At 38.6% G+C, this 72,089-nt stretch overlaps 6 protein-coding genes and 1 pseudogene across 6 annotated transcripts in view; 4 read left to right on the top strand and 3 right to left on the bottom strand.

Moving 5' to 3' along the window:
* Positions 1-2,824, bottom strand: part of LOC126802689 (protein transport protein SEC31 homolog B) — a 9,900-nt gene extending 7,076 nt beyond the window's left edge. Inside the window, exons 1-5 of the mRNA XM_050530355.1 lie at positions 2,313-2,824; positions 953-1,007; positions 738-860; positions 85-181; position 1 (exon numbers count right to left, since the gene is read on the bottom strand). The exon at position 1 is cut by the window's left edge and continues 36 nt beyond it. Coding sequence (XP_050386312.1) covers position 1; positions 85-181; positions 738-860; positions 953-1,007; positions 2,313-2,635 — 599 coding nt within the window. The 5' untranslated portion in view covers positions 2,636-2,824. The remainder of the gene's footprint in view (positions 2-84; positions 182-737; positions 861-952; positions 1,008-2,312) is intronic.
* A 21,836-nt stretch (positions 2,825-24,660) lies between these two features.
* Positions 24,661-25,751, bottom strand: LOC126802688 (glyoxylase I 4). Its single transcript, XM_050530354.1, has 2 exons — positions 25,383-25,751; positions 24,661-24,900 (listed from the first exon to the last, which is right to left on the bottom strand). The coding sequence occupies exons 1-2, from the start codon at positions 25,749-25,751 to the stop codon at positions 24,661-24,663; spliced, it is 609 nt and encodes a 202-aa protein (XP_050386311.1).
* A 24,692-nt stretch (positions 25,752-50,443) lies between these two features.
* On the top strand, positions 50,444-51,328 carry LOC126804043 (uncharacterized). Its single transcript, XM_050531799.1, has 2 exons — positions 50,444-50,602; positions 50,963-51,328. The coding sequence occupies exons 1-2, from the start codon at positions 50,459-50,461 to the stop codon at positions 51,083-51,085; spliced, it is 267 nt and encodes an 88-aa protein (XP_050387756.1). The 5' UTR covers positions 50,444-50,458; the 3' UTR covers positions 51,086-51,328.
* A 1,233-nt stretch (positions 51,329-52,561) lies between these two features.
* Positions 52,562-52,667, top strand: LOC126804266 (uncharacterized; annotated as a pseudogene).
* Positions 52,668-53,357: 690 nt separating this feature from the next.
* On the top strand, positions 53,358-56,858 carry LOC126804025 (uncharacterized). Its single transcript, XM_050531782.1, has 5 exons — positions 53,358-53,498; positions 53,596-53,985; positions 54,100-55,011; positions 55,787-56,020; positions 56,182-56,858. The coding sequence occupies exons 1-5, from the start codon at positions 53,481-53,483 to the stop codon at positions 56,359-56,361; spliced, it is 1,734 nt and encodes a 577-aa protein (XP_050387739.1). The 5' UTR covers positions 53,358-53,480; the 3' UTR covers positions 56,362-56,858.
* Positions 56,859-59,948: 3,090 nt separating this feature from the next.
* Positions 59,949-62,769, top strand: LOC126802686 (cation/H(+) antiporter 15-like). The gene is made up of 3 exons (XM_050530353.1): positions 59,949-60,173; positions 60,340-61,407; positions 61,489-62,769. The coding sequence occupies exons 1-3, from the start codon at positions 59,949-59,951 to the stop codon at positions 62,767-62,769; spliced, it is 2,574 nt and encodes an 857-aa protein (XP_050386310.1).
* Positions 62,770-65,552: 2,783 nt separating this feature from the next.
* Positions 65,553-66,380, bottom strand: LOC126804041 (N-terminal acetyltransferase A complex catalytic subunit NAA10). The gene has a single exon (XM_050531796.1). The coding sequence runs from the start codon at positions 66,301-66,303 to the stop codon at positions 65,710-65,712; it is 594 nt and encodes a 197-aa protein (XP_050387753.1). The 5' UTR covers positions 66,304-66,380; the 3' UTR covers positions 65,553-65,709.
* Positions 66,381-72,089: the final 5,709 nt, after the last annotated feature.

Genomic DNA, 72,089 nt, shown 5'->3' with positions numbered 1-72,089 from the left:
ACTGAAAAATATATCAGATGTTATTTTCTAAGGTTAAATGCAATCTGTAGCCCAAAATTCTGAAAACAGTACAAGATTACTCACCAGTTGTCCCATTATATGACGAGGATGCCAGTATATGTTGGACCTTGCTATTCCATGATAAAAATGAAATCTCACCCTGGGCAGCAGAACCACTTCCCTGCATAAAGATCATTAGCTTAGGATCGATAATGCTCAAATACATATAACATATCAAATATGTTACAAGTAGAGACACAGATCTTACTATGTTGGAGGAACATGGTAAAAATATATGTTAAAATGCCTCATCAAGTTACAAAAGTATAAAATATATATATATATATATATATATATATATTCATCCTACACAGCTTTTCACCCCTGTTTGCTCATTTTAATGCTTTTCTAGATCCCACATCTTTCTCATGATTGCAATGCATATTATTTTGATATTTTTATTTATAAACTTTCATTGAAATACAAGAGAATAAGTAAATTTATTTCACATATTGAAGAACTAGTACATTACTTTAGCTACAAAATCATGTATAAAACACCGAAGCATACACGAGTCATAAGTCCAACAGTTTTTTCTTTTATAGAAAAACCAGTTAAAGAATACTGTGTTTAAGAGATTATGTGGTAGAAGTGCTTTTTATGGCATAATGAGAAGTGTGATTCATTAAGAGAATAAGAATTAAACTTTATTAATCCGATAACCAATCAATACAAACCCGAAGAGGTGGAAAATGAGTTGGCTCAGTAGGATTAGCCAAGTCCCATATGCAAATTTCACCATCATCAGCCCCAGATGCAAGTAAATTTGGTGCAAGTGCATTGAATTCAAGACCACGAACCTAATTAACAATACAAACATTTTAGGAGGTTAAAACCTGCTACAGAATCATCATATATCCTAGCACTGAGAAAATTAAGAGAAGAGACTTACAGGCCCCTTATGTCTTGTGAGACGCTCGACTGAAGCATTTTCCCCTGTCTCAGAACTAAGAGTCAACAATATAATAAGTTCTTTCTCCAAAAAAACAAAACAATAAAACCGTAATAGTTTGAAAAATGGCAGTAAAAAAACCAAAGTTAACAAGGGCCACAAGTTATTGTAAATTCCCTTAAATTCAAGAAATCTTGTCCTTTCTTTGTATTGCCGGCCCCAGAATAAAATAAAAATTATACATGAACACAAAATTTCAGAGAAACAAAAAATTAAAGAACATACACTATTCAAGTAATTATAAACTTGCAACCCCAATACACAAAATATTTAATATATAAACACGTTAGGCATTGGCAATGGTCAAATACAAACATATTGCATTCCATCAACTCACATACCAAAATTTCCAAGGAGTAATACCACAGCTGTCTAAATTTTTAAAACCACTTATATTATTGGACACATTAATGAACAAATCACATACATATTGTAGAGTGAACACATAGATGGAAGAAACTATGGCCAAAATCTACCTTGGAATACATTCTATAATAAATCAAGAGTGAACTTCGAAATAGGAGATCTCAGAACTGCCACAGCCGCCACCACCAAATAAAACTCGATAAATATAGGTGTATTCCCCAGTCATTAAAAACAAAATGGTGGGTTCTTGACTTATAAAACAACAATGTGTGCTGGAATAAAGTGAGGAATTTAGACCTGAGTTTTTCAAAGAAAATTTGATTTCCCCACTAGTAAGCTTAAATGCACAAGAGGCCGTGGCAAACCTATCTCAACGCGAATGTTGCTCATACCTATAAGCCGTCCCACTTATTCAGAAAAACTGGATATCACTAAAAAAAATCTTTCTGGATAAACGATAATTCTAACCACAACTGAATCAAGTAACATTTGTAATTCCACCTCTAAAGCAGCCAACAAAAAATGTGGCAAAAGAGAAAGCCCGCAATGTCCTACCTCGTGCCGAAAGCATCATTATACAATCTAACTCTTGGTAAACTAGTAAATGGTCCAGGACTGAACAGCATTAATGCTCCCCACCAACCATATCATCTCTTGATAAATTTTCTCAACGAAATCATAAAATTCCGACTCAGATTTCTCTACATCTACATCACCAGCAGCGAAAAAGATCATACACCGATAAAATTGGACCGTAAAACCAAATCAAATTGACAAATTCAGATCAATTCAATCACACTAAAACAGTCACAACAAGCAGATCATAGTCAACCACAAAGAGACTACCGAATTCAAAAGAATACTACCTCAATGAAATCCAAGATTGAATTCGATCCTAATCGAAACCGAAAAAGGAAAGGAATGGGAGAGTTACCGGATCAGAGTGAGAGGATTCCAGATATCAATAGTCCCGTCGACGAGTCCACCGGCGATAAGGCCAAGGCTCAAGTCTTGAGAACCTGATCCAGCGGCGGGCTTGGACCACGATAACCGATTGAATCTCTCGGAGCTCGTCGACTCTCCCACTACCGGAAGGTCACGATCGTCCGACTGCAAATCGAGCTTGAAGATCTCGATATTCGCGGAGGAGCTGAACGACAGATCCACCGCTCCCGCCATCGTTCCGGCCGCCATGTACGGCGCTTCCGGCGCGACCGCCACCGAAGCCGATCTGTTCACGCCTTTTATACACGCCATGGCTCCAAATTGTGACCAGTTTCAATTGGATCTGGTGGAAATTGGGAATCTTGGATTTTCTAGGGTTTGATGTATTGAACCTGATCTCTTTCTCTCTCTGTGAGAAAGTGAATGAGGATACACACTTTCTCTCTCTCTCTCTTCTCTGTTTCTCTCTAAAATTGTGAGGGAGAGTTCGTGTGTGTGTTTCAGTACTCGCTGGCGTTACCCGTAATCCCATGCGGCTTGGGCTTAATACCAGTGAGGTCTGTGTTGTAATCACACCAGTTATATCGTGACAAGTGTACATGACAACACCCCTTAAATTTGTTTTTTACTTAAACCAGAAATTTAGAACAGAGATACGTTATTACAAATAGTGTAATATGACCTCTGTGAATTTAGATCCATTCTTGAACGTTATGGTCGAGAGTGGCTCGAAGCTGCCTGAATGGCCGATCTCAAACCCATGGAGGATTTGCATTCTTGTGGAAGATATTTTAATGATAGTTGAACAATTAGATTCACTAGTTTTTAGTTTTAGACATACAAGCATCTCGACGGTGGCATGGCAAATGAGTGACTTCTAAAAGTTATTTCAAGTTGGTGCAATGGTATCTAAGGAGGCTACTACAAAATGAGGTCAGCTATTAGGCTGCAAGGGCAGCAGCGGTGCATCCAAATGTGGGGGCGGCAACAACAGTGGTGGTTGAGGAAACCTTTTAGGGTTTTCTCAATTATGGTTATTGTCTTGCCATCCATGTGATCGTCTTCTACTGTATTTGATGTTGAATGCGTGTTTAAGCGCGTTGATTATGGTTTGGCATAAGTCTATGCCAATAATATTAGCCTTGCTCAATCTATCAAAAATTCAAAGGCTAGTTTCCTATAAAACCAAGAGCCCAAACCTCTTGAATGATTTGTTAAAGTTCGTTCAACAAATAATAATTAAAAGCATAATGTTACTTTTCTCTCAGATCAATAGCCTATTCAAAAGGGCTAAAGCTAAAACTATGTTTTTCGTAAACGTTGTGAGTATTGGTCTTACTTTTCGCAAGGAAATCCATGTCTCCCACTTAGTAATGCTCAACGAGACAACAGTTGTCAGTTTATTCTCGCCGATAAAAAGGTTTACACCATCAAGAATATTACTTAACAGTTGTTGTGTTAGCGTGAATCATGGTATAGTATTAGGAATGTAAATATTTTAACTTAATACTTACCAATTGTAGGGTAGAGACGTAGATCAATTGTACTCTTGTAGTCTCATATATATAGCCTCCATTGTGAGAAGAATAAATCGTCAAAATATTCATCTTATTTTTGACTTGGCATCCAAGCAGGCAAAGATCCAAGCGACCTTTCTTTCAGTTTTTTTATTGTTTTTTTTCTCGGGACGTGGAACCTGTTGTAACGCGTTGACTATTGGGTGTGAGGATACACCACCGTCAGCGTCATCTCTTTCGGCGTCCTCTCATGTCATTGGCGTCTGCTTCTCTGATCGGCGTCCTCTCCAGCACCGCTGCTTCTCCGATCGGCTCGGTTTGTTTCCGACGTCGGCGTCTGCTGCTCTCGCTCCTCTCGTCGACTGGATCGGTCTCTAAGTCTCGGTGCTTGCTGCTCTCAACGTCGTTATCTCCCGCCTAGTCCGACCCCCCCAGATCTGTCTGACCCGCTCCAGATTTGGTCCGACCCGCTCAGATTTGGTCCGACCTGCTCCGATTTGACCTAACCCAATCCATTGCGGTGGAGTGCAGTTCCACCGACAGTGAGAGTGCACCAGTGGCAAGTTATAACTATTTTTTTTTTCTCTTGTTTTCGTTGCATAACTACTTATTTGTCGTTTGATTTACAATGGGTTCTGGAAAAAGATGAAGAAAATTATCAGGTCAATGATGTTCAGAAGTTTGAGGTATATGTTAAGAAATCTAAAAGTAGTTCATTTGGGGGAGCCAAACTCACTAGAACCAATTTTCGTAAATGGAAGAGATTAATGCCTACTCATCTCCAGGGAAGGCACAAGATGAGGCATGTAACTGGGGTAATTAAGGATCCTAGTGAAGATGATGTTGATGCCTACACTAAGTGGGACGATGATGATGGTCTTGTAATGTTTGTATTATACAAAGCCATGAATGAGGATATAGTTGACCTAGTGGAGGCATGTGATACTACGCATGCAATATGGAAGACATTGGAATACCTATATACCAATGAATCAGATTTTATACATGTTCATGAATTAATGTGTACCGCTTCAGCAATGCAACAGAATGGACAACCAATGATACATTATTTCACCAAGCTGAAAAATATTTTGGTTGAGATTGATATGAAACGTCCTTGTAAGATCAAGAATAAGGAGGATCTTGTTTGGTATCAAAAGGAACAGAAGCTTGAACAATTTCACCATTTCTTGAGAGGTCTTGATGCAAAGCATAACAGTGTAAAGGGCGAGCTACTCAGAATGACTAAACCTCCTAGCCTAACCACAATTTTCACGTATATTCGTAAGGATGAGTCTCAATGGGAAAGTCTTCATCAGACACAAGTTGATGTTTCTAGCCTTACTGTTTAAGCAAGGTCTCCAGCACTGCTCCTTCAGCAAACCAGTTCAGTTCCACTTCATAGGTAAGGATCACCACCAGGGTTCGGTAATTAGCCCCATCCTCCTTGCTCTTATTATCATGATACTGGCCATACTCGTGAAACTTGTTGGAAGTTGTATCCACATCTTATGTCTAAAAAGCCTAATTATCGTCATAAGGCGAAAGCAGGTATTCAATTGGTCCAGGAACCAGATATCTATAGAGTGGTCGGCCAGGATCATCATACAGCTGGAGGAGCAACACCCACGACATCAATAGCTGGTCGTGGTAAGATTGGTATGGCTTTAAATATTTCTAGCTTTGTTGGTTCTGATACATGGATCATATGGCTTATGACAAAATTTATTTTACTATATTGTCCTCTCCACCAGTACCCTATGTTACTAATGTTAATGGCGAAGCATTCTCTGTGTTAGGAAAAGGGTCAATTCGTATTACTCCCACAATAGAGCTTCATAATGTGTTATATGTCCTTGTTGTATCTCATTATTTGATATTTGTCCCACAGTTGAATACATAAGCTAAATGCTCTGTGGCCTTTTTTCCCATGTATGTGATATTTCAGGATCTTCTCACCGGGGAGTTAATTGGACGGGGGTATCTGAGGGGCAGGTTGTTTCATCTGGATCATACATATGTAGGGGAGAAACCAAGAGCACAGTCCCGGATCGCGTTAATCTCTACTTCTGACAAGCTAAGTGGAGTTTGGTTATGGTATCGTTGGTTGGTAGAGCGTTAATTAAAACGCCCATAATAAACCATGTAAAACATCATCGTTAGTATATAATAAGTATGGATCGTTCTTTCCGGAGAATTGAAGGGAACTCTAAACTTTTAGTGTTAACAAATAATGGGGGTTTGAGATTGATTATTAACTACTAAAATAAAACTCAAATTACAATTTACATGATTGACTTCTCTTTAACAAACTTAAACCATATTCACCACTACACCACATAATTACAAGTTCGAACCTATCATGCATTCTAATTCGACCAATTACATATTTTTTAGACACCAATACAATTAGAGCCTTAGGGGATCATCTAATCATGCAATATTTCAATTAACATTTAGATTGATTTAGGGCCTAATCTAAATTTGCATGCAATCGAATTCAATAACACTTGGAGTAGAAATCAAACAAGATTACATTTAAGCACCAAATCTTTGTTGGAGACATGTTTCATGTATGGCGTCACCCACCGTGGTTTCACATACAAATTTCTAGAATTTTTACCACTTTTAATCAACACAAAACCGAACCTACTTAGGGCATGATTCGATTTGTGTCAATATGGTTGATGAATCTAGCACTCAAACACAATCTTAGGGACTGCATCCAAGCACTAAATTCATATGCACATATCTGAAAATTATCTAAAAGTATGAGAAAGATGGTTGGAACACAACAATAGAAAATACAAACTCATTAATTATAGGAAACCATAAATTCGGCAAAGATCCGAAAATCCAATAAAACAATTTGAAAATTTCGATTCTTAATACAAAACAATAATCTCACACAAATATCATACTACAATCTTCATAGACAAAGTATTGTAGAAAATCAAAAACGAACAAACCCATGGAGATGAGTTGCGAGAATCACACGTTGTATGAACCTTAGAGGTGTGTCTTAAATGGTGATTTCGTTGGAGATGGAATTGGTATATGGGGGAGAACGGCTTGCTGTTTTTGTGAAGAATGTTTGAGGTAGTATTTTGGTAGAGTTTTGGCTCCTTGAATATTATAGCTTGGACTTTTTCTACTCAATTTCTTTCACTTATTTTTGTCATTGGTAGGTGCAATCTCATTTGATAAATTCTTTCTTTTTCTCCTTTTTAGGTGTCTCATTCTTTCTCTTTTGCATTATCTCTTTTTATTCTATTCTTTTTTCTTTCTCCTCAATTTATTTCACTTATTTTTGTCATTGGTGGGTGCAATTTCCTTTGATAAATTCCTTCTTTTTATCCTTTGTAGGTGTCTCCTTCTTTTTCTTTTGCATTATCTCTTTTTATTCTCTTCATTTTTCGTTCTCTCTGTTTCTTTCACTTATTTTTGTCATTGGTTGGTGCAATCTCCTTTGATAAATTCCTTTTTTTTCTCCTTTGTATGTGTCTCATTCTTTCTTTATTTTCCTTCATTGTACAATTTGAAAATAATAAAAAACAAGATAATTCATATAAAAAGATCAAGTAAGATACTAGAATAGGAGAGCAAGATTAGGAAAGTTACGAATTAAAAGTTTAAGTTCAAGAAAGATTTTCCCAAATGGTACGTTTTCTAGTCTAAAAAGGATTCATAATGCAAGAAGGACTCTCAAAATATCGCCAATGCGACCAAAACGTAGAAAGATGAAGATTCCTAATCTAACTAGGTTTCCTAGTCTTACAAAGATTCCTACTCAAACTATGACTCTATACCAATTCTGCGTTTTTAACTCATGTAAGCACAAAAATGCATTCAATACCCCCCAAGACTCTTACTACGACTCAATGACTCAATAGTACAAGAATAAGGGCTAAGTAAAGTACAAATGAATGTAAAAACATGTTAAGAACGTCGCACAAAGTGCTCTTATCAACTACCCCACACTTGGCTTTTGCTAGTCCCTTAGCAAAACAAAACAAAACTAAACAAGACACTATTACCTCTAAATGATTGCCTCAGAATCTCAAAACACATAGCTTTCAAGTTTAAGCATTTGAATGTAAGCACATAAATTCCAAGTTTCATAAACATGTTTCATAGTATGAATAAGTCAGATACGAGACAATAAATATTTAACATGTTTAGTCAATCCAATCCTCCTCACAAGGCATACTCTCTTCTTTTCACCAGATTCATAGTTATCATTTACACACAAGTATATGCAAGAGAAAGAATATTAAGGCATCAAATAACTTGCATATTTCAACAAATGAAAGTACTTTGTGAATAACAGAGGAAAACCTCATTTAACAACTAAGTGCACAAATGGACCAAAACCATATGTTTAACTCTTGTGATCATCTCCACAAACTAAGATTTGCTCATTTTAAGAATCATTAGGATCATTAGATAAAGTAATTATTTAGGCTTAGCTAAAGGCATGGAATATCAAGGAATCACAAAGGTAATCCTATAGACTTAGCAGAGTAAACATCATCCTTATGACACCACACACCATCAGGGGCTGAATATAACAAGTTGGGCACAATCATCATTATAAGCTCTATATGGGGTGTATCGTTAATAGAGTGTGGACATAAAAAAAAAACCACATAACCCAAAATAAAATGCCAAATAAAATGTAGCTTTTATACTGATATAAGGAAAACCCACATTTGTTTAAGTTATGTGATTTGTTTTTTTTGTAAAAGCCACAAAAACGTGCTTTCTCCCAATATTTTGTAGTGTGGGGATAGTTATTGCAAGCTCACCACTTACATATTTGGACGTACTTCTCCACATACCTTGAGAGTCACATCTCTTCCACGACGGTCTTCCATGACAGTTTGACAAACTCAGGGTATGGGGTAAGGTAACATGTAAATTACTTTGTTACCTACAACTATTTGTCTACCAATCTAATAGGTCAACTTTATTGATATGTTCACTTTAGGGTTCTAAGAGGACTCATGTCTTCTAGTGTCTAACTCGGAGGAATGAGATGTGAATGGATTATGGGTCAATGATTTGAATATCAAATCTCGCCAAACATTCTTAAATCAGACATGTACACTTATCCGTACATGGATCAAAAGAAAGAGAGTTGCATAACAACTCAAAACAAGATGTTGCAATGATAGATAGATTCACGTGTGGTATGACTTTCACTCACTTAAACAGTCATAACTTCTTTGATACAACAGGTATGGATGAACCGTAAAACGTTTTGGAAAGTAGACACCTGTGGCTTTCAAGTGATATATGGCTCGCAACCTAGTTCGTTCGGAGATAATCACAAAGCTCGATCGACGTAGACTCAACTGCAATTTCCGGACAGATTCGTCCTATTTTACTAAAACAGTTATAATAGATATTGTTAAATGGTTGGTGTTCCTAGAAAGTAGACACCTAGAGCTTTCCAATGATATCAAATTCACCATTTTCCAACAAGTGATCTGCCATATAGGTCTCGTGGACGTTGACCTACGAATCTTGGTAGATTCTGACATCGCTTCAATAAAGTGTCTTTGGTGTTGGGATATAGGATTTACTGTCGTAATGTGTTGTGATCAAGTATTGACATACGTTTGGGCGCACTCAGCCATCATCTTGGCCTTACGAGTTTAAACCGAATGAGATGTCGAGTCAAGTATATTACAACAAGTACATGCATGCACATATTGTACTTAAAATATTAAGAGTTTCATATTTTAAGACATCATCGCTCAGAAACACGTCTTTTATTACTTCAACTTATTCATGGAATAATGTAGACATTGGTTTAATGTTCTTACTACGTTTAGCCAACCGATAAATAACATCATCAATAATGATCATCACTTTCGAAACCTAGTATTCTCAAGATCTTTTCATTCTAAGTACAACTGCATGCAATATTGCATATCCCCAGATAGTTATGGGTAAATTACTCATGCGTAACGAGGGCCCTAGATATAAGTCTTAACTGCTTAATTGTTGCTTATGCTCAACCATTCATGCAAAATGAACATGGAGTTACGGGGATGTCAAATCCTGGATATGCAATAAAAAGTCTTCGAAGTGAATTCTCATGCATTGTCAAGGTGGTGAGCCCTGAATTTTGAGAAAAGAGCTTCGGAAAGCAACATTTGGCTCTTAGTACATCAAGAGTCCATCACACTTCATTTTCATATCCATACCTTAATCAAGTTATCGCACTTCGTGGTCAGAAAACACTTGAATTAGATTAAAACCAATACATTCAGGATCTTTATCTACATCTCTTAACTCAGTCTCAACATAGATGATTTGTGACCACAAGCTGCAAATTCAGTTGTTTTGAAAACCACCTAACTGACAAGGTATTATGAGAACAAGCCGTCTCATATTTAATTCCAGAGTGTTTTGCTAGAGTGTTTGTGTCATAATGTGAGTCTAAGCTCTTTTCTTTTTCACTATGCCTAACAAAGGTATAACCGATAGGATTTACATATGCGGTGTTGGCGTTACCTAACCAATTACCTATCTCTTTGTTAAAACTAGATCTTACGACTTTCTAGAAGGCTGTGGCGGCGACGTGGGTCGATCATCACTATCAATTCATGTTGGATAACACTTCCATGTAGGTCAATCTACAATGTTGGAATTTTACTTCAACATAGTATGTATGGTTCGACATCAAATTCATTCAAATCGTCATTCTTCGAGATCTCTCATTTGGATTAGTATTGACATTGAGGCGTCCCCCAATGATAACCATCATCTAAGAAAACATATGAGTGAGTATCATTAATCATAGATCAAGCTGTGCCATAATTCGCATCAAGCAAGCATTATCGAACCAAGTGGTTTCTCTACACTTTCGTAAGAACCACGGTCTAGTGACACCATCTACCACATTGTGGAGTCACCATGTCACTAATAAAGAGTGAATACATGCAATTTGTCGGACATCAATCCTTATAGACATAGTTGAAGCATGTATATTCGATCTTGTCACTTTAATTTATAGGACTATTAGGAACATGATGAGGCACAGTGGGACAAACCACGACAAAACCAAGTCGTTGAACTTGAACAAACTTGTTGTTTTCTCCCCCTAACGACGGGGAGACTGGCTCATCAAAAGTGACTAAACGAGATCGCTTGTTAAGGTATTTAGATAAGCAAACATAGGTGGAAGTTTATGTCTTATTCAAAGACAAAATTCAACATCAAATAACCCATCATTATGCGCTTGTGGAGGCGCAATTTGGCACATAACATATGTGGACGATAAACCGTTAACATAATCCGTTAACAAACATGCATATTGTTAGACTTGAAACACTAACATGCGCACTATTACAACCGTAACGTCAATAATGGTGGTATATATGGATACCGTAAAATAAGATACACTACAAGCCATAGCTTATGGTTCGAATTGTTGGTTCGTTGGAAGCCTAGGCACATCAACAACCAATACTGAACCTCTGTTTTACACTTCCTTGAATGGTTCACTGACTTTCCGAACCCCGAATGCTACGCAATTTTAGGATCAAGTAAACATGGTTGTTAGAAATCCAATGCCATCGGCCTCACTGCCGGAACCGGTCGGAAAGGTACCGAGCCGGCCGGAATACTCTCCGGAGGTCAGTGACCAATTGTGTTGAGCGGTTCACCATGTTTCAGGTCTCCAAATGAGCTCTAATTTTGTGAGTAGGTAGCTTTGGATGTTAAGAATCAGTGGTCAGAAGTATCACGTCAATAGACCACCTAAAAGTACATGAACCGGTCCTCACAATGACAAGTCCGCAATATGTGAATCCTGAATTTTTAGGCTTTTTCAACTTTTGTCATTGTTTTGGGTGCTCTATAACATCTAAGTGTTATGGTTTGAGTTTAGCCATGATATATGTATCACCACAATATATTTTATCCTCTAAGTGAATCATGATAAGCCGATCTAGGCTTCCATCTTATGTCTCATTCTTTTCAGCGTAGGAGGGTACATGTCACTCCGAAATTTTGCTAAAGAATAGGATTAGAGATTGAACATAATCAATAAAGGATCATAGAGGGGGCTTATGCACTTGTTAACGCATAGATTACATCTCCATTACTTTGGAGGAATTTTATTGATCCATATAACATCTTTGCTCAAAAGAATAGTCTAAACGAGTCATCGATTCATTATTCTGAATCATAGTATCATGAAAGAATACAATTCACACTATTTTCACGCTACATCATTAGAAGCGATACATAAGAACTCTTTCACAATGAGTTTGTAGGTGATAAATAATGTTGGCACAAGGATTGTCTTTAAGTAGCTTATCGTCTTACCAATTTTTATATATTGTATCGTTGTGAATTCATTAACGTAGACAACTACTATGACAAAAACCATTTCATAGGTTCAAATGCTCTCTTGATGCATAAAACATGTGACTTGAATCATAACGCCATAGGGCATTTAAACTTGAGCATTTAAGCCGCTCGTGATTCTATGTGATGATCTAGCCATCGTAGTCACAATGAATTAAAATACTAAATCCATTAATAGCTTTAAGTTCTTATAGTTATGCACTCAATGTCTCTAGAACATATTCATCAATAAGAGTATATAGACAAGTAGTCTTAGGTCAAGACATAAAAAATATCACAACATAAAGCTCGGCAAGTGCACTAAAGTAGTCCCAAATGGCCGCCTAACGTTCCTTAAGGGTTTTGGGACCCTTAAACGTTATACACGAGTGATTTTGACATGCAAATATCATGCATATACACCATACATGAGAATTTTATAGCCAACAATTGGATTGAGATCTCGACCATGAAGTCAACTCAAAGTGTAATGACTAAGTAACTATTGTGACACTTGTGCGGTGAATACATTTACAAAAACTTGGAAAATTACACGGATTTATAGTCACAGACTATTAAACGAAGCATTTATGCTTCATTATTTTCATTTAATAACCCCAATGTATAATTATTTTGAAATTCGTAATAGTGAGAAGATATTCTCATGTTCTTCCATATAATGAGTGTCTTGTTTCAAGAACTTCTCATATCTCATTCTTGTATATTTTGACCATAATGTTTTTGTCTTTCAATGAAACAATGTTACACTAAAAGAAGTTAATCTGGACTAGATGCATAAATACATCCAACATGAAAATGTCAAATTACAGGGGCATGTTGCGGTCAACAAGAGAGAAGATTCATTAGTATCAAATTCCGATACAACTTTCAAGTACTGAATTGGAGGTCAAGTCCCATAGTATGGTAACTCAATTCAATAAACTGTGACAAATTCTGTCATAATGATATAAGTGACAATTTCAATTACAAACCGGTGGTATAAGCGACAATTTCCGTCGTAAACCAATGTTTGTCCCATTTTTTTTTTCAAAATTATAATTACACACAACGTCTACGGATGGTAACAGTGACACTCCCAGCCTCTCCTAAAACTCGGTACTAGGGGAATCATATTCATGTATACCACTCGAGAAGCGAAAAAATTGGGTTGAAAAAGAAATGGAGGTTGAAAGTCCCCGATGAAAGACAAAATTCAGAGGAATTGAAATTGTATGAAAGTAGCAACGTTAATTTAAAACATACTTAGTTGTTTGCCAATTAAACAGCGTAATAGTGTTTCTTTTGCTTGATTTCCACGATCATGCATGATTCCATATATTCCACGAATATACGGCGAAGTAACTATCACCATTGCATTTTGTATCATCGCATAATTAATTTCATGGAAAACAAAATATCTAAACCATATAGTAATTCAGTAAAATTAAAATCAAATTACTGATAGTAAAATTAAAATCAAATTACTGATAGTAAAACTATTTTTTATCTTGGAGACAAAGTTACCATGCCTCTTTATTTACTAATTTACCCGAGGGGTTAAAAATTATTTTGTTTCGTGGTTAGGCCGGAGGAGACCGACCGGGTCGGAGCCTAAGGATCCTGGTCGAGTCGTCACTGCAAGAGGATGTCAGATCTAGGCTGGTTGTCGGGGCTAGATGTTGGGTCTCAAGGCGTCGCTGGATGGAACCATAGAGGACATTGGAAGAGAGCGACGTGGAGGCACCGGAAGACATCGACGTCGTCGCTGGTTCGCTACCGTTCTGGGTCGTGCAAGTTTGTGTGCGGCGGCGTCGAACAATCTTCGGTCTAAGCCTGCAGGGGTGAGCGTGGGTACTTGCTAGTTCTGCGTCGTCGAAGACCAGAGGGGGACGAGATCTACTGGTCGGAGAAGACGAGGGTGCCTAGAATAAATTTCTGGGTGTCCTAACTAATTCCAATTTTCGTGGTTTTTTTTCGGTAAAAGAAAAACTTTATGCATCTTCCGTCGAATTGTTTTCATGACAGAAGGATTTTTTTTAGAAATTAGAGTTCTAGACCTAGAAACTCAGGGTTAGAACTACGTACTGTAGAAGAATATAATACACATCAAATATGGAGAAACATCATTTTTATTCATTGATAAAAAGGCCTTATATATGCATTACATTGAGTATCCGATTAAATAAGAGATTATATATCATTCCTTATCTAGACTAACTTATACTAATTATGACAAAATACATCAGAAGATTACGGAGAGTAACTCTTTTACAACATTATTTCATCAATCAATTCACTACAACACCGTTGAGACAAAAGAAAAATCAACAAAACAAAACGTATGTAGAGCAAACACAATCTACACTACCAAATTCGCAAGCACCTAACCCTAAAATTACCATGTTGATCATCAAAGAAAGAAAGTCACTTGGCACTTCGGAAGAAAATTTATCTCTCACATTTATTTGACCATCATTATGCCCACCCACTTAGATTAACGACACATGTCATAGATTAACTATAGTATAACCATAATACATTATTTATATAAAATTAATAATAATAAATTTTATTTTTTCTAATTTTACATTGAACAAAAATTTAGAGTTTATTTTTTCATACAATTTATTAGATTTAGAGTTTAGAATTTTTAGTCTTAATTATCACTAACTGTAACAACCCTAAATTTCCAAACAATATTGGCTTAATTTAAATTCTATTAAGTTGTGAAGTTCGATTTAAAAAGAACGTGATTGTTTGCGATGTTTTGAAAAGAAAAACGGAAACGTTTTCGGGACGTTTAATAAGAAAAACGTTACAATTCCGCAACGTATATATCGACTTTTATTCCGTCGATCGTTTGCGAAAACTTCCTTCACGAAAGTTGTAGAGCTCGTTGATACGAGTTCGTGGATATGTGACGCGTTCGAATCGGACGTCGTACGTAAAAGTTATTAACGTCAGAAAGTTAGTTTCCGATTTGGAAAGGGGTATAAAAGGAAATTAATCAGAATAGGGTTTCCATTTTCAGAAACCCTATTCTCCTTCCCTCACCCCGCGCCTCCCTCCTTCTCCCTCTTTCACTCTCTCCCCGACCCTCTCCTTCCAAGCCGACGAGCTCCCTTCACCCACCTCCGTGTTTGACACCGCCGGTGTCACGGAGACCGCGAGACCACGACGCAGCGACCGGTAGTATCGGCGACGCACCCCGAGCGGGGATCGAGGAACGCCGACGCAGCTCGACCTCGGGTTAGTCGATTTCGACGTGGCCGGCATCGCAGGAGCCCGACGCCACCACCACGAGCTCGCTCTCCCCCTCCACGACACGAATCAACCTACGGAGAGACTCGCCTCGAGCGGCGACGCCAGCGATCGCCTCGCCTTGAACCCGAGCCCCCACGATGGTTTTTTGGAACTCCTCCGATGAATCCGACGGTCCAAAACATTGATTGAGGTAAGGATTAACCTTGTGTGATTGTTGTGATGGATTGTGGATGATTTGTGAAGGATTTGGTTTGGATTTGTGAGGATCGGAGGGTTATGAACACCGCCGCATTAAGCGGCGCGTGTGGGAGCGTGGAGGGGACTATGGGCGGTACGGTGTGAGGCAGTGGGGAGGTAGAGGAGGAAGAGAGAAGAAGTTTGGTGGTGGCGGTGGCGTGATACGCGCCGTGGTTAGCCTCGGCGCGTGGACCCCACGCGCGGCCTTGCGGCGGTGTGAACCGTTTTGACAGAAGGGTATTTTGGTAATTTACTGTGTACGGTAAATGTAAATTTTATTTACGTACGGTAAATGTAATTAAATTTTACCTACGGTAAATGTAAATATAAATTACTTTCAGTAAATGTAAAAAGTAATTTGTAAAAGGGTAATTTAGTAAATTTTATTTACTGGGATTGTATTTACATTTAAACAGTACGTATACGTACAGAAATACGTATATAATATTTATACGTACATAAATACGTATATAATATTTATACGTACAGAAATACGTATATAATATTTATACGTACAGGAATACGTATTAATGGTATATTTGTACAGTAACCGTGAATAGTAACAGTGAACAGTAACACTGAACAGTAACTTCGTAAAACCGAAAATTGCTGAACAGTATCCGATTATTACTGTTTCGGCATTTAAAGGTTACGAAACGATTCTAAATTCTTTTCTTATCTTTTCAAGGTGATCGTTAAATCAAGAAAAAGAATTATCTTCGGGAATTGTGGAATTACGCTCAAGTCAATAAGGTGAGTAAAATCTCACACATTTATGAATCTACCCTTGCAGTGATTCTAAGATATTTGCAAGAGTTTTAAATATTGAAATACAACAAGTATACAATATAGAGGATTATATATATATTGTAAAAATGGTAATAAATACATATATATATGATTTGCTAGATGATATACTGTTATGAATTCATTTAAAATAGATCATTTCGATGACAAGCATGTGAGTTTTATGTGGAGATTGTTAAACGTTTTGTCTTCGGACGTGTTTATAAATTATGACATGTATAAGATATAATGAATTATATATATATATATATCGTACAAATAGTAATTAAATACGTATATATATATATATATATATAGTTTGCTATATAATATACTGTCATGATTTTATTGTGACGTTGATTTGTACAATATGATGTGAGATTATTGTACGTGATTTTTAACATTGAGATTGTTAAAATGTGAATTGTCTTCGGACCTGATTTTTGGTACAATATGATGTGAGATTATTGTACGTGATTTTTAACATTGAGAATGTTAAAATGTGAATTGTCTTCGGACCTGATTTTTGGTACAATATGATGTGAGATTATTGTACGTGTGTGGCAAGTCGGAACCTAGCTTTTGGCCGGGCGAAAGTTACGATACAGTTAGAGCTCTAGTCTGTCTGCCTTAGTACTGCATGTGAGGTAACGGGTGGTTATCTGCTCATGGGTACTCAGTTTATTTTGGATGTTGGGTAGCGGGTGGCTATCCAATATCAGCGGTGTATTACGAGAGGGGTAACAGATGTGTACCAGCGTTCTTGGTACCCGTATTATAAATGCAATTGGTAACCAGAAGGGTTACTTAATTTTCTCATGAGCGTTTCATTTCATATTTCTTTGGGACAACCAGATGGGCTGTCCATTGACTCATGAGGGCATTTATATTTGTTGTTTTGTGATCTTTTGTATATTTTGATATGCGAATTATATTTTGATTTTACTCATACGAGCTATAAGCTTACCGGGTTTGTGTTTACAATCCCGGTGCACCAATTCGATGGTGTAGGGGATAATTCCGCAGGTGCTGATTAGTGGAGGTTGAGTGACGACTACAGAGGCTCGAAGTCGTTCGTATCCTACTTGTGGTGAGGTTTTAGCGTGAATTGGTGTGATGTTATTTGTGAGATTTGTGAGTGATTTGTGAGGATTATTACATTTCCATTTTATGTACGGATTATAATTTGGGTTGTAATAATTGGTTTGTCTGAGTGGAATTGAGAACTCAGAATTGTTCCGCTGTGACATTTGAATAATTTCAATTTTATTGAGATTATTTTGTGTTTAACGACTTTAGAATTTTGAGTTTTTAAGCCCAGAATTTTGGGGTCGTTACAGTTGGTATCAGAGCCTAAGTGCGTATTTGGCGATTATCTATACCATCCGGGAGTGATGATCCGACTGCAGGCGGGCACCCATCACATGCTCCTCGGTATTGATATGTTGTCGGGTACGCGAGAGTGTTAGGAGCCATACCTTATGGTTTGGTCATGTAGAGAGTATTGTGACGATACTCCGATGATTCACCTTCTTCTGAAATTCCACGATTGATATTGGTTGGACCTATTTGTCGAATTCGAGACTTCAGATGTATGACTGAGTGTTAATTGTTGAATGGTGATGAATTTGGAAAAAGGGCCGTGAACAGGGCCGAGGACGGGCGAGAGGTCGCGGCCGAGGTAGGGTTGCAGGCCATGTTCACAATGTGGAGAACCTTTAGGAGGAGACTGCTCCACGGGCAGAACAGGTTGACTCTGCTGCTGTCGTTAGAGACGACGATAGTCGTGTGTTAAGTTGATCAAGGACTTTAATCGTCTGTCAACGTCTTATTTCATAGAGGCCTGGATCATATGGTAGTGGACCACTGGATCGAGGGCATCATAATCTATTTAAAAATGATTGAGTACCCTCAGAAAGAGAAGAAGATGATATCGACACTTATTAGTGATTGTTCGGTAGAGGAGATGGTAGGATTGACTCCTACATCTATGAGAAACTCTTTATGTGTCACTTCGCATTTGGAGTGTTCCTCGAATTGGAGACAATGAAAGGCTTGTCCTATTGTGATTGGAAGTGGAGAGTTCTCTGCTTATTTGATCGTGATTTTGGATCACACCTATGATGTGATCATAGGAATTGATTGGTTGAGTACGTAGTACACGATGATTGATTGTTTTGACATGGTGGGTTCATTCGTAGACCCAGGAAACCAGAGTTTCATAACTTTGACTCGAGGCGGATAATGCCATGAGAGTTTGAGTCATGGCATATGTTGAGTATGTGAATCTGAAGTAGCTATCACAGACATCGTTGTGATATCAGAGTAAAGTGAGACATTTCAGGAGATACTGTGTTATAACCATATAACGAAGACGTCGTATGGATGAGACAAATGAATTCAAAGACTTAATTACTGGTGCGATCAGCTTGGAGAGGCTACAATACTCTCTGAGTTTGACATGCGATCCAGATACCGGAATGCTAACAGGTTTGAGTATATAGTTTCTTATCAAGGCAGAGAGCTATCAATGAGTCTTGATAGAGAGCGTTGACCCTATATTGAGGGATGTTTAATGTTTAAATGTTAGGGACTAGATTTTAGTTATGCAACTAATCTAAGTTGAAGCCTAACAAGGTTGAGATATTATGTTCAGGTAAGAGATGTGTAGACCATAGGTTAGAGGTGGTTAACGAAAATTTTCGTGACTAACATCCCTAACGCTATTGGTAACAGAGTGGTAGGGCGTATGATACGTCCATAAAGTAATAATACAATTATTGAATTGAGATTCACATTTTGTCGACGTGACATTCCAAACTTGTTTTGGTTCGGCTATAGACAATTGATGTTACGCATTGTTCTTGGCTGAGCAAGAAATATAAGGTGATAGAGAAATCTCAAGGTGGCGATATGAATTAATTATTTGCTAGATGAGCATTTAAATGAGAACACTGGTCTTTCAGGATTTAATTATTTTGGTGTTGGGGATTGGAACTTCATAATGCCACAGGTCCAAATGAGACGCAATGGCGGTGAAGTAACTTTATTGAAGGTAAGGTATGAGATGACCTTAGCTTAATGATGTTTTAACGAATTGGACGTGACAGGTACCTTCTGACTGGTAAAGAAATGGTTGAGGACTAAATTTTCTTTTCAAGTGCAAGTGGCGTTAGTGCTGGAGACTTAGAGGTTCTTTTCCTCTATACATCAGATTGTTTATTGTTGGATAAGGCGAAGTTGATTGAAGTGTTCAACAAGGGATAAATTTTACGATAAAGAGTAATCGATTATATTACTGCTTGCTGAGAAGTTATTTTGGCCGAATGCATTGGCCATGAGGGTTCTTAATGAAGGTAAAGAAACAACTGTTTAAAGTGGTGGTATAACGATCATTTTGGGTTAGTTTTGAGGAGATGGTGGACCTAATATCGGGTTCTGTTGAAGTAATTACTAAACTTATTAGTACTACAACGGTGGGAGGAACCAATATCTTAGATGATGGACTGGGGCATTTGTGATGGGATGCGTGATGCGTCACTCTTGTGGTGGCGGTAGAGGTTCTCTACTGCCTTGTGCGTATATTAGTCGATTCTCTGGTGAATTATTTTAGAGTAATTCTTAATCCAAGGTGGTGTTCTGTGGTGGTTGTGAACTCAATGAGTTAAGATTTCTTTATCGTGTTGCCGATACAAATATGGTACTTGAATGGGTATCATGCACGACAACTTTTTATGGTTATAACAAGATGATCATGAAAGGGGATTATTTTGTTGATTGGAAGGAATGGTAGGTTCGTTATTCTAACGATGATTTGTGGTGAAGTCATGAAGGTATTGTCGTGATAAAGCACGTTTATTTGAAAACCACTATGTGTGATGTAAGTAGTAGGCATGTGTTAATCATTGATTTGACTCATGTTAGATGTTGAGAGTTTTGACCATGCTTAGTGGTAGGAGCTAACTCATGACGTGAGGATAGTCTGTCAAATCGCAAGAGAGTGGTGAACTAGACAAAAGAGGGCGTTGACGCCCCCATGCTGAAAACATCATTATGTTTCGGGAGGATGATTATATTTTGAGTAGCTCACATGCGACTATTATTGTTAGGACATGTGACAGATTGTCTGATTGAGGAAGTTTGAGGTGACGGAATATAGGTTGAGAGCTTGTATGCTGGATTTTAAGGTAGCTGTGAAAGCATTTGAGATTGATTGAGTTCGCCTACAACGACAGTTACCTTTCCAGCATCGGCATGGTACCTTATGAGGCTCTTTATGGTAGATCATGTCGTTCACCGATCTGTTGGGCCGAGATTGGTGATGAGGCACTGATGGGTCCAGAGGTTGTTCAGGAAACACGGAGAAGATCTCGATCATTCGGGATAGAATCCGGACCGCTCAGAGCAGACAGAAGAGCTACGCGGACTTGAAGAGGAGACATGTGGAATTCGTGGTCGGTGATCATGTGTTCTTGAAAGTTTCACCCATGAGGGGTGTAGTAAGATTCGGAAAGAAGGGAAAGTTGGCACCGAGGTACGTTGGGCCCTTTGAGATACTTGAGAAGGTGGGCGAACTAGCATATCGACTAGCCTTGCCTACTAGCATGTCGGGCGTTCACAACGTCTTCCACTTTTCCATGCTGAGGAAGTATGTACCAGATGAGTCACATGTGATCGATCATAGCACCATTGAAGTGAAGGAAAATGCCACATTTGTTGTCGAGCCGGTTCGTATCCTGGATAGATCCACAAAGAAGCTTCGGAGGAAAGAAGTTGAGTTAGTCAAGGTATTGTGGAGTCACCATGATGAGGGTGATGCATCTTGGGAGCTAGAGTCAGACATGATGACCAGATATCCACAGTTGTTGTTGAGTGAGCTTGAATTTCAGGACGAAATTCCTTTAAGGGGGGTAGATTGTAACAACCCTAAATTTCCAAAGAATATTGGCTTAATTTAAATTCTATTAAGTTGTGAAGTTCGATTTAAAAAGAACGTGATTGTTTGCGATGTTTTGAAAAGAAAAACGGAAACGTTTTCGGGACGTTTAATAAGAAAAACGTTACAATTCCGCAACGTATATATCGACTTTTATTCCGTCGATCGTTTGCGAAAACTTCCTTCACGAAAGTTGTAGAGCTCGTTGATACGAGTTTGTGGATATGTGACGCGTTCGAATCGGACGTCGTACGTAAAAGTTATTAACGTCAGAAAGTTAGTTTCCGATTTGGAAAAGGGTATAAAAGGAAATTAATCAGAATAGGGTTTCCATTTTCAGAAACCCTATTCTCCTTCCCTCACCCCGCGCCTCCCTCCTTCTCCCTCTTTCACTCTCTCCCCGACCCTCTCCTTCCAAGCCGACGAGCTCCCTTCACCCACCTCCGTGTTTGACACCGCCGGTGTCACGGAGACCGCGAGACCACGACGCAGCGACCGGTAGTATCGGCGACGCACCCCGAGCGGGGATCGAGGAACGCCGACGCAGCTCGACCTCGGGTTAGTCGATTTCGACGTGGCCGGCATCGCAGGAGCCCGACGCCACCACCACGAGCTCGCTCTCCCCCTCCACGACACGAATCAACCTACGGAGAGACTCGCCTCGAGCGGCGACGCCAGCGATCGCCTCACCTTGAACCCGAGCCCCCACGATGGTTTTTTGGAACTCCTCCGATGAATCTGACGGTCCAAAACATTGATTGAGGTAAGAATTAACCTTGTGTGATTGTTGTGATGGATTGTGGATGATTTGTGAAGGATTTGGTTTGGATTTGTGAGGATCGGAGGGTTATGAACACCGCCGCATTAGGCGGCGCGTGTGGGAGCGTGGAGGGGACTATGGGCGGTGTGAGGCAGTGGGGAGGTAGAGGAGGAAGAGAGAAGAAGTTTGGTGGTGGTGGTGGCGGTGGCGTGATACGCGCCGTGGTTAGCCTCGGCGCGTGGAACCCACGCGCGGCCTGCCGGAGGCACACGCGCCGCCACGTGCGGCGGTGTGAACAGTTTTGACAGAAGGGTATTTTGGTAATTTACTATGTACGGTAAATGTAAATTTTATTTACGTACGGTAAATGTAATTAAATTTTACCTACGGTAAATGTAAATATAAATTACTTTCAGTAAATGTAAAAAGTAATTTGTAAAAGGGTAATTTAGTAAATTTTATTTACTGGGATTGTATTTACATTTAAACAGTACGTATACGTACAGAAATACGTATATAATATTTATACGAACAGAAATACGTATATAATATTTATACGTACAGAAATATGTATATAATATTTATACGTACAGAAATACGTATATAATATTTATACATACATGAATACGTATTAATGGTATATTTGTACAGTAACCGTGAATAGTAACACTGAACAGTAACTTCGTAAAACCGAAAATTGCTGAATAGTATCCGATTATTACTGTTTCGGCATTTAAAGGTTACGAAACGATTCTAAATTCTTTTCTTATCTTTTCAAGGTGATCGTTAAATCAAGGAAAGGAATTATCTTCGGGAATTGTGGAATTACGCTCAAGTCAATAAGGTGAGTAAAATCTCACACATTTAGGAATCTACCCTTGCGGTGATTCTAAGATATTTGCAAGAGTTTTAAATATTGAAATACAACAAGTATACAATATAGAGGAATATATATATATTGTAAAAATGGTAATAAGTACATATATATATGATTTGCTATATTATATACTGTTATGAATTCATTTAAAATAGATCATTTTGATGACAAGCATGTGAGTTTTATGTGGAGATTGTTAAACGTTTTGTCTTCGGACGTGTTTATAAATTATGACATGTATAAGATATAATGAATTATATATATATATATATATCGTACAAATGGTAATTAAATACGTATATATATATATATATATATAGTTTGCTATATAATATACTATCATGATTTTATTGTGACGTTGATTTGTACAATATGATGTGAGATTATTGTACGTGATTTTTAACATTGAGATTGTTAAAATGTGAATTGTCTTCGGACCTGATTTTTGGTACAATATGATGTGAGATTATTGTACGTGATTTTTAACATTGAGATTGTTAAAATGTGAATTGTCTTCGGACCTGATTTTTGGTACAATATGATGTGAGATTATTGTACGTATGTGACAAGTCAGAATCTAGCTTTTGGCCGGGCGAAAGTTACGATACAGTTAGAGCTCTAGTCTGTCTGCCTTAGTACTGCATGTGAGGTAACGGGTGGTTATCTGCTCATGGGTACTCAGTTTATTTTGGATGTTGGGTAGCGGGTGGCTATCCAATATCAGCGGTGTATTACGAGAGGGGTAACAGATGTGTACCAGCGTTCTTGGTACCCGTATTATAAATGCAATTGGTAACCAGAAGGGTTACTTAATTTTCTCATGAGCGTTTCATTTCATATTTCTTTGGAACAACCAGATGGGCTGTCCATTGACTCATGAGGGCATTTATATTTGTTGTTTTGTGATCTTTCATATATTTTGATATGCGAATTATATTTTGATTTTACTCATACGAGCTATAAGCTTACCGGGTTTGTGTTTACAATCCCGGTGCACCAATTCGATGGTGTAGGGGATAATTCCGCAGGTGCTGATTAGTGGAGGTTGAGTGACGACTACAGAGGCTCGAAGTTGTTCGTATCCTACTTGTGGTGAGGTTTTAGCGTGAATTGGTGTGATGTTATTTGTGAGATTTGTGAGTGATTTGTGAGGATTATTACATTTCCATTTTATGTATGGATTATAATTTGGGTTGTAATAATTGGTTTGTCTGAGTGGAATTGAGAACTCAGAATTGTTCCACTGTGACATTTGAATAATTTCGATTTTATTGAGATTATTTTGTGTTTAACGACTTTAGAATTTTGAGTTTTTAAGCCCAGAATTTTGGGGTCGTTACACTAACTGTAAAACTTCTAAAATCCTAAACTCCCTAAACGATAAACCCGGAACTCTAAATTTGTTAATATATTTATTATCATTGAATTTAAGATAAAAATAAATTAATAAAAAAATTCAGAGTTTTAGAATAAACTATTAAGCATGCTAAATGAAAACAACACACGCCATTAATCTAGGAAGAATGGAAGATGATCATATGTGGGCAAATAGGAGAGTGGTTGATAAAGTTACTTCCTTTAATTGCCACCAATACCTCAGTCGCTCACATCTACAGGAGGAATATGCCTATCAAATGGCAGCTTTAGTTTGCCCATGGAACCTGCAGGAACAAGCTTGAGATTCTCACAATTGCATATCTCAATCATGAATCCATCAGGGTCATTGAAGAAGATTTGATCAATTTTTGCCCGGTTTTTATCATCCTCCACCGTCCTCTTCAGGTATTCTATGTTTAGCTCCTCCAATTTCTTCACTATTGCATCCATGTCCTCACACTGCAAATTCAGTTCATAAATTACCAAATCACAGCATACAGTATACTATATATAGAAATGGTCTAAATAAAATGGCTCATTTGACTTGAACAAATCAATAGTAGTAATTTTAGTCGGGTTTATCCTCATTGGCAGCTTACTAGGCTAAACCGATGTTGTCTTGCCCTCTTTCATTATTTTAGCTCAGATGTAAAATTCAACTCCTACCTAGCATGGTAGCAATTAGCATCACTGGCATGGGAGATGCAACTCAGGACTCAAATTCCAGAAATTAGCAATGAACAAGTATAAATAAGCTAGACCTTTTAAACATTTCAAGTATGACTACGAATCTTATCCATGAACAAGTACATGCTATTGTTCGTATCAGACCCACTATCCTAAAAGCATGTAGGTCTAAATTGTGTGTGACTAACAAAAAAAAAAAACTTGCATTTGAACAGTTCCATTGCAAAAAAAAAAGAAAAAAAGAAAAAAGGAACCTGAAATGAGATGTGATTGTCCATGGGATCCAAATGATCCTGATCTGCAGCAGGGCGCATCTCCTCATCCTTGGACTGCACCAAGTGAATCCCAACTCCATAGTTAAACAACCAAGCACCGTTGAAATTTAAAGCCGGTGGCCTCTCAATCTTGACAAATCCCAACACTTTTGTGTAGAAATCTACCGACTCCTCCACATTCCTACAAAGCCTCGATACATGATTCAAGGCCATTAGTGGAAGTGGGTGCTGTTCCTTTTGATCCTTCCCTTCATGATCAATTTTTTTGTGTTGGTTCTCCTCATTGTTTGATAACTTCTCCACCTGCACATTAGAGTCTTCTTCCTTCCCCTGCTGCGTCTGAGACATTTTGAGCTTTCCTCAAGCGGTGAAGATGTTATCTCAGTACGTGTATGGAGAAGGGAACTGAGGGAAGAGGGTTTTAAAGTGGTATTGCGGTCGTCTGACTTGTCTCCAATTCCAGCGGCGGCAGATGGACGATGTGAGCTATTGACACGTGGTGAAAATCTGCATGCATGGATAGAGCTTTACGTGTGTTTTTTCTGCATTTGACACAAGCTGTTCCTCACCTGCATGCGGTGTCAACCATGCGACTCCCTCCAAGTCTCTTGCCGAGTATTCTTTGGATTTTTCATATTCGTGAATGAAACATTTGCACTTAAAGTGCTTAATTACATTACCCAGAATTGTAATGGCTAATCTAATATATGCATCAACAAGGTGATAGTTCCGGTTTGTTTGCTCCGACCAGACCTCTGAGTATACTAACACAAAAGAGACGATGAAGCCATGAAGGGCTATTTCTGCACACCAATCTCTCTTTCAAAATGAGAGCCGCAGTTTAGCTTGGACAAGTTGAACACAGTAGTAGCACTTTAGTATGACGACATTGATTTTAGTTTGAGAACTACTGGGTAACTGGGGTGACTAATCAAACATGTTGATCTTACAGGCTATACGTACAGCATAGTTCAATTGAAACACAAAAGATTAAGTCAAATGTGCAAGTTTATGAATCACTTGGGCATCAGAAAATATGAATGTCTGCAATTTTAAGAGTTTGACATAGACTTTCAAGTTTCAATAGCACAATATCTGAAAACCAGAAAATACTTCTACCTTCAAAATGCTGTGAGAAATGATAGGAAAGGTAGTCGCACGGTTTAATTGATTTGAACAATTGAGGCACAGAACTCTGCTCAAAAGTCTAATGGACAAATCCAAATGCACTACTGCAATTTCCCAAGTGGTCAGCATTTAACTATTATAGATCAGCAAGGCGATATGAGCTTCTCCTCTGGTTTCAGTGGTTTGTTTCCTTCCACCAACACCTCTCAACATTCTCTCAACCAATCACACAGAATAGTGAAGTAGATCTTGTAAATTCCACCAACTGTTGTAGATTGATGTATCGCTGAGAGGGGACAAATTTCAATCAAGCCTTCTTATTCCCCCCTGCTTGCGTGGTTCAGCATTTCTACTTCATCAAGTGCAAGTGCAGCAACCTATTCTTTCCTAGACAAAATTTCACTTGTGGTTGTGGCATCTTTTAAGAACGCATCTGCAGACTCTAACTGACAAATATCTGGATAGTCCTAAAAGGCCAACCTGGTCCTTTCGAAATGTATAGATGATAAGCCAGTGTGTCAACTAGGTATAATGTAATGGAATAAAATGATTTTACAATTGAAAATCTACTGGGAGAACTTATAGATAAGGATGAAATATAAAGCTCGTTTGACCGAAAAATCACAAAATAAAACTCTACGTAATAGTATCAGATTTATGCAGAGAAAAAGAGAGAAAAAAAAGAGAAAATTAGAGATAAACTCAATTTTGGAGCTTTTTTTTAAAAAATAAACTCATATCCTATTTTTCTTTAGATTTAGACCCAATTCATATATATACTAAGCATTTATTATTGTTATTTTTATTCATTTCTTTATGTCTTCACCATTTTGTCCTTCAGATTAACTAAAACAAAATTTAGTATTTTCTCAATTTCAACATAAGTTTGAATTTTGAATGCTAAACTAAAATTTAACTCCATTTAAATGCATCATAATCAATTACATTATGACTTTCTTGATTTTATACCTTAAGTGCATGTGTGTGTGTGTATACATATACTTGTGATATAGTTTTATTTCCTAATGTGTAGGTAATACAATTTCATATTTTACCTAGAGTTCAAAGTCCCATTTCATTTGAATCTTTAGAAAAAACTTCTACTTGCTTCAAAGAAATTAGGGAAAGAAGACAAGCATCAATAATTTTTCTTGCATGTGACTCAACAGACTGACTGATAATCGGAAAATTACTTTGAAATAAAAGAAAGGGTTGGAGAAGGGGAAGAAATGGCTCAAATGAGAGTAAGAGTTTTGCATATTCACTTTTACACTCATAATTGGTGTCTTTGTACAAGCACGAATGATATCTGATTATAAGGTACATAGTGATATTGTTCTTTGTTATTTTTTCTCTTCTTTTTAGGTATATTATTTTGATCGAGATAGTTTTTTAATTATAGTTATTTACATTTCTAATTTACCTATTATGTAGGGCTTGAGTACTATAACCTTCTAACTAAATATAGGTATAATGTAGTGACAAATCTAACGAAGAGGTATAATAAAAAATGACTCTAATACATAGGTATCAAATGAAAATAAATATAAAAATAAATTTCCTACACACCAGATGATTTTCAAAACCTCAAGTTAACTACAAAAAGTATCTAATCAAATATCCTATGCATATAGCCAAAAACTACCTATATATACATATCTTCTATAAATCGAAATTCATTTTCACCTAACTTTTTCATATGTTTTATTAAAAAGTTTCATGATTTTCTCAATAATTATGAAATTAATTGAAATAAAATAGTTAGTATTATAGAATAATTCATAATTAAGACATAAAGTTAATTAAAAACAACGTGAATTAAGACAAAGAATTACAAATTTGTAATAAAAATATTAATATAGTGAGCTTAAATTATGGAATTTTGTACATAATTTTCAACAATGATTGGATGGAAGCTATAATTAAGTGATTTAGAAATATCTTATTGTTTGTATTAGTGGCAAGAAAAGTAATTTTAATCAATAGCAGGTTTGGTTTCTTATATTAAATAATTTATTTTTCCTTTTTTATTCAACCTAATTGAAAGAGTTGTAGAGGTGGGTTTATTTTAAAATGGGTGTTGATTTTTGGGTGTATAATGAATTACCCCAAAAAAAAACTTTAGCAAATTTATGTTTGGAACATTCAAAAGTTATCTGTCTAATGAATCACTGCATAATATAAATTTTAAGTACCAATAAGTAAAGCAAAATGTCATAGCACAGCAACTGTTAAAGAACAGAAGTTTTCTAGATTGAAAATGTTGAGAGAATCAATAGAAACAATTGAAACAGAAAGTTTCATAAGCAAGTAGAATACAGAAGTATTCAAACTATCATCTTCACAAGAAACAAAACGGAAAGAAAACACTGGAACTTTTTATCAAGTGTGAAATTTTAAATTTGAATGAAAGTATGCAGAACTTGAACTCGGATGAGTTCCGAAGTGATTTAAGTTCTGGTTCCTTGACATGCCAAAACATTTCGACTACATCAGGCTCAAATGCGGGCACCGGTTTTTTCCTAACCAGACAAGATTCCACTTATGACATGCATAGATAACATACGGTTGGACCATTTCTGATGGAATCTCATCTGCATCATAGTGCTTAAGATTCTTCTAGATTTATATTGCACTAGCAATTTAGTATGAGCAATATAGCTTTCTCTGCCCTTCCCAGCCACCATCTCCTTGGCACAGGTATAAGAAGAAATCTGTTCTTGATTGAGTGTTACAAACATAATCTTATCCTAGAAGGTGAAAAGCAAAAAGGTTTCAAAATTGACAAACTCAGCATATCATATTCAACTGTCCAAATTCTTGTAGCTACAGAAAGTACCTGGAATAAAAACACTCAGGCATCATAAAAGAGTTTAAACCTGGATAGATTGCTTTACTCTTTTACTAGTCAACGTTACGTTTTTATTTGTAGTAATAAGGATCCTTGCCCTCCCAGGGAAATCAAGTGTGTCATCAATTGGTTATTCCTCCACCTTTTCAACATTGCATATTCACAAAGTTTCTATCTTGTCAGGTAATAACTGCAAATATGTCTAGCTAGGTTAACGTTTCTCTTGAAGGGAGAACATCTCCCCTATCGAGCAGGTGCTAAAAAAGCAGTCAAATCAAAATTGTTCAATACCAATCAGATGAATACTATCTCTGAACCATCAATCCCAAAGAAAAGGAAGAAGAAGGAAATCCATGCCATTTGTAAACCATTCTTTCAAAATGTAGAGCTGATAAGCTACATTACATAATCTAAAATAAGTTGAACCCCTATGCTGTAAATATGTTGGTTCAATCACTTAAGTATGATTATGTGTATTTATGTGTGAAACTACATACTCCCAAGTATAGGAGGTCAAGTTTTAGTAAGGAAAAATGTAGAGTATCGTACCCAAAGGATTGGGGGAAACTCAACTCTAACTAGATTTCCGCAAAAAAAACTAGAAAAACATGCATTCTAACTTTTTACAAGTTCACAACATTAGCCATTTGGAAGCTAAGAATTATGAAGATGGTATTAACAAGTGGTAGTGAATCGACTTGGTTGATTTTAGAATTAAGCTAAGCAAACTAATTATTGCACAAAAACAACAAGAAAAGGTAAATGTAAAGATAAAATCAAAAGAGGAGTAGAGACTTAGGCATTGCACCTAGTCATACTCATGCACAAATGTAACTCAAGATTAATGCATAACATGTTTGACAAACTTCCCCCTAGTGCTTTGGTGAAGCTACCAAGAAACCAACTAATCATGCAATTTAACAAAGTCTTTTGGAGCCAAATTAAATCACAAAACCTTAGTCCCAATTATATTACCTTATAATACAAGTGGGCTATGTACCACAAGCATAACACTCCCTTAGAGTAATTACACTCATGGCACAAACATTAAGTTCAAGGTAAGAAATTCAAGCAACTTAATATTTCCCATAAGAAACATTAAGCCACCACCTAAAGGCTACCCATGCTCACGGATTCAAGAAGTTGTCAAGTTCAAGTTCCGATTCATTAATTACCTAAACATGTTTCTAGGTGACAAAACTAGCAACACATTTAGTAAGCATTTTAAATGTAGAAGCCCATAGATTCAACATGCATCAACATCAATTAAAAGTAAAATGAATTCATTAGCACATGAGTTTGGCTAGGGCTAGCCTAGCCTCAAATCCAACTACTCACAACCCATTAAATACAACAAACCCTTGAAAATGAAATACATCAAAAGAGCAGTAGAGTAAAGAGAGAAGAGATTACCAAGGGTTTGGTACAAATGATACCAAACCGTATCTCTAAAGGTTTACTACCCACAAAGATGTAATAAGAAATAAAATGCTTCTAAGTATGGTATTAATGGGTTCTAACAAAAGAAGAACTCCATGAACACCATATTATCCACACAATCTAGGAACAAAGAACAAGGGTTGAGAAAGAGTATGAGTAGAGGATGAAGAGACTGAAGTGACCCAAATCTATGAAACAAGTTTGTGATTGATCAAAGGTGTAAATGATCTTTAGTTTTTGGTGAAAACTCAAGACACTTTACACTTTTCTTTGCACAACTTGATATCTATGACTTAGGCCTAAGAAAACTATGTTAAAACTATGGAAAATATAAAGTTTTGATGGAGTTTTAGTGTGGTGAAGGAGAATGCACGAATTTGGGAAGAATGAGGGTATTTAAAGGTCTTAAGGTCACAAATGAATGGTGGAGATGTAAGGGGATGAATGGCTAGATATGGTGGACAAATGTGGAAGCACAAATTGTGGATCTTGTTCTTGAAATTGTCCCTTTCATTTGTCTTTTCTATTTTAAATTTAAATCCCCAATTCATGGAGCACAAATTGTGGATCTTTTTCTTGAAATTGTCTCCTTAATTTGTCTTCTTCTATTTTGAATTTAAATTGTAAATTAAAATTTACAATTCATAATTCACCAATATGCATCATTGACTTATTGACTTTAACCACCACCATTTCCGGCAACCACCTTCACATCGCCGGAGTTTAACCGGAATTTTCCGGTGTTGACTTTTGTTTTCTTGTGAAATCTCCACATTTGCTCTTTTTGGCTTGAAACTTTCACCCGAATCCATAATGTGCGCTAAATCCACTATTTTTGACGTGTTTCCAATCATTTGCACATTTTCCTAGCATGAGTAGGAAACGTAATAAGAAATAAATAAATATACAAAAATATAAAGAAAAAGAATAAGAATAAGGCAAACATTACTAGGTTAATATTAACCTAACAAAATACATGTAATAGCAGAGAGCATATGCTGAGAGTAACTTTAATATGAATATCAAGGAATTTGGCAATTTGAAGTAATAGGAATTTTAAATGTCAGGGAATACAGAAGCAAATGTAAAGCAGCCATATCAAACAAATTTTATTGAGTTTAATACTGCTGGAATAAGTGATAGAAAGATAAAGTTCGATCAACATACATGTTCATATGAAGCAATAATTACAGTAGATTACAAGCATTGATGCAAGGGAAAGTATCAATAACTCTCTCTCTCTCTCTCTCTCTCTCTCTCTCTAAGGAAGACCTAATCATGGTTCTACTGCTACATCGAAAACAAAATATCACTCACAGTCATAACAGATGATATTAAGATTGGAAGGAACCATAATACAACCGAGAACAAGATATACAAGAGCAATGAAATGTTGAGGAAAACAAACACTATCTCTTATCAGTTCCATAATGAATTATAGGGTAAAGCATACAACTAGACACCCAAAAGTCAAAGAATTCCCACAGCCCCTGTAAATGCATTTCCTTAGTTTCCTGAGAAAACCCTCAATTTCTTCAACAAAACTTGAAAACAGAAGAGTCATGACTCTTGAGCAAAATCACATTCGCAATCAAACAATGAAAACAAACCCACGACGAAAACAAACACCAACATTCATTTCTACTTAAGATGAATAAGTAACAATAATCACAAATAGCAGAAAAGCTCGAAACTACTGACAGTAGGGCATCTCCAACACCCTAAGTCATTTTGAAAAAAAAAATTGAAACTTACCAATTTTTAAGATAACTTGGAGCTCTAATAGAATAGCTATGTAAAAGCTAAATATAGTTTTAGTTAAATAGTCTAACTAAATCTAGCTAGACAAGTTTAAAAGCTAAATATAATTCTTGTTGGAGTACACCTCTCAAAAGTGATATGTAGCCATCATTTTTAGCAATTTTTGTAAGATAATCTATGCAGTTTTACTGCATAAAAGAACTAAGGTTATATTTTACATCAATAAACAAGCTTAGAATTTTATATTAAGAGTTATATATATTTACCTTCACTTATATTTTGATATAATCGATTATGTAATAAGAGTTGGTTAGCATTTATTTGAATTTAAATTCAAACAATAAAATCATTAGGACACAGATTGGATTAAGACAGAAAGTTATTTGACATTTCTTTGATGGAAAGAGCTGTTGAGTAACTGTCATGAAACTGTCACAGACAGTTATTCATGACAGCAGCCTTTTTAAGCCAATTTGATCACTTCTAGAGCACAAACTGATTCTCATTGATTTTGTCCCATCAAACAAAACTGAGAGTGTTAAGAAGTGAATCTAGGAGAAGATCGACATGGATTCAAACAACAAAATGTCAAGTTAGTAATCTGCTATATGCATTTGATCTTTTATCAGACATAGCTACAAGCATAGTTACATAGTTTATATTCGTAGTTACTATGATAGTTATGTATATGCAGAACTTACAGTTGGTATCAGAGCAACTATGCTCAGATATTAGATTGATGTTCATGTGCAATTTAGTTTTATCAAATGTTTTCTGGGATTATGATATGCATGTCAATGAAGTTTTACGAATCTATAAATGCTTATATGATCTTCTCCTATACATGAATATTGCTAATATATGTCTGCAAGAGAAAATAGATAAATGATTCAACATACTTGTTGGCACCCCTACTAGCATAGAGCTAGTATGACATGTCACCGAGCATAAACATCACTGTCTAGGCGGATCTACAAGTCACTATGTGGCTCTACAAGTCACTATGTGGCTCTACCATGATATCAATAACGTACCTCGTCATACAAGCTTTCCAATGATAGTCGGAACTCACCAAGACACCACCGGGAAGTCACATTTCCGGCTTCATCAAGATGACTCCATAGTAAGCCTAGAGGGGCACTTGTCCCATATTGAAGAATATGTAAATGAGAGGGGTTCCCTCACCTATAAAAGATACCTCTCATCCCACTTAGAGGTGGGCAAACCACTACTTGTATAACTTAAGGCTATTTGCTTATACTAGTGAATTCAAGTGGACGTAGCATACCCTAAGAGAGGGAGGTGAACCACTATACTTCTTGTGTCCAGCTAACCCTCATTAATAAGATAACTAAGTGTATTAACATTGGCGCCGTCTGTGGGAATCTAACAATTAGCTTCGTCACTCTCCTAAAGCTAAGCTAGCTAAAAACAAAATGTTAGCGTAGCAGGCCAATCCGCCAAGGCCTTAGCGTATCAGTCCAATCCGCCAAAGCCGCATCAGCGCCATTCAAGAGGTCCAGGGGTCTCCGCAATCAAAGCTTTTATATCCTTTTCATGCATACCACCATGCCAAGACAACGTACACCACCATGCAAGCAAACGAAAGTTCAAAGTATCCCCACAAAACTTCAGTTGCGGCGCCAAAAACCCAGCGCAACCAGCTATCAATTATGCGTGTTGCACCATGGCGTCACCAGCACTCGGAAAGAAACAAAGAAGCAGCGCAACAAATCTCACCATAGCAACAACAACACCCATATATTAGCCAAATACTGTGTCGAGCAGAACCTCCGGATTGAGGTTAAAAAAAAAGTAGCAACTGGTTACCACTGCCAGAGCGCATTGACTGCGATGATCCGTTATGGACGTACACCACGAGTTCTAGGGAAACTTGAGAAAATATTTTCCATCACCAAGGTACTCCAACCCGCAACCACCACAAGTACCATCTCAACGACAAGTGCGGGGACTCCAACCCACAACCCTAATCCACCATCACAGGCGGATGATAGCCTGGCTTAGCGCGGTGCGGAGTTGGGTGTATGTGATTCTATATCGCTGTGGCATCTTCTTACCATGGAGTACCTTGGTGAGCTTTGCCTCCCGCAACAGAAAATGTGAGTCCACAATGCGAGAACCAATGTTAAGTTGAAAGACCAAGAAAGATCATAAAACATGAAAATTTGGAATGAGATTTGATTGCCATAGCGGTTAAGTCTCTGATCTGAAAATTCTTGTTTTAGATGTATATCATATAGACATTCATGCATTACATAAGAGATAAGTGTATCACACATGATGCCAAAATCTTGAAAATGTTTATGCAGTTCTATTTGTATTATGACATTCATTACAAGTTATTTCTACATGATTTAACATTTGAGATATGCATTTGTATATTTAGTATCTAGTAAAACTGAAAATACATATGTAAATAAAGATTTCATATATGACTGACTTACGTTCAAAATTCATTACAGCCATGATTTTTCCTCTGAATATCAACTAGTATTAAAAGCTCAATGGGTTGAACTATCAAGAATAGAAGGCTGACATAGAACTCAATTTGGCAATGCTGGACATTGATCAAGTATTGAAGCAAGATCCACCCACTGAACCTGCTGCAAATGCTTCTAAGGACCAGAAGGAGAAGTATGAAAAGTGGCTAAAACATAACAAGATGGCACTGAATTGTATCAAGAAAAGTATGAATGATGTTGTCAAGGGTGGTATACCAAATTCTGAATAGGCCAAGGAGTACTACAACTCAATTGCTGAAAAGTACAAGAGATCTGACAAGGCTGAGCAGAGTATGCTGATGAACAAACTGACTGGGATGAAATACAATGTCACTGGAAGCATAAGAGAGTACATCATGCATGGAGCAAACCTTGCTGAAAAGCTGAGGGGCCTGAAGATGACTATTGATGAGTCTTTTCTGGTAACTTTGCTTCTGAATTCATTCCTTGATGAATATAGTCATCTTAAAAGCCTCTATAACACAGGAAGAAAATTGGAGCCTTAATAAGCTAATCTCCATATGTGTGGAGGAAGAAGAGGATAAGATAAAAAGGGGAAAGGCTGTGAGTATCAATTACATTGACAAGCCTAAGAAGCACTTTGGAAAACAAACATTTTGGAAATAGGAATGGTGCATCAAGTTCTGGCACCAAACATGATCTGAACAAAGGCAAATCTGTTGCCATGAATAATGGAGCAATAAAATGCTTCTTCTGTAAGAAGTCTGGTCATTTTGAGAAAGAATGTGAGGGCTTCAAGAACTGGATGAAAAAGAAAGGTACTTTTTTGTTAAAAGATGTCTTTATTTTAGAGTCTCATGCATGTGTAAATAAAATTTCATGGTGGTTTGATACGGGTTCTCCCATTCATATTGTGAATTCTATGCAGGGATTATACAAACAAACAATCTCAAGAAAGAATGAAACAAGGATATGCACCGCAAATGGGCAAGGGGTGACCGTTCAAGCTGTAGGAATTGTGAAATTGCTGTCTAGGAATAACTGTGTTAGTATTAAATAATGTGTATTTTATTCCCTCAATAAATAGAAACCTCATATCTGGTTCTCAATTTGTATTGGATAATGCTTGTAGTTTTTCAAGTACTAATGACAATTCTATGTGTTTATATAAAGATTCTATTTGTTTTGGTACTGCTGATATGATAGATGGTTATTGGCATGTTAATTGTGTCAATATGGCTAGCAAGAGTCAGGAAATTTGCCATGTTTCACAAACAATAGGCATTAAGAGAAAGCATAGTCCAAGTGCATCATCTTTTCTGTGGCATAAGAGGTTAGGACATATTTTAAAATCTAGATTGCAAGAAATGTTCAAACAAAAGATTTTGCCTGCATTAGATTTTACTGATTTTGAAACATGCATTGATTGTTTGAAGGGAAAAATGACAAATCAGAGAAAATTTAATTCTCGAATGGTCAGTGAATTGTTGGAATTGATTCATACAGATGTTTGTGGTCAATTTCTTGTCCAAGCAATATGTGGAAATAGTTACTTTGTGACTTTCATAAATGATTTCTCAAGGTTTTGTTTTCTTTACTTAATGTCTGAAAAATCTAGTATCATAGATGTTTTCAAAGTTTTCAAAATTGAGGTTGAAAGACAAACATAAAAGTTAATTAAGGTGGTCAGATCAGATCGTGGTGGTGAATATTATGGAAAATATACTAAAAGGGGGCAACATAAAGGACCATTTGCCATATATTTAGAACAATGTGGTATTGTTGCTCAATATACAACTCCATATACACCACAACAAAATGGTGTTTGTGAGAGAAGAAACAGGACCCTCATGGGCATGGGAAGAATATGTTTTCAAGATCAAGTTTACCAAGGTTCTTGTGGGGAGAGGCTTTAAAAACAGCCAATTACATTTGCAATAGAACTCCCAACAAGGCCATTAATAATACCTATTTTGAAAATTAGAATGGTTATTAGCCAAGTATTAATCATTTACATGTATGGGGATACAAGGCAGAAGCTAGAGTGTATAATGGGGAGAATGATGATAAACTTGAATCAAGAACTATCTCATCAAATTTTGTTGGATACTCAGAAAAATCAAGGGGCTACAAGCTCTATTGCAAGGAAAGACAACATAATTTTTGAGACTCACATGGCTGCATTCTTTGATGAATTTTTTGATCCAAATGAAAAGATGTTGGTAGATAATCTAGTTGACAATGAGTATTTTGACATGGAGGTGTATCCAGAAATTGTGCAGCAACAAGTCATTATGGATGTAATTGATAATCCAGAAACAATTACACGCTCCAGTTTCGATTGAAGGAATGGAAAATCAAATTCAAGCAGTAGTAAATGAGGAAGCTGTTGGAGAAGATCCAATAATTGGAGATGATTTAGTACAGAATAATGAAGTGATTCAAGAGGTAGCAGCTAATGAACCTGTTTTATTGAGAAGATAAAAAAGAACAAGAAAGTCTGCTATCCCAGAAGATTATCATTTTTACCTTACTATTGTTGCATTTGATTTGGGGGAAGAAATTGACCCATTGACAGTGAATGAAGCTATGCAATCTGTAAACAGCCATAAGTGGAAGCTTGCAATGAAGGATGAGCTTTTAAGCATGTCTCAAAATGGAGTTTGGATTTTGGTAAATAGAACTGAAGAGATGAAGCCTATTGGTTGTAATTGGTTCTACAAAACCAAGAAAGATGCAGAAGGCAATATTGAGAGATACAAAGCAAGGCTTGTAGCAAAGGGATATAACCAGAAGGAAGGCATATACTACAATGAAACATTCTCATCTGTTTCTACCAAGGATGCTTTTAGAGTGATGATGGCTCTAGTTGCACATTTTGATCTTGAATTGCACCAGATGGATTTCAAAACAAATATCGCTTGGTAGCCCAGTTGTGCAAACCCTGTAAGAAACACACAGTAAGTACGATCGGGAGCTTTATGAATGTTTAGACGAAGACAACATCGAGATTGTCGAGCGCTTGTCCTTCCAGTATTGGGTCAAGGCCTGCGTTCAGTGCGTCTCGTGGTATGCAGAGCGTCGAGTAGTTACGACGTTGGCGTTGTCAAATTGTTGGACCCTCCTGCGGTCTTAGACCCAGCGTGGTCCGGGGACACTACTTTTCCTTTTGTCGTAGCTTAGAGACTTATAGCCTTTAGTCCATCTGCCCGTCGCTTACTCAAAAAATGTTCAGTAGGCCGACCTCTATTTCGTAGCCTTTGGTTTTGTAAACACAAATATCTTTCCGCAGACAACTTTGTATCTTTACCCCAGAAAAACAGTCTAGATTCCTTCTCTATCTATTTCTTTAGTTACAGAAACCGTGACTTTAGCAACTTCGGGACCTTGAAGCCCGCTCTTGACTTAGCAGTCTTCTCATCACGGCCAATCGCAGCGGGAGACCAAACTCAACTTACTCCTAAGGCTCTCTTCACAGCGAAAAAGAAAATAGAAAGGGCCTTCGAAAGCATACAACCACGATCCTCTGCCTATCTATCGCTCTGGGTCGCGTTCTTAAATAGAGATTTGATTGAAGACATATACATTTTACAACCAGATGGTTTTGTGGAGGATGAGAAGAAGGTTTGTAAGTTACAGAAGTCAATCTATGGCTTGAAACAAGCATCTAGACAATGGTATCTGAAATTTCATGCAGTAATTACAAGCTTTGGTTTTGAAGAGCATAAATTAGATGAATGTGTATATTGCAAAATCAGTGGGAGTAACTTCATATTTCTGGTATTATATGTAGATGATATATTACTAGCTAGCAGTGATGTGGGGTTGTTGAAGGCTACCAAAGATTTTCTGAAGAGAAACTTTGATATGAAGGATATGGGGAAGTACACTATGTGTTTGTCACGACCCCGAAATTTCAAGTGTTAAACTCGAAATTGAAGCCATGAAAAACTCTAAAACAATCTCAAATAAATCGAAATCATCTTATAGTCACAGCGTATCGTAATTGAGTTCATAGTGCATCTCAGTCGATTTGATTATTACAAAACTAGTTTATAATTCAAGCATTATAACAAATAAAAATGTAAAATCCTCTCAATTCTCACCACAAATAGAAATAATGAACTTTGAAATCTTCAGAGTAGCCCTCCAATTCTGCTAATCCACACATGCAGAACTATCTCATACACCATGAAATAGGTGCACTGCGATTGTAAACACAAACCTAGTAAGCTTTTCAGCTTGTATAAGTAAATCAACAGTATAACATGCATAGTATACAAGAGAAAATATTGAAAACATTTAATTATAAATGTACTCATAAGTCACAGGACGACCCATCTGGATGTTCAATAATATCTGAAAATATAAGTGCTCATGAGACATTGGGTAACTCATATGTTTACCCAAATTACATTTATAATACAGGTACTCATGAGACCCAGGTACTCATCTGTTACCCCTCATGCAGTACGCCGTCAGACACTGGGCAACCCATCTGTTACCCAATATCACAAAAATATGGGTACTCATGAGACCCAGGTAACCCATATGTTACTTCTCATGCAGTACACCGGCAGACAAACTAGAGCTCTAACTGAATCGTAACTGTCACCCGGCCAAGGCTAGATTCTGATACTACTAACACGTCCGAAGACAGAAAACGTTTTAACATGACTCAGAGTTAAAACCACGCACAATATAATCCTCACATGTTATTGTATAACAACCAAGCGACTCATGTTCAAATAAAATAAATATTGGTGCTATAAATAAACTCATTTGGAAATAAGAATATGACCAGTATATAATATAGCAACCCATATATATGTATCGTATTTACCATTTATACACATACACAACCCACTATATCATATACATATTATAGTTCGGTCTTTGAAATAAAGCGTAATTATGAATAATCGCCAAGGGTAGACTCGTCATAGTGAGATTTACTCACCTTATTTTCCTGAGTGTAATTTCCACAATACCGAAAACAAATCCTTCACTTGTTTTGTCGCTCACCTAGTTGTATAAAAAAAATGGTTAGAAACATTACGTAAAACCTCAGATGCCGAATCAGTACTACTGTTTACTGTTCAGCATTTTCGGTTTTTACGTAATTACGGTTCACACAAATACTGTTCACATATTACTGTTCACGTAAATACTAATCACCGAATTACTATTGAGAAATTTACTTACAATTACTGCTTAGAATCACTTTCACAATTTCCTGTACATACATTACTTTTTATATTTACTGTACAAAATTACTTTTACCATTTACTGTATAAAATTTAGTTTTAAAAAATTACTGTTCAGAAATCACTGTTCACGCGACACCTCCGGCAGCCGCGCGTGGCGCTCATGCGCCGCCCACAGTGGGTGTCGTGGTGCTCACGTGCCACTTCAAAATCCGCGCGTGGCTTGCCTACCACCGCCCAAAACTCTCTCTTTTCATCTCCTCAACCCTTCCATGGCCTAATGCCGTCTCTTACACCACTCACATGCCTTCACGCGCCGCCAAAGACGGCGACACTAGCCACTCCACCACCTCCGGCCAAACCCATCAATAAAACACACAACCAACATGAAAAATGAAGAGTAGGAGGAGGAGATCACAACCGTACCTTCAGCTGGTACAAAACCGGCCGGAAACCGCCGCAACGTCTCAGATCGAGGAGAGAAGATCGGAGCTGCTGCAGCTCGATTCGTGCCTCACCGCAAGTGGAATCGCATCGAGGAGGAAGAGGGAGGGCTCGCAGTTGTGACCCTGAGCTCCTGCGACGCCGGCGACGTCAAGATCGACGGAGCTGACGCTGTGCTTCATCGGCGCTGCTGAATTTCCGCCTGGGGTGCGTCGCTGTCACCACTAGTCGACGCGTTGTGGCCATGCGGTTCCAATGACACCAACGGTGTCGTGCACGATCGCCAGTGGAGGGAGATCGCCGGTGAGAGGAGAGGGAAGGAGAGAGGGTCGGGGGAGAGAGAGAAGAGAGGCTGCGGGGGTGGGAGAGAGAAAATGACCCGGTTTCCAATTTTGGAAACTAGGGTTTCCCGAACTTCCCTTTTATATTTTTTTTCCAATTTCGGAAACTAATTTCCGTCGATAATAACTTCTACATATGACTTTCGATTAGAACGCATGATGTGTCCACGAACTCGTATCAACGAGCTCTACAACTTCCGTGAAGGAAGTTTTCGGAGACAAGCGACGAAATAAAAGTCAACTCTCAAGTCACAAAGACGTAACATTTTTCCAATTTAAATCTCGGAAGACGGTTTCATTTCGTTTGACATCGACGAGAAAACGAAAAATGTGATTTATTCAATTCTGAAGTTAAAATGACATACAATAATTTTTACAACACAAACCTGAAAAATCAGGGTATTACAGTGCTTGACATAGAGATCAGTAGAGACAGAAAAAGAAATTTGCTGGGTTTGTCACAAAAGAATTACATTGATAAGGTCTTGAAGAGGTTTGGAATGGAGAAGTGCAAATCTGGTAAAACACCTATTTCCAAAGGTGATAAATTTCATAAGGGAGAATGTACCCTACACAGCCTTAGTTGGTAGTCTTATGTATGCACAAGTGTGCACAAGACCAGATATAAGTTTTGCTGTGAATATGCTTTCAAGATATCAATGAGATGCTGGTGAGGAGCATTAGATTGCAGGAAAGAAGGTACTGAGATATTTAAGAAGCACTCGAGATCACATGCTTGTGTATAGGAAGATAGAAGATGAAGAATTAAAAGTAGAGTGCTATACAAATGCATCATACAAGCAGGACTTAGATGATTTAAAGTCAACTTCTGGATATATTTTTATGCTAGCACGAGGAGCAATTTCATGGAAGAGTAACAAACAAGGATTGACTGCCACTTCAACTTTTCAAGCAGAGTATATTGCTATTTTTGAAGCTAGGGGTCATGCTATATGGGTGAGAAATTTTATTTCCAGAATAAAGGTGGTTGATTCGATTGAAAAGCTTTTAGTGATCTATTGTGATAATTCAGCAGCTGTGTTCTTTTCAAAGAACAACAAATGAATATCAGCTTCAAGGAATATAGATGTGAAGTATTTCTCAGTCAGAGAGAGTGTTAGAGACAATGAAATTGAAGTAATCAAGATTGGAACTAAGGAACAGTTGACAGATCCACTAACAAAGGCATTACCAGTTGAAGCATTTACAAATCATGTGAAAAATATGGGAGTTCTGAGCAAGTTTGATGACTAGCTTTACAAAACTGATGTAAGACAACTTATATTATAGCATACACACAAGTATTTGCTATGTTATTCATTGCAATATTCATCATGTTTTTCATTAGCTTATTTCAGTATTTTAATTTATAGTTGCTGAATAATTTAAAGTATAAATTCAATTTCCTTACTTTTATATTATGGAAGTATGCAGCAATATCTTAAGCCATCAGGATCAATTGTTTGAAAATTGATTATGCTTAGTCAAACAAAATTTTACTAGTGGTAATCCATGTGGTTGAGTTTGCTGAAATGTGATTATAAGAGACTGATATTTTATCAAACTATCATGTTCTTTTATAGTTCACTATAGTTAAAATTTAATTGACATGGTTATGGAGCAGATGCAAACTTGTATGATATTCAAGTGCGCACTTAAGTAAGCTTGATTATAGATTGTAAAGTATAATCCCAGTTCAGTGGGAGATTGTAAGATAGCCTATTGTCACATCCCGCCAAAGTTAAGCCAAATTTTACCTTGAGCATTCTAGACGGATCCGGAATATGGCGGAACTCCTTGGAAGGTCATAGAAGATCCTAGAAGATGGTGGAAGTCTCAAGAAGCCTTGAGACATTTCCGGACTTCTCTAGAACCTTGGAGAGGCTAGTAGAACTAGACCATTCAAGAGTTCTCTAGAACACTCAAGGATCATCTTAGAGTCTCTTAGACTTGTGTAGAGTTAAGTAGAGTTCTCTAGAATTCTCTACAATGTACATAGTCCTAGAAATATCTAGAACTTGTAAAGTAGGATGAGGAGGCCTATAAATAGCAAGGCACCCCTCTCATTTCATCATCAAGCAATCAAGCAATCTAGCAAGCAAGCTACCAAGTAAACTTGTAAGTTCTCTTGTTCAATATAAGTTCTCTTTCGAAATATTCTCTTGCCTTTCAATTGTTCTAGCAGGGCGTTTGCGAGTAAGGCTGACTTAGCATAAGGGAGTTGCTAAGGCCGCACGAGTTGCATAGCGAAAGAAGTAAGCTCGTGACAGTTGGTATCAGAGCCGAAGTTCGATCAAGAGGCTAGCTCGACACAATGGCAAAGAATGGCAATCCTGTTGGTAGTGTTTCCGACGACACGCAAGAGAAGGGTCATGAAGAACTTGTCAACCCGACGGTTCCAAAGAAGGAACGAGTGAAGGACATGTTAGCTGCAATTGACTCACGACTAGCTCAAGTGGAAGAGAGCGTGAGTGGCATGGGAGCCCGGGTGGAAGACTTGGAGGCGGAGGACGCCGCAATCCACACTGCGATTAAGGGCATGATGCTCAAGCTAGAGGAGTCCTTGCGGGGCGAGATAGACAAGGTTCGCGAGGAGTTCATGGGGGAACTCGCCCGGATGCGTGAAGTGCAAGAAAGGGAGCACAATAGCATGCTTGCACGCATGGAGGAGATGCAGGCAGATTCTGCACGCATGGAGGCAATGCAAGCAGATCTTGCCCTTTGCAAGCGCGCACTAGCCGCGGGGGCTAGTACCAGCAGCAACGTGGAAGCCAAGCGGATCGAGGTGCCAAAGCCAAGGAGCTTCGGAGGCATGCGCAACGCTCGAGAAGTAGACAACTTCTTATGGGGGCTAGATCAATACTTTGGGGCCGTAGGCATCATGGAGGAGGATGCCAAGATAAAGATCGCGACTCTTTATCTCACCGACACCGCCATGTTGTGGTGGAGGAGAAGGCGAGGAGATGTCGAAAGAGGTATGTGCACCATCTCTACCTTTGATGACTTTGTTAAAGAGCTCAAGAAGCAATTTTATCCCGAGAATGCCGAGGATGAGGCAAGAGCTCGTTTGCGAAGGCTCAAGCACACCGGGCCAATTAGTGATTACATTAGAGAATTCACTAACTTGGTGCTTGAGATTCCCGACCTATCCGACAAGGATGCTCTCTTCAATTTCATGGATGGTCTCCAATCATGGGCCAAGACGGAGCTTAGGCGACGTGGAGTGCAAGACCTTGCTACCGCCATAGCCGTGGCCGAAGGCTTAGTTGATTTCTCAAGTCCAAGAGAGTCCACCAAGCCAAAGGAGAAGAAGAGCAACTATGCCAAAGGTAGGGGAGACAAAATCCAACGCAAGGAGGAGCCCCGCCGTGAGAGCTACTCGGCAAGGTTCAAGGATAAAGGCAAATCAAGGGACATGCGGAGCTCGGACAAGCCAAACGACAACAAGTGCTTCCTATGCGATGGACCGCATTGGGCTAGGCATTGCCCACAAAGGAGAGCACTAAGCGCACTCTTAGGAAGTCATCAAGGCGAGAGTGAAGCCGAGGGTGGCAATGGAGGTGCACACTTGGGGTCTTTGCAGGTGCTTAATGCAATCCGCTCTACACCCAAGGTCCAAGCCAAAGGTTTACTCTTCACGGATATCACCATAGGTGGGAAGCCAACAACGGCAATGCTCGACACGGGGGCAACCCACAACTTCATTTCCATTGAGGAGGCACGTAGGCTAGGACTAAAGGCAAGCAATGGAGGGGGCTCCATCAAGGCGGTTAACTCACCTGCCCGCCCCATACAAGGAGTAGCTCGAGGAGTCAAGACGAGCGTGGGAGCTTGGTGTGGGAGCCTAGACTTCTCGATAGTACCGATGGATGACTACAAGGTAGTCTTGGGGTTGGAGTTCCATGATCAAGTCAAGGCATTCCCGGTGCCATTCGCCAATAGCTTATGCATTATGGATGGCGAGAGGTCGTGTGTGGTGCCAACAACCCGAGGAGCAAAGCAAGACATCAAGGTCTTGTCGGCATTACAATTCAAGAAAGGCATCAAGAGGGACGAGGAAAGCTACTTGGCCATCCTTAATGAGTTCGATGACGAGGAGCCAAGGCCGCAAGATGCCATGCCCAAGGAGGTAGCCGCAGTTCTTGAGGAGTTCAAGGATGTTTCGCCCGCGGAGCTGCCCAAGAAACTACCCCCAAGGAGAGAGATCGACCATGAAATCGAGTTGGAACCAGGGACAAAACCACCCGCCATGGGTGCATACCGCATGGCGCCGCCGGAGTTAGCGGAGCTAAGGAGGCAATTGAAGGAGCTTTTGGACGCGGGATTCATTAGACCTTCGAAAGCCCCGTTCGGTGCCCCGGTATTATTCCAAAAGAAGAAGGATGGATCTCTACGCATGTGCATCGACTATAGGGCGCTCAACAAGATCACGGTAAAGAACAAGTACCCTATCCCTCTCATTGCCGATCTCTTTGATCAATTGGGCCATGCACGATATTTTTCCAAGTTAGACCTTCGCTCGGGGTACTACCAAGTGCGCATTGCGGAAGGAGATGAGCCGAAGACCGCATGCATCACAAGGTATGGTTCTTATGAATTCTTGGTCATGCCATTTGGTCTAACTAATGCACCGGCGACATTTTGCACCTTGATGAACAAATTGTTCCACCCCTACTTGGATCGGTTTGTGGTCGTCTACTTGGACGACATAGTGGTGTATAGCAAGACCATGCGGGAGCATGTGGAGCACTTGCGGGAAGTGCTTAAGGTTTTGAGGGAAAACCAACTATACATCAAGATGGAGAAATGCTCATTCGCTAAGCCGGAGGTGTCGTTCTTGGGGCACAAGATCAAGGACGGCAAGCTTATGATGGAAGATTGCAAGGTGCATTCCATCCAAGAATGGGAACCACCCACCAAGGTACATGATTTAAGATCTTTTCTTGGGCTAGTTAACTATTATCGCCGCTTTATCAAGGGATACTCGGCGAGGGCTGCACCATTGACCGACCTTCTCAAGAAGAACAAGGCATGGGAGTGGACATCGGAATGTCAAGAAGCCTTTGAAGACTTGAAGAAGGCGATATGCGAGGAGCCCGTACTTAGCCTACCGGATCACTCCAAGCCATATGAGGTGCACACCGATGCTTCCGACTTTGCCATTGGCGGAGTACTAATGCAAGAAGGACATCCAATTGCTTATGAGAGTCGGAAGCTTAATGACACGGAGCGGCGCTACACCGTGCAAGAGAAGGAGATGACTGCCGTCATCCATTGCCTTCGAGTGTGGCGACACTACTTGCTTGGGACCAAGTTTGTGATCATGACCGACAACGTAGCAACAAGCTACTTCCAAACTCAAAAGAAGCTAAGTCCAAAGCAAGCAAGGTGGCAAGACTTCTTGGCGGAGTTCGACTACACCATGGAGTACAAGCCCGGAAAGGCGAATGTGGTAGCGGATGCACTAAGCCGCAAGGCGGAGTTTGCAAGCATCTCTCAAGTCACTAGCCCATTACTAAGCAAGATCAAGGAGGGACTGAAGGTAGACCCTCAAGCACAAAGCCTCATCACCTTAGTGAGGGAAGGAAAAACCCGGAGGTTTTGGCTAGACGACGACCTTCTCTATACAAGAGGCCGCCGCATTTATGTACCGAAGTGGGGAAGCTTACGAAGGGAGCTAACCAAGGAATGCCACGATTCCAAATGGGCCGGCCACCCAGGTATGAAACGCACACTTGCCTTGTTGAAGTCCATGTATTATTGGCCTAGGATGCGAGATGGGGTCGAAGAGTATGTGCGGACTTGTCTAGTTTGCCAACAAGACAAGGTAGTCCAGCAGCAGCCGGGGGGCTTGCTTGACCCCTTACCCATACCGGAGAGACCATGGGAGAGTGTCTCTATGGACTTCATCACTTGCCTACCGAAGTCCGAGCAGTTTGGGAGCATCATAGTGGTGGTGGACAGATTCAGCAAGTATGCAACCTTCATGGCCGCATCAGCCGACTGCACTGCGGAGGAGATAGCAAGGCTATTCCTACGCAATGTAGTCAAGCTTTGGGGAGTTCCAAAGAACATTGTCAGCGACAGAGACCCGCGCTTCACGGGGAGATTTTGGACGGAGCTGTTCAAGATGTTGGGGTCAGACTTGAACTTTTCAACAAGCTTCCATCCACAAAGCGACGGTCAAACGGAGCGCGTCAATGCTCTCTTGGAGCTATACTTACGGCACTACGTGAGTGCCAATCAAAAGGATTGGGCCAAGCTTCTAGATGTGGCGCAGTTTTCCTACAACCTGCAGCAAAGTGAGGCCACCAACAAGAGTCCTTTTGAGATCGTTTTGGGACAGCAGCCTACTACCCCTCTATCCCTTGCCACTCACTATGAAGGGAAGAGCCCAGCCGCATTCAAGTTCGCCAAGACATGGCATGAGCAAGCGGAGTTAGCTCGAGCGGCGTTGCACAAGGCTGCCAAGAGGATGAAGAAGTGGGCGGACAAGAAGAGGAGGCATGTCGAGTTCAAGGAAGGCGACCTTGTACTTGTGAAACTCTTGCCGCAGCAGTTCAAGGCCTTTAGGAAGGTGCACAAAGGCTTGATCCGCAGGTACGAAGGGCCATTTGAAGTTATCAAGCGCATCGGCAAAGTTTCATACAAGCTCAACCTCCCGCCCAAGTTAAAGATACATCCAGTCTTCCACGTGAGTATGTTGAAGCCATACAATGAGGACGAGGAAGACCCGTCAAGGGGCATATCGCATCGGGCACCTACGGCGGTAATCATCAACTTTGACAAGGAAGTCGATGAAGTACTCGCAGATCGGGTCATTCGACGTCGAGGCGTACCAAGTTACAAAGAGTACCTCATCAAGTGGAGAGGCCTGCCCGATACGGAAGCAAGCTGGGAGTCCGAGGATACGCTTTGGCAGTTCAAGGACAAAATCCAGCAATACAATGAAGCGCGATGAGGACATCGCGGGATTTGGTGGGGGAGAATGTCACATCCCGCCAAAGTTAAGCCAAATTTTACCTTGAGCATTCTAGACGGATCCGGAATATGGCGGAACTCCTTGGAAGGTCATAGAAGATCCTAGAAGATGGTGGAAGTCTCAAGAAGCCTTGAGACATTTCCGGACTTCTCTAGAACCTTGGAGAGGCTAGTAGAACTAGACCATTCAAGAGTTCTCTAGAACACTCAAGGATCATCTTAGAGTCTCTTAGACTTGTGTAAAGTTAAGTAGAGTTCTCTAGAATTCTCTACAATGTACATAGTCCTAGAAATATCTAGAACTTGTAAAGTAAGATGAGGAGGCCTATAAATAGCAAGGCACCCCTCTCATTTCATCATCAAGCAATCAAGCAATCTAGCAAGCAAGCTACCAAGTAAACTTGTAAGTTCTCTTGTTCAATATAAGTTCTCTTTCGAAATATTCTCTTGCCTTTCAATTGTTCTAGCAGGGCGTTTGCGAGTAAGGCTGACTTAGCATAAGGGAGTTGCTAAGGCCGCACGAGTTGCATAGCGAAAGAAGTAAGCTCGTGACACTATGCAGTTTTACTACATAAAAGAACTAAAGTTATATTTTACATCAATGAACAAGCTTAGAATTTCATATTAAGAGTTATATATATTTACATTCACTTATATTTTGATATAATCGATTATGTAATAAGAGTTGGTTAGCATTTGTTTGAATTTGAATTCAAACAGTAAAATCATTAGGACACAGATTCGATTAAGACAGGAAGTTATTTGACAGTTCTTTGATGGAAGGAGCTGTTGAGTATCTGTCACAGACAGTTATTCATGACAACAGCCTTTTAAGCCAATTCGATCCCTTCTAGAGCACAAACTGATTCTCATTCATTTTGTCCCATCAAATAAAACTGAGAGTGTTAAGAAGTGAATCTAAGAGAAGATCGACATGGATTCAAACAACAAAATGTCAAGTTAGTAATCTGCTATATGCATTTGATATTTTATCTGACATAACTACATGCATAGTTACTATAATAGTTATGTATATGCAGAACTGTGTTAACGTAGTGAATTGTGCTGATGCAATACGCTACACTCTTTGTTGATGCGATACGCCGTGCTCCTCGTTCATTTCCTGTCACAAGTAGCACGAGTCGTCAAAGAGGAGACCACAGCGGCGTGGTCTTCAACTCTCTGATGCTCAAGTCAGGTTGGTAATAATTTGGGTTAATTTCTCCTATAGTACCTAAAGTATGGCTACTTGGACAATTTGGTACCTGATGTATGAAAATGGATAATTTGGTACCTGAAGTTCTCATTTGTAAGCCATTTTGGTACCTCTATCAATTTTGATCATATTTTTAGGGTTATTTTCGTCATTTCTAGCCCTAAACTCATTAAATTCACATTTTTCTTCATTTCTTCATATAATTGTCTCTTTTTGGAGATAATTAAATTGATATATCTACTCCACTTAATATCTACTTCGCATATATCGAAAATAAATTTTTTTTAATATACTTATTGTATCCTAATTATTTTCTGTAAAGGAAATATATTATCTTTATGCAATTATAATTTTTTATTAAAATATATTTTGTAAATTACTTATAATTAAAATTAATTTAGATTGATAGTTACATTATGAAAACTCATATACGTAAATCATCACATATACTAAGTGGATGAGTTATCAAAATTTTAGTGATAATTTAGAGGCAATTTAAAGGTATTATGAAAAAATGAAGTAAAATAGAGATAAGATGACGGAAATAACCCTGAAAATATGGTCAAAATTGACATAAGTACCAAAATGGCCTAAATTTGAGAACTTTAGGTACCAAATTGTCCGTTTTCATACATCAGGTACCAAATTGTCTAAGTAGCCAAACATCAAGTACTATAGGAGGAATTTATCCGTAATAATTTACGCAGAGTAACAGTGGGTGGTTAAGTGCACTTACCTTACGAGGTCAAGGGTTTGACCTTTTATAGTTGAATTGAGGTAGATCATTCACTCATCCTCCGGTGTGGAACATAGTCCGATTAAGGTGTTCTCTTGGAGCCTTCTTTAGGATGTGCGTGAGGGCATGTCCGTAGTCGATTTGGGCCGCAGGGTGGCCTATTACATGGCTAGTGCGGCTGGCTCACTGCTTGTATTGCGAGACTTGCCTATTTATTAGCCTCAGTATGCTGATAGCCTATGCTAACATATGTAAAATAGTTTTATTGTTGGGTTGTGAGAGAAAGCGACGGAGCTTATCAACTATTGAAAGCTTTGATTGTTTATTTTGAACCTTCAATCTCGGGTCGGGTCGGTATCCAACGGCAACAGCGTTTAAGACCCGAACCCAAAACGACATCGTTTCGAGGAGACTATAAATAGAAGAGAGTAAAACCCTAGGAAAGCAGAGAGCTGAGAGGGAGAGAGATGACGCAGAAGGCGACGCAATTCAAAGGGCAGCAGAAGAGGAAGACGATTCCTCCGAACCGGCATGGAAAAAGCGTTCAAACTCGCAAAGGCAAGCGAAACATCAAGCCCTCCAAGTTCTCCAAGGACATGGACTCTGACCGGGTACTCTTTCTAACCCCCTACTTTTGATGCTAACAATGAAATTCAAAACACTTCTTGGCTTAGAGTATCCTGAACTAGTCTTAATTGAGCTCCAGAGTATCTTCAATTGCTTGTCGAACTTAAGTTTAAGGGGTTGTTAACTTAACGAGGGTATTTATCTATGCCGATTATAAGAAGACCATAGCTCACTGCTTATGTAATCCACAAGATATGGCCTTGGAAATAAGTCTTGATAACGTAATTATATGAACATGTATTCATATTTCTTAGGTAATTTGTATATGGTTTTTGTTATTAGCTTCGCAGTTTGCTTTCCATCCATTCAGGCATCTGATTTTTGTTTTGTTTTGGTGAGATTAGGAGGTAACAAAGTTTATAAACCACTGCAATGAGGTGAAGGCAGCCACTGCTGCAAACAAAGAAGGTGGCCAACTAAGTATTGTCAAAAATCCTCCAGAGTCGGAGAGCGGTGGAAAGAAATAGTAGTTTCCAAGCTTGCAATGTTGTGGATGTAGAGAATATACATGTTCTGCAAAAAGAAAACTCTAACCTGGCACTGTTGAACATCTTTTGTGCTGATGTTGTCCTGTTAGATTCGTTACTTTGTGTTTCCTTCTTCAGCTTCAGTGCATTGATTTCTTTGCAGCTTGTTAAAAATTGTAGGCCTCAGTTTTGGGTATGTGTTTCTGAACTAGTATTAATTAAAGATTTGGTTTTGGCTCTTGAGTTGTGGATTGTTTTAAGGGTGAAATATCGACATTTTCTCTGAATCTAAAACCAGAAAGGTTGCTAAGAATCGTATGTTGTGATCTTATGATTTATAAAAGCATACTAAGGTTTTAAATCTTTCACTGGAAAATAAATGAGTTTGGATGTCCATAACTCCATATCCTTGGCCGAATGTTTCTTCAGTTTTAGAAGGATATTGAGCTGTTTCTTCAGTGTTTATGTTTCTTCTTTGGGTTACTTTGCCCTCTTTTACAACCTGCCCCAACGAATTCCAATTTTCGTCCGTTTGCTTGCCTATTTCTTGTTAGAATTGAATTTTGCTGATTTTAACAGTTGCAAATTGCTGGTGTGAAATTTCTTGCTCCTCAAAATGTATTACATCTTTAGCTTTAGTGCATTATATTGTTTCTCCCACTCAAAAGGACTGATGCAGACGCATGAATGAAGTTGATGTGGATCCGAGTCATCCATGCTAATTGTAGAGGTCCACATTAGTTTTCTAATGATACAAGTTGGACCTATTGTCAGCAAAACTGGGCTCATCTCGTGAAAGTAACTAATCACCAATTACAGTACGTGAGTGGCTTATGATGATGAACATCCAAATGTTCAAAATTTTACATAACGGGGACGAATTTGGCAATTGTTGAGTTCGATGGGTCATTAACCTATTCCAAATTGCCAATTTGGTGAGGAGAAAGCACCATACTAGAAAGAGTTACCAGAAATTTAACATCGCATGTTGAGAAAGTTATGCCCATCCCTTTCACAGTGGAATTTATATTTACTATGATCGACTATATTTGTGTTTGGTACATTTTTGTGTTTTGCCATTTACTCCAAGAGACGGCAGATTATAGCAACACTTTCTGACAATGCCACGAAGCGTGGGGCAGCAGACCCAAAACTCACTAACTCTGAAGAAGTTATAAATAGTTTCCTTGGAAATTAGGTAAGTTTTGATTTTCTAGTCCAAAATGATTATCGAATCTGTTGTCTGCGGCAATGTTCAAACTTAAAAGACAACCCCCACAAGCTTATTGTATCATGTAAGCCCTCTAGTAAACCAAGTAATGAATGTTATATGTGTATAATACATTACACTTCAGACATTTTCGCTTGCAACACAAAGTCTTCTTACTTAATTATTTTCTTGTGAGCTTTGAAATATTCTTATTTTGTTACCATTAGTGAGAATGTGAGATAACGCATTATGTTTAATACGGAGCCATGCGTTGAGCACATTATAAAACTATTCTTTCGCCTTTTACTAAAGATTATTGTGTGCGCGTCGCTTTAAGTACGCTTATTTATGGAATGGTGCACCTCTGCGGATGTCTCTAAAAAAACGCATTATGTTTAATAATGTCTACTAACATAAAGTATGTTTATTTTAACGTATCTTCATATTAGTTTGAAATTGAAAATGATTAATTCTACGTGTAGTTACGACTCTTAAACATGTAGTAACTACTCATCTTAATGAACATGACATAAAGTGCAACTTCAATTTTTAAGCAGTCAAAAAAATTTCTGTATACTAGGGTAGAAACTATATGACATGAAACACAATCCACGTTAACACAAAAAGAGAAGCATGTATACAATTCTAGCAGCGTCTCTGTTCTTCTCAATCACTCTCATCATTTTGGGGAGCTTTGAGTAGTTTGTGGTCTTTGTTATAAAAATACAAAGCCAAATAACCAATTACGACATAACAGAAAGTCAGAAACGCCTCTCTGGCATATTCCCCCAAACCATTTCTCTCTTTTTCTCCCAGGCGTCATCTCCTCCGTCCATTCACCCCCATAACAAGATCACTCCCCTCCAATCCCCACGTGCTTCTGAAAAACAGACGCTCCAGGTCCCCTCCCATTGGTCGCCACCCTCCACGCGTCGCCTCCGCGCGTCTTCAAACAACTCCCAAGACCTACATTCACATGGACCCCACCCTGGGTTCAAGATACTCTGAGGTAATAAATTAATTACTCGCAACTCAAAAAAGAGAGAGAAAAAAGCACAGCAGCCATCACCACAGCTAGCTCAGAAAGGCCATTTAAGGATGATGAAGGATTGAAAAGACCAACAAGACCAAGACCGCCATTTCCCACCTAACAAAAAGCTCTACATTCCTTCCACCGCCGCCGTCATGGGTACCGCCGAACAAGTAAAGTTTCCATCTTTATTCATCTTCAATTAGTTTGGCTCATTCATTCATTCATGTAGGTCTCAACTTTTTTGTGGTGCGCGCTTGTGTTCATCAGGTGGTGGAGAGAGAAAGTGAGGAGCTTGAGCCCAGGGAGAGAGATGAGAGACAAGAAGAGGAGGCGGAGATGAGGAGAGAACAGGAACGGAAACATGTTGTCGAGAAAACTGAGTTGGGTGATATTCATAATGACGATCATCAGCAGAGACAGAGAGATGTTCATATGTCAATGTTGCAGAGGCTTAATCCTACAAATCCCTTGAGAATTGCTATCAATGCTAAGACCAGAAGCGCAGCTCCTCCTCCGCATCGGTTCCAGCCGCCCCATAATGTCAGAGTCGGTTCTGCTACTCCTTCTCCTTCTCAGTTCTCTCATCAGTCCCACCCAACTCCTCCTCCTCCTCCTCCTCCTCCGCATTCTCAGCCTCGCTCTACTCCAATCCCTCAAGTAAGCTCTGTCGAACATCTTAATTTCTGTGGAGATAAAGTCGGTTTACTTTTAATTTGCAAGTTCTTAGCTTTCTGTGTTTTTTCTTTTATGTTGTATGAATTTGTTGGCCAGCCATCGATTACGACATTGAACTCAAGAGCCTACACCAACAAGATATCTTTGTTCCTTTTCCTTGTGCACATGATGGCCGCGATTGGGCTGGTTGGGTTTCTTCTGTTCAAGGGAGTTCAGGGTCTGATACAGGGTTCAGGCCGTGTTTCAAGAAATGAGAAGAGGGTGTTACGGCATTTTCTTCCCCAGGTTGAAGCTGCTTCTCTTATGAGCATTACTCTCGCATTTGCGTGGCAAAAGGCGTTTAGGAAATGGCCCAAGTTTATGGTTCATTTCATTCTGTGGAATACTTTTGTTATGAGTTTATCTGCTGGAATTCTACTAATTTGTTTCCAAAAGCCCACCACGACTGGTGTTGGAGTCTGTCTCATTGGCTTTGCCATAGGGAATAGCTTGTATGCTTGTTGGATCACTCCGCGGATAGGATTTTGTATCAAGATTTTGATCAAGTCGCTTGATCCTGTATCAAAGTTTCCTGATTTGAATCAACCCACTTACTGGATGCTTGGGGTCGGATTTTTGTGGATGTCTCTATGGATTTTAGCAGTGATTGGATCCCTGAACTTCTACTTTACTCCATTGGTGATAATATTGTTGGTACTGAGCCTGGCTTGGACAGCTGAAGTAATGAGGAATGTAGTTAATATAACTGTGAGTAGGGTGATTGCTCTTTATTATCTGAGGGGGATGCAGTCCAATACTCAGTTTTGTTTCCAGAGAGCCTTGAGTAAAAGTCTTGGAAGTGCTTGTTTTGGATCTCTATTTGTGCCAGCAATCGAAGCACTGAGAATTGTTGCTCGCGCTTTAAATCTACTTGAGGGAGAGGATGAGTTCATGTTCTCTTGCGCTCATTGCTGTCTCCATGTCATGCAGTCCATCTTCCGATATGGCAATGGCTGGGCCTTTGTTCAGGTACCTTTACTTGAGTCATTAGAAATATCTTTGTGAATCGATTCTCTCCTATATATATCATGCGCAAACCATTCAATAAGTCTTCAAATTTGGTGCATAGCTGCTTTCCCAACCAGGAGAGCTTCACTAGGCATCTTAAAACATTAGTTTAGTCAGCTGATTAATATGTCAACAGCACAAGTTGTTTTATTTTGTTTCAAAATCATATATAATAATGTGGATAACAAAGTATGCTGACAGCTGATATTGTCTTCTGCTTGTTCGTGTCAACGAGATTGTCTGTAAGTGAGGAGTTGCCAAAAGGTCCTACCTGCTATGAAATAGTTCATTTTCTGAAGGATTACATGAACCAAATTAGATCAAAGTTCTCTGTCTGAAGTGCAGATGTGATCTATATACCATAGCTAACTTTCCTATCATTCTTAAATATCATGTAAGGTCCTGGCTTCCTGAGTGGAGATAAAGTAATCAGAATAATTCAAAGAAATGAACATATAATTTCATATTAGTTACCAAGTTTTTCATATCTATAAAGAAGTTTATGTCTATTTGGGAATTCTGATTAAAATCAATGTTTCGTTAAGTTAATATTATCTTCCCAACTAAGTTCTGCTTATATCTTTATTCTCATGAATTAATTATCATGCAGTCACCATCCAAAACCTCTAAATTGTGTAGGAACTAGGAAATAATCCATAGGTTTGTCAATGGTTGAGACTAATTTAGTAACTAACTCGAACTAAACTGAACCTAATGTAAAATGAATTACTACCAGATAGCAGCATATGGAAAAGATTTTGTGAGGGCATCACAAGAGACTTGGGAGCTCTTTGAAAGGCAAGAAATTGACGGCATTGTGGATTCCGACATCACCAGCTCAATCTGCTTCCTAACCGGCGTCTGCAGTGGCTCTATGTGCGTCATAGTTGTGGCTGCTTGGACCGCCAAAGTACACCAAAGCTTCATGGCCACCGTTTCCCTGCTTGCATTCTTCATTGGATACCTTATGGTTGGTGGCCTTTATTTGACTAGTCTCGATCTCTTCAAACTTTATCATTCAATTTAAACGCATATAAATCATGTGATCAACTTGGCAATTCTTAAATTCTTTTCTGTTTAGCTATTCAATATACCTAACTCAATCGATTTCTTTTTCATTTGATGTTTCAGACTAGAATAGCAATGGCACTACCACATGCCTGTGTAGGTTGTTACTACGTATGCTACGCAGAGAATCCGGACAACAGATTATTTGACGACACAATGAAGGATCGTCTTGCCCTGATGAAATCCGGTCGAGATGTACTCGCCCCTACACCTCGAGTCCCCCACCGATTTGCGGCAAGGTAATAGACAGTGTGACTCTGGCATTAACACCTTACGTCCCAAACTCTTCAGGAGGAGTGCAGAAGGTGCTGGGGGAGCTGCATAAGACACTACCCACCCTCATGCTTTGATGACTCGATTTTTGCATCGACCTTCCTCTTGCAACATTCATCACATAACAATGTGACTCAATGGGACATACAATCACCATCTTTTGTTACTATCGATGGGACATGATGCAGTACATGAGCTCCAATATGAAGCTACTTGAGAGAGATGGTGACTGGTGATGGAGAAATTTGAAGGATAGAGCTGAAGAATTATTGACTGTAGGTACTATTGGGCGGAACGTGGAGAGCCCACTGAGATTCCAATGAACAAGGCCAAAAGCAACCGTCTTTTGAACATGTCCTTTGCTTAATTCATACTTTTGGCATATCCCATATGCTACTAAGACCTACAATTATTCTTCTGTAATTATTCATTTTTTTATTCAATGCTAATCCCATCTTGCACATAGATGATATATGATCTTGACAAGTTGACATACTGTGGTCGGCTCAAGTAGACAACACTTGGCTGTTTTGGATTAAGACTAAATTGGAAAGATAATTCATGGTCTCAAGTTTACAATATACACCCTTTTTTTTGTTGTAAAAAAAAACAGTAAAATAAATTTACTTGGGAAGTTTCTATTCATACTTATAAAATTGGCATTTGGATCTCTATTCCGAGCTCAAGGCTCATTAACGATCACAAAAATCAGACATACGGGTTACAAGCCACTCCTAAACAGGCACTAACCAGCTAGCTCATAAATTGAAAAAACAAAATCCAAAAGTTCGAAATTAAAATTTGTCCAACAACGAACATAACTAAAGTTCAGAAATTAAAGCTAAATCTACTGACAAACAGGAATATAACCACACAACCCTAATTGTACAAATTATGACTGTGGGTGGCTTAAGTCGTACATGACCCAAGTGACATGGAGAGAAAATGATTGGGCCAATCCAAGAATCGAAGCCCAATGAGATAAACCGCACCAAAAGCCCATGCCGCATCCCGAAGGCCAGTCGTATGACCTGGTTGAGAAAATACTCCGTCAACCTTCGTCGCCACCAGTTTGCTTCTAGCGGCCTTACTCAATCCTCCACCATAAAAGGGGCGGTGGACTAAAACAGGATGACGCCTCTTCTAGGTTCGGCTTCACTCCCTGCGAGAGCCTAAGCACCACTCCTCCGCCGTACCTCACGTCGACTTCCGCCCAAGCAATGAAGTACTTGTCTCGAAACTCAGATTCGCTTCTCCTCCTCACCCGAGATCATCAAGGGCTCAGACACGCCAAACCAAGATCTGGAGCCGCAGACGTTGGAACACGGATCCGATTTGCAGCCTCACTGTCGTACCCTGAACGCTTACACATGTCACCCACCTCCCCCTGACACAACACACCACCGTCAGATTTGAAAACCCGTGCCCGAGGACGCCTAAAGGCCGGCCGGGGAAGACCCCGACGCCGCCAAGAGTTTCACGAAACTCTTGGTTTCAGAAATAGGGCTCTGGGAAAGATGGAACATTTTTGCTTGTTTGTTACCAAACCACCATATACAGTCATATTTCTCTTTTGGAATAAAACTGACTAATTAATAGTATTAAATTTAAGATAATTCATGGTCTCAAGTTTACAATATACATTCATATTCTCTTTTCGGAATAAAACTCACTAATTAATAGTATTAAATTTAAGATAATGAAAAAGTGTAGACCGTAAAATCACTAAAATGAAGAATTCCATGAACAGGGAGAATCATGCATAACATCATATTGTTATAGCTCCGTGTTCCTCGGAGTCGAAGGCCTTAATCCTTTTTAGGGTTTGGGCGGTGGCGTGGTTGTTCTCCTCCTGAGGGGACGCTGCTTGGTCCGAGGTTGGCATTGTGGTGACGACGTCGACTTAGGCGGCAAAGAGTGTTGACCCAAGGGTGGTGTTCTCTGGTTCTGTCGTTGGAAAACTAATTTTGGGCTGACCGAAGATCGGGGTTCGACAAGATCTGGATAGTTTTGGGGGTTGCTTTGCAGAGCTCGGATATTTCCAGCTTCACCCGTGTTGCTCCTCCACACCGCGGTGGCAGAGCTCCCTCGAGTTCTAAAACTTTGCAGATCCCCCAACGTTTGGTTGTGTGGTTTGGGCATTTGTCTTGATTCTCTAAAACTACATTCCATGGCGGAGGGACTTGGAAGACCGCCGGAGCGGTGAAGGTGGTGGTGGTACTGCCGGCGTCAGTTTGGTTTGGTGTGTGATGCGGAGGGGAGAAGGCTGAGTTGGGCTTTTGGGCCCAATGGCCCAATTTTTTTTCTTTCGGTCTCAGACTAGGCTGGATTGGTTTTTGTCTTAATGTTAGTTTTGCTCACATGTTCTGGTTGTTACTTGATGCTTATTTTATGGTTCAATATAAAAATTGCTAGAATTTTAGTTTTTAAAGATTTTAGTAGTTTTGTATATTTCAATTTTAAGGTAGCCCGGATTGACGGGTGAAATGTGTTTATATTGTAACCTACTCATGATCTATACAATTTAACGTCTTTGGCTATCAAAAAAAGTATTCCACGGACATATTGTAAAAAAAAAAAATTAAACATAAAAAATCGCTTCGCTCTCTTGTTCCTCAGTAGTCCTCAGTATGACTCATCATGCAAATCCAGCAGTGATAATAATCATAATATCAATATCCACAGAGTGACTGAGGCTTATTGCCTGTTTATGCTATTCAAACTCTTTCTATGTTTCATTAGGAAGACTCTTTTGCTTGGGGGCCTGCAGTTTATCTCCTTCATGCTAATTGCGCTGCTCACTCAAAATCAATAGCGCTTGTCAAAATGTGGAAGTTACTCTTTCTTCAAAAGTTAAACCGGTATACTTGGCAGCTACTTAATTAGAGGCCGTCTCAAACCTCAAGACTTGATTATTACATCCATGTCTATTGATAGAACATGTCCTTTTGCCATGCTAATCTAAAATGACTATTGATTTTTACATCTCAAAACCTCGAGACTTGATTTTTACATCTATGTGTGTACTCTGATCCAAGATCATCAGATTCTATGATCTCTAATGGTTGAGAAACAAAATTGTTATTTAATTTGATTTTATTCGACATTTATTGAATATATATATATATATATATATATACCCTAAATTAGTTGTGACATCAGATGACTTTTCTCAACAACAAAAAAAAGACTTTTCTCAAAGTCAACTGACCCATAACAATATCTTTTTTTTTTACCTATAACAATATCAACATGGTCGGAAATGAAAGTTAAAAAGTACGTACTGCAACCAAAAACACCAGAAAAATGGTTAGTTAGTTGTGTATATTTTTCTGTTACATTAAGCCGGACTTGAACTAACACGTTCATATATAATTGAACGATTTTCACAACAAAAATATAAAAACGGGTTCAGCAAGAAGACCCTGAATGCTTGTTACAAACGCGTTCAGTTAAGATTTTCTGTTCTTTTGAGGCTTATTTATCCCTCTTCATTTCTTTCTTCATGTATTGCTAGAGAAACACAAAGAAAGAAGATCAAATAAAGCTCAGTTACAATGACCATTCTGTCATACAATATCACATATAGATCAAAAACCTCTTTCAATGTATGTTATAACTCAACACGAAAACATAACGCTGGGCTGTGGAATGCTAGAAACACCTTGGACTCTCCTATCCCAATGCTCATTATCCAACTCCTCTCCATCTTGGTGCTCAGTCGCGTTCTTGCCTACCTTCTCAAACCCTTGCGCCAACCTCGCATTGTTACTAATATTCTGGTGAGTTTATATACCAAAATGAATCATCATTTTCTAGCTCATGAAATATTCTTCAACCATTAGAAGATCTGTTTTCATTTGATGCTGTTTGCTGTACATTTGGCTACGTATAATGCTGCAGGCGGTTTATTAATAGAGCATGCATACATGCATTATTTGTGTGCAGGCTGGCGTTCTATTAGGTCCATCTGTGTTTTCGATCACCAGCATTATGGGAGTCACCATAACTCCTTTCGATACCATAATGACCTTAGAGACTTTTGCAAACTTGGGGCTGGTGTTCCACGTTTTCCTGATCGGATTAGACTTTGAAATCAGACCAGTAGTACGTGCAGGGACCAAGGCCATCAGCATTGCCGTGGCCGGGCTGGTTTTCGCCATCCCCACCGGGTGGGTCTTGCATACCTATGTACTCTTCAAAGACTTTGAAACTGTGAGAGACAAAAGCAATTTGAAAAACGCATCGTATGGCCCCATTTTCTGGGGCATTATCCTCGCCAGTACCAACTTCTCTGATCTCACCCAGATTCTGGCCGACTTCAAGCTTCTCCACTCAGAGGTGGGACGACTAGCCATATCTGGTGCCATTATCTCCGACGTGGCGTTGTGGAATGTTTTTCTTGTGGTAATGGCCATACTAGCTGATGGTAAATTGTACACGGTGTTGTTAACCCTAGGCTTCATGGCATTCTGTGTTCTGTTACTTCGGCCAGCTCTCGCCTGGGCAATGCGCTACACTACTAAGGATGACAGCTTTAGTGATGTCCAAATATGCTGTATTCTGTTTGGCATTGTATTCTGTGGATTAATAACCGATGCCTGCGGTGGACACTCCATCGTCGGACCTTTCATGCTGGGAGCAGTTATGCCCAAGGGGATGCACTTCAAGCAGATATTTAAAGATCGTGCCGGAAAGTTTGTGGACAACATTTTCATGCCCCTTTTTTACTTGGTCATTGGGGGGAGATTCAATTCCGTTTGGCTTTTCGGTGATCTGGATCCGCAGATGAAAACTGAATCGAACGTGCCTCAGCTTGTCGGTGTGATCATCCTGGCTCTTGGAGCTAAAAGTGTCGGCACTTTCATCGCTGCTTTGTTCCACAAAATGACACCTCGAGACGGTTTAGTTCTGGGAATCCTCATGAACACCAAAGGCTTATTGGCACTCATTATACTCACCTCCTCTCGCGACCTAAAGGTATGTGACTATTTGCTTATAGAATCTGACATGCATGCAAGGCTAAAGATCCTAAGATATATATACATTTTCTGTTTCTGAAAATAGAAGCTGACAAGTTATGCATAACTTATTGAACAGGCTTTGGACAACCAAACATATGGAGTAATGTTGGTTGCAGTTTGGGCAATGACGGTTCCTGTTGGACCCTTCCTAGCCCTCATTTGCAAGTCCTCCAAGAGTTCTGCATATAAACCTAGAAGCATACAAAGTGCAGGAGCAGAAAGTGAGCTTCGAATCCTTGCATGCACCCACACTACCAGCAAAGCATCAGGCATCATAAGCCTCATCGAGGCTTCCAATCCGTCCAGAAAATCTCCAATTAACGTCTTAGCTGTTAAACTGGTCGAACTTACAGATCATAATGCTGCTATGCTCATCGTGCATGATGCTTGCAACAAAGCTGGAGCAGATGGCAATAACAAGCTACAATATGACTTCAGCTCCAATGCATTTGAGTTCTATGCAAGTCAAAGAGAGAATGTCTCCGTCCAATCACTCACCGCAGTGTCCGCCTATGCCACTATGCACCAGGATATATGCAACATGGCTGACGAGAACGACGTCAACTTCATAATCATCCCGTTCCGAATGAAAACTACTATTGATGGAGTCCCAGATGATCGTTACGATCCTCTTCTCTCGGAAATCAGTCAGAAGGTCATGGAAAATGCCAGGTGCACCGTAGGTCTTTTTGTGGATTGTGGGCTCGTCACATCCAGAATCACAAACATGCGCAATGCTTCTTTGGAGTCATACAACTACGCCATGCTTTTCATTGGAGGGCCGGATGATCGAGAGGCACTAGCGTACGCATGGAGGATGGCTGGGCATCCTAGGGTAAACTTAACAGTTATACGGTTCACCCCAAGTAAAGAAGCACAAGAGGAGAGTAATCATGGCGATAAGGAATACAAGGCAGACGAAAACACCTGCAGGAAGCAGAGGCAGCTTGACGACTCATGCATAGATGACTTCAAACTTAAGTCCATGAATGAACCATCCGTAGCTCTGTGTGAGAAACATGCGAATAATTTGGAAGAAATTATCAGCATAGTAAGCACCATGGATGGTCAATATCAGTTGTACATAGCGGGAAGAGGTCATGATGGTTGCTCTCCAATAACACCACCGTTGTTCGAAAACAACAAGAACAATAAGCTCGGAACTTGGGGTGAGACATTAGCATCTTCAAGCTTCCTGGGAAGTACATCCCTTCTTATAATACAGCAGGGCGCATATATGGATGAACTAATTGAATTAAGAGTGGGATCTCTTGGGAGACATTTGAGAGAAACAACTTGGCAATCTCCTGTAGAAGACACCGAAGATTCGTTGCTCAAAACTAGTAGGCAGTAGTAAACTAAATTAGGAATATATATAGGGAAATATATAGCGAATTAGAAATTAGAAATTAGAAATTGGAGAACATAGTTCTTGTATTACCTATACCTTTCAGATCATTAGCCAATGACAAGTCTAAATCGTTAATTTGATACCCAAATGTTAGGAAGGTAAGTTTAACCTGTTAACCATTAATAATGTATTTAACAATAACGGACCTTGCTACGTACTGCCCAAATAAAGAATCAACTTCCCTGCACATAACACTTGCATACATCTGACCTGACCGCTCATAACAGAAAAATTAACTAGTACAAAGCAAAACAAAATAATAGAGTATACAGAAAAATGTCCTCAGTCGCTGCCATGGATATATATTTGGATCAACGAGAGGCATGAAGGAAGGAGGAAAGTAGGCTGGGTAAGAGAAGAGATTAGATCAGAATAAGGTGTAGGGCATGAAGGCAGGAGGAAGTTGGGTTGTAGAGGCAGACCAAAACAGATGTAGGATGCATGGGTATAAGAAGATATTATATCAGAATAAGGTGTAGGGCATCCTCCACTTTTAAATTTAAATCTAATGACAGTTGAGCACAACTGAATAACACTGAAGTTTTTTCTTATCCATCACATTCCAATAAGGGATATAACTTTAATTTCTGGCATACTTACAGCCACTCGTGCTAAGTTATGATAGGCTTAAGCAACTTGAGCTTAGTTTAATTTCAGCTTAAGCAATCTGGTTGCTACAGAAATAATGAGCAAACTAAACACACCCAAAAGACAGTACGATGTCAGGCTCAGAGAAAGAGAGGTTATATTTGCCATCCCAAAAGTAGGAGAGGGTGGTGCAACGCATCCAAACTGGCAATGCATAAGTTATGATCCTATCATTTCAACTTAAGCACTCTTGTTGGTATATCAATGAATGAGCAAATTACAGAAACCCAAAAAGAGAAAGAGAAGTTATCTTTGCCATCATAAAAGGTAAGAGAGGGTGGTGAAAATGCATCCAAACTGGCCATGCATAACTGAATCTGAATACCTTAATTAACTATCTGAATATGTGAAAACAGTATTGAAATGTAAACCAATGAAAAGTAGGGAGACATAAAGCCAGGGCACCATTCAACAAACTCATGCTAAAACCCAAAATCTGTAGCCTTTCAATTGGTACTGAAAAGGTGGACCACAATCTTCATAATAAAAAAAATTAATTTCAGTTTACCCCGTAAACTTTACACTTAAAATCAGTTCACCCCTTAAACTTTTATTTTAATCAGTTCACCCCCTATACTTTCAAAATGACATTAAAGAAGGACAAAATTCAGATTTTATATGCATTATATCGATAATTATGCTATGAGACCTAATTTTAAAGCTTCAGTGTTGTTGTAAAATTATTAGAAATTTTGTTTGTCTTGCCACATGATTTGAAGCATTCTTTTGATAGTTTTTATCGGATTTTAACCAAGAAAATCTGAATTTTATTCTTCTTCAATGTTATTTGAAAGTATAGGGGGTGAATTGATTAAAATAAAAGTTTAAGGGGTGAACTGATTTTAAGTGTAAAATTTAGGGGAGTAAAATGAAATTAATTCTAATAAAAAATGGCAAATGAAAGAGTAGACACGAAAAAAAAGCCTGTGCTGTTGATGCAAGAAGATATAATCACCAGTACATGACAGTTATTTATGAAAGAAAGATAAAGAAAAAGAGGCATAAACACCAACTTCCTACAATGATTTTCAAGTGCAACACAATTTTAATATTTTCCTACCTCTTTGAAGAAGCAAATTTAGAATTCTGCATGGCACCTAATCTCAAATGGTTCACCAAGGGTTTGTGTCCCTGTGTTCTGGGTTTGAACCCCCTCACAGTACCTAGCTCACAACCGGCAGAACATTCCAGTTTGTAGTCTGGGTCCGCAAAGTGGGTTTATGGTATCAAAAAATTGAAGATTTACACAAGACCTTCAAGCCATACACATCATGTATACCCTCTATAGAATCTAAGTCCATGAATTTCATAAACATTTTGTCCTACTTTGCTCAATTCCTCACACAACAAAGATCTACTCATCTACTCCATACACTGACAAGAGCCTTCATCCTTTCCTATTGAATTAATATCATCATCCTATCAGAAAAGAAAAAAGTTACCATTATTACTATATTTTATTTTAGGTTAATTCTCCTACCCATACTCTTCTCTGGACCCTTACTCTTGTTAAAATGAACAGCAGCATTTTGCAAGCAACATCTTTGAATAGGTATACTACTTCTACCTTGTGAGCTATTTATCCAAGAACTTAACATATCAATAGAAAGAAAGATCTGAAATTTCAATTCATCTATGACAAGTCTCAGCAAAAGGAAAGAAGAAAACATTAAAATAGCTTTTCACTCCTCATACTGAATAGAAGAAGTGGCCATGGGTCCTTGGGGAAGCAGATAACTTCACACTATCACATTATTTAACTCTGATCACATTTTATAACACATCCCTTTATAGTTAATACAGTTGGTGATCCTCTGTACAACTACATAAGACAAAAAAAAATATTTCCTACTATATTTCATTATTACTTTGTATTCTTGATTCATAAATCTTAAGCGTTTGAAAGAACATTCCTTAGTCCCTACATCTCATCGGCACATGATAAATGGCGCACATTGTCAATCAGAGAAAAAAATACACACCAAATACAAGACACAAATGCAACTCAAAATAAGATTCATAACACACTACCAAAAAAAGAAAAAGAAATGATAATCAGCCATAAATAAACAGAAAGCTACAACATAGGAGCAAGTATTTAAACATCATCAAGTCAAATACATATACCATAAATATTCCCCAATCCTCTAATTGGCATCATTTCCATATCAATCAAAACCACAGCAAAGTAAAAACACATTCTTCTGGCGCGGCACGGCTCGATTTTACCTGTAATTACTTTGCAGTCCCGGCCTTTTTCGCCTCGGCAGGCTTGGCATCTCCAGAGCAGCACCCTCCCTCGTGGTGGTGGTGATGGTGGTGATGGCCGTGGTGGGCCCCATGGGCATGGGCATGGGCATGAGCTTTCTTCCCTTTGAGCTCCTTCCTCATGTCGTAAGCATCTTCGCCGTCGGCGTAGTACTTGGCCTCAATGTCATGAATCTTATAGTTAAGAGTCTCAGTGTAGAGATTAAAGGCGGCGCGGTTGCTCTTCCTGACGTGGAGGGAGACGTACTCAGCGGAGAAGACCTGCTCCATGGCGTTCTGGGCGGCGGTCATGAGCTTGGTGGCGAGGCCGAGCTTGCGGTGGGTGCGGAGGACGGCGAGGGAGGTGATGTGGCCGTGGCACTCGTTGCTCTCTTCCTCCATCTTGGCGAGGACGTAGCCGACGATGCGGCCGTTGTAGTCCTCCGCCACGTAGAGGAGCTGCGGCCATGAGAGGATGTGGTAGAGGTAGTACTTCATCTGGTAATTCTCCGGCAGGCAGAACAGGTTGCAGGCTTGCATCGCCAGCAGGTCGTCCATCGTCGCCTTCCGTATGCACACCATTTCTGCTTTCTACGGTTTAGGGTTAGGGTTTTGCTTCCCAATTTCTTTAGATTTGGGATTTTGGGGAAGAAGAAGAAGCAGCGATTTGTTAGGTCCCTGATTAAGGGTCATCAGCTTGGTCTGGGCTGATAGTTGGGCTTCCTTATAGGTATTTCTTTTTCACGAAGCCCAAATGATAAAAATATTTATATCTTTTTCACTATATTTAAATGATGGTTATGTTGTATGAGATGAGGAATAAAACCATGATTTTGTTATAACTTTTTCAGTATTATTGAAGGAAAAATACTATTAGTGTGCATTCATTAAAATAAATAACGGAATGAGTTAATGACATTAATGGTCAACGGATGTAACAGACCAATCACTATTATGTATCCTTAATTACCATTTATTCCTATTGTAATCATGACCCTTATATAAAGGGGATTATCAATGAGATAAGTAGACCATTCCATTTTCCTTACACCACGTTACTTTACCTTGAGTTTTCAGGCAAAGAAAAAAAAGATGTAGACCCTAAAAAAGTTTTGTCGAAAAATGGCAGAGGAAGACAAAAAAAGAAAAAAAAGAAAAAGAAAAAAATTCAAAGGGCACCCAGAACTTACTCTGGGCACCCCTTCCTTATCTCTGATCTGCGGATCCACCCGATGACCGCTCCTCCACCCACAGGCGCGCAAACCGGAACATGAACTCCCCTCTACCGGTGCTCTTCCTCTCTACAGATCCACCAGTGTTGTGCTCGATCCATATCGGCACGCCGCCTTTCGATCTCTGACAACGCAACTCAGCGAGATCAGTGCACCGTTCCCTTCCCTGTGACGACACAGCTCGGCGAGATCCACGTCGATGCAGATCGGTCACCCGCGATCTCCGACGCTGTAAGCAAGATCGACGACGACCTAGATTGGAGATTCTCTCGACCGTCGACCCACTATTCCCGATCGGCCAACACCGCACCGGATCTCTTCTGTTGAAGCAGATCCCATAACCCAGATCTCCGACGACGAGATAGGCTTTCCTCCCTGCCCTGAACAGTCGCTAGAGACCCTGACATCTCTTCTTCCGGCCGGCGTGCCGACGACGCTGTGATCTGACGCAAAAATAGGCTAGCCCCCCCTCGCACCTCAACCCAGATTTGCATCGCCCCGACGAGATACCCCGGCCACCTGCTTGACTACGAAAACCTACTGGTAAATTTTGTCGGTAAAAAAATTACATGTAATTCTCGGAATTACTAAAAGGTCAATCCTAGTGTAGTATATAATTTACTATTTCACATTGCCATAATTTACAATTTATGGTAAATTAAATTAAATCTGATTAAATGTGACCTAATCATATAATATTAATTGTTTTGTATGTAACGTCACACTTACTTTGCGACAATTAATGCGAGAAATGTGATGATTCAATCGAACGTGAAAAGTAACCACAGTTACGGGCAGTTCTTTGGCAAATTTACAAATCCGATGACGCTTTACTCATATCTGCGGTTGCAGACCTCGACTCGGCGACTCCTAAACCGGATCCGTCGACCCGACCCGACCCATGAAAAAAGAGGTTTTTACCTCTGGTTATTAAAAAAATTACCTCTTATAGTGAACAGTCAAAGGTAATTATTTTGTTACTTTTACCACTCAGTGAATCATATTTTATTCACTGTTACTAATCTCAATTTAACAACTACTGTGTAAATGATAAATGTGAAATCCACTTTACTTTTTATATATTATCTATTATATTTATTGAATAAGGTAAATTAAAATAAAATACAATTTCTGTTGGAATAACAATGATATATTGCATATATAATTTAATAAATTGAATTATAAAAATAATAAAGCAAAAACAAAACGTGTAGTTCTAATAACGAAGAACACGAAAAGAAATTCAACCAAAATACCGAATGATTGTTGATGGAAGAACTAGTCGAGACGTGTGTGATACCACACTGTCCTTAAGACATTTACGCCTCCTCTACCGGTGCAAGGATGCTTGGCGCTTGTCTCCCAGGATATAACGACTAAACAATTCTAGGAAGTTGCACTACTAACTAGAACCTTCAACGAACTCGAAAGGTACCTCTTTCTATCACCAGAGAAAAGCTAAGAACTTTGAGAGTGGGAGAGGATTGTGTTTCGAATGGATGATGTACAAAGAAAGGATGGTGGCTATTTATACAGTGAGGATTTGCAATCAGCAATGAATAAAATGGCTGTTATAGAAATCAAAAGATCATAACATACATGAGTTACATATGTTACAAGCACTGATTTCAATTATGTTATAATTCTCCATAACACACAATAACACAGTTGTTACAAAAAAAGAATTTGAACAGTCAAGAGAATTTTGAAAAGTCAAAACCGAATTTTAGGAAATGCAAAAAGAATTTGTGTTTCGCACGGGCATACACGAGTTTCCCTTGTGACCTAGAATTTGCACCCCCCTGCGCGTGCGCGAGAGGGTATAAGGGGGCTTACACACTTTACAACCCATACACAATGAATTCTATATAAAGTCTTTTCAACACTTCTCTTTTCCAATGTGGGACAAACACTTTCTCCTCATTCTAAGTAGCCATCTTTGAGTGACAATTTCTTATTCACCCACAAACCAAATTACACAAACAAACATATGATCTTGTAGCCCTCATTATGGAGGACTCAAATCTATGTTCATCTTTGATTAATTATAAGTTTAACTTAATTAAATTAATCAATTATAATTTGGTTTTAAATAGTTTATTAACCATTTTTCCAACAATTTCATTACATATGATTAAAGTAACTAATCATGTAAATATTGTTGTTTTTTGCATGTGATTTATTTATAATCATGTGACGAGCAACATGGAATCATGAAATCAAGAATCACTTAAATATGCAGTTTATTTGAATAACTTACATGTAAGTAAGATCTAAATTATATTTTTTGCTTATAGAATTTCATTCATATATATGAAATTATGCATATTACGTGAGCAAAGTATTCTCCGAATTTTGAACATGTTATATACTATGCCATTTTTATTAAATAAATTTATTGCTAGGCATGTGAATGAACTATCATGCTACTTTTTGGCATTATGATTATTAAGCATATGTGAGCAAATTATTTTACGTATACTGCTTAATCTTATTGATCCATATACTATGTTTATATAATTTTTATAATTATGTTATTTAGCATACTATATGAGTATTGTCATGATAACGAAATTTCATGAGAATTTTATAATTCAAAAACAAAGAGAGGAAAAACATATTTTTGTGATAAAGTTTTTCATGAAGCATCGAAAAATACGACCATTTCAACTCTTAGTCTTGCAATCCGATTTGTCTTTCTTGGAAATTAATTAAATTGTATATTTTTACTGTGATAAAGTAACTTAATAAAGCTCCAAAGTGGCCATAATGTATCTTGATATGTTTAATTTTCGTGTAAGTCTATTTAGAATTTCAGACTGCGAAACTAATAAGTCTCGTACTCTATCTGCAGTTGGTTAAACTAGTACAACATATATTTGACTCTAAATAATTTGAGTACCAACCTTCCCCTACAAGCCAACCAAAGCTCAACCATGATCGAATTATGCAAACATGTTTTCCTGCACGTAAATTGGAAGCATACTTAAAATCTTAAATGACAAAGAAATATCTCTCAGAAAAACGTTTTCTTAGAACAAACTATGGATAATAAATAAGTAATAACCCTAAAGCAATGGGCAAATATTATGAACATGTAGGTTCATATAAATCGATAAATGACATTTGATAACAATGTACCGCTTTATAAATGCATATGGGATATGACATGAGCAATGGAATGTCCTCTTGCAAAATGAGTATAGAATAATGAGAGTATGACAATTTGAAAAAGTATATTCAAAATCAAACTATAAGGAGAAAGCTCGTCAATTTTAGGAGCGACACAAATCTAGGTCAATTCAAAATGTTTCAGACTTCAATTACAGGCGGACACTAATTTTCCAAGATATTATTACAATGGCTATTATATGCCTAAAATTTCGTTAGACTTTGGTATTGAAGTACCTTTGGATTGGACAAGACCTTGATGCAATCGTTGACACACAACCAAGGTTACGACTTTTTCTCAATAAAATGTTGAGAATATTCGAATATTAATCGAGATATACGCAGTTAGATTTTTAATATTTTGACTTTGCAAAGTACCGCATAAAGTAAAACAACTTCACAAAATACTAGTATGACATGAATAACTAAATCCAAAGAAATGCATCATGCGATTCTCACAATAGTAAAACTGAAGAATAATAATCCTATATCCGTGGATATATATAATAATATCAATAATGATCGCTAATGTATAATCCTTCAGGATTCAAAATGTATATGCATTATGAGATGGAGATATCGTTTCACGATTCTATTAAATTACTCTAAAGAATTTGGGTTTATATTCCATTTTCATGTCTTAACTATATACTTCATTGACACTTTATGTAACAAGAGCCAACAAGAGACAATCGAACACTCATACATTTTAAATATTTCTATGTCAACGACTATTTCATGTGAAAAGAATTAGTGAGATTATAATTGACTTCTTTTGCATTATCTCTAATGACTGCGGATGTAATCGAGAATTAAAGAAGTTATATGTCTATTTATAAAGTATATATGTAATTGCTTAATTGAATCTAACAACGTCAAAAGAAATTGACCTTGGGATTTTGACATATTCTATATATTAGAAGAGTTACACCAAGAAACTCATATTTTGGATAAATAAAAGCAAGAACAAAATAAACAAAGAACTGTGAATATTCTTACAATATATTTTTATGGAGGAATTGAAGATGTGATTTCATTCCTATATTTCGTCGCTCCCCTAAGATGGAACCGTGAAATGTCTGATGCACAAGTATATGCACTAACACCATATTATGCTTCTTATATCCATTGTGATTAGGTATGTAAAGCTTATCATTCAAATTTTATCGATTTCTTAAAGAAATTTGGATTGAGATCATCCTATGCAAAGGACATGTATTCTCACTATGTTTAAGGACTGAATCCAACGAAAATTATGTGGATTAGTTCAACCAACTTGCGGACACTTTAAATAATTTATGGTGTTGGTTGATCTGTCGACACGCTGGTCACGTGTCATCACACCATTCACTACTAAAACTAATGCTACTTATGCTAATTACAAACCCAATTGGTCTCATGGAAAATGACTAAAGTACTAGTCTTGATATTGGTAAATGGTAATGCGCACCAATCTTTCCGTTTAGGGTCATGTAATTCTTGCATGTACAACTTATTACTTGTTGGAAAATGGTTGGAAAAACCATTTAAAACTAAATTTTAATTGATTAATTAAATTAAGTTAAACTTATAATTAATCAAAGATAAACATAGATTTGAGTTCTCCATAATGAGGGCTACAAGATCATATGTTTGTTTGTATAATTTGGTTTGTGGGTGAATAAGAAATTGTCACTCAAAGATGGCTACTTAGAATGAGGGAAATGTATTTGTCCCACATTGGAAAAGAGAAGTGTTGAAAAGACTTTATATAGAATCCATTATGTATGGATTGTAAAGTGTGTAAGCCCCCTTATACCCTCTCGCGCACGCGTAGGGGGGGGTGCAAATCCTAGGTCACAAGGGAAACTCGTGTATGACCGTGCGATCTGAGGACACGAATACAACACCGAATTGAGGGTCGGAACGCAGATTCTTTTTGTATTTCCTAAAATTCGGTTTTGACTTTTCAAATTCTCTTGACTG

Source organism: Argentina anserina, chromosome 7, assembly GCF_933775445.1.
Source record: "Argentina anserina chromosome 7, drPotAnse1.1, whole genome shotgun sequence".
NCBI lineage: Eukaryota > Viridiplantae > Streptophyta > Magnoliopsida > Rosales > Rosaceae > Argentina > Argentina anserina.
The sequence above is the reverse complement of the archived record's forward strand: the minus strand, read 5'-3'. Positions and strand labels throughout refer to the sequence as shown.

Coding starts and splice junctions, on each gene's coding strand:
- LOC126802688 (XM_050530354.1), bottom strand. CDS start 25,751: ATGTCTCAGACGCAGCAGGGGAAGGAAGAAGACTCTAATGTGCAGGTG. Junction 24,901..25,382: donor ACAATCACATCTCATTTCAG/GTTCCTTTTTTC, acceptor CTGAATTTGCAG/TGTGAGGACATGGATGCAAT.
- LOC126802686 (XM_050530353.1), top strand. CDS start 59,949: ATGACCATTCTGTCATACAATATCACATATAGATCAAAAACCTCTTTC. Junction 60,174..60,339: donor GCATTGTTACTAATATTCTG/GTGAGTTTATAT, acceptor ATTTGTGTGCAG/GCTGGCGTTCTATTAGGTCC. Junction 61,408..61,488: donor TTATAGAATCTGACATGCAT/GCAAGGCTAAAG, acceptor TAACTTATTGAA/CAGGCTTTGGACAACCAAAC.
- LOC126804043 (XM_050531799.1), top strand. CDS start 50,459: ATGACGCAGAAGGCGACGCAATTCAAAGGGCAGCAGAAGAGGAAGACG. Junction 50,603..50,962: donor AGGACATGGACTCTGACCGG/GTACTCTTTCTA, acceptor TGGTGAGATTAG/GAGGTAACAAAGTTTATAAA.
- LOC126804041 (XM_050531796.1), bottom strand. CDS start 66,303: ATGGTGTGCATACGGAAGGCGACGATGGACGACCTGCTGGCGATGCAA.
- LOC126804025 (XM_050531782.1), top strand. Junction 53,986..54,099: donor GCTCTACTCCAATCCCTCAA/GTAAGCTCTGTC, acceptor TTTGTTGGCCAG/CCATCGATTACGACATTGAA. Junction 55,012..55,786: donor ATGGCTGGGCCTTTGTTCAG/GTACCTTTACTT, acceptor AATTACTACCAG/ATAGCAGCATATGGAAAAGA.